Below are 71,892 nucleotides of genomic sequence, written 5' to 3' on the forward strand. Positions count from 1 at the left end.
CAACTATTGGACCACCAAAGAATTCCCTAAATATTGTTTAGATGTCTACCTTTTGAACTGTGGTGTTGGAGAAGACTCTTGAGAGTCCCTTGGACTGCAAGGAGATCCAACCAGTCCATCCTAAAAATCAGTCCTGGGTGTTCATTAGAAGGACTGATGTTGAAGCTGAAACTCCAATACTTTGGCCACCTCATGAGAAGAGTTGACTCATTGGAAAAGACCCTGATGCTGGGAGGGATTGGGGGCAGGAGGAGAAGGGGATGACAGAGGATGAGATGGCTGGATGGCATCACCGACTCCATGGACACGAGTTTGGGTACACTCCGGGAGTTGGTGATGGACAGGGAGGCTTGGCGCGCTGCGATTTGCAAAGCGGGTCGCAAAGAGTTGGACATGACTGAGCGACTGAACTGAACTGAACTGAAGAAATGGCCAATGCTAGAGGGACTCTTTGACTCTCTGTATCCCTAGGAGCAGGAAATAATCCCTCACAGGAAAGGTGCACTCCGTGTATCTGGAGGTAAAAGGACACTCTCTGGCCAGAGACAGGGAATTCAGGCAAGAAGCCTAGTTAAACAAATCTTGTTACTTTAATTTGCTACCCCAAACCTAAACTGTTTAGATTCTTCACTAATCGAGCACTCAAAACTAAGTTTCTTTGTCTTGTCAATTTTTCACAAATTTATTGCTTCTCTGTCTAAAATTATAAGCTGCCTGCTTTGCCACTTCCTAGGTCCCATTTCTATGAGACCTCCCTCTGTTCCAATTAAAATTTAGGTTGTCTTTTTTCTCCTGTTAACCTGTATTGTGTCAATTTCATCGTTAGTCCAGCAATAAGAACTCAAAATAGTTTACCTAAAAATTTCCCCCTTCTTGACAAGGGCCATAGAGGACATGGTAAGAAGTTTGGGTTTTATCCCAAGTACAATGAAAAGCTAATATAAGGTTAAAAAGTACACGAAGAGCATGACCTGTTCTGTTCTTTAAAAGTGCCTTCCCTTTGCTAAGCAAGAGATGGGAATGGAAAAGAACATTAAGTAGGGAAACCTGTTAAGGAGGTTTATTAAGGACAGTTATTTAGGGTGGAGATAAAAGAGACTTGGATTAGAGTGGCAGGCAGAAGTGATAAAACCAACAGGTCTGCATTGGACAAGGAGAACAAAGGAATCAAAAATCTGGTGTCTAAACCAGAAAGATCAGGGTGGAGGTAAGGAGGGTTAGGGTGAAGAGTTTCATTTTGGATAGGTTCATTTAGATGCTGGTGAGCCATCTAAGAGGAGATATCAGACAACTGGCTATGCAGGATAAGATGAGCATTCATCTAAGCTGCAGATGTGTCGATTCCTTGGGGGAAGAAGGGAGGTTAATAAGCAGAGGAACACTTTAGGAGGCCTGCAAAATTTCCACCCCATCTGGCCATCATCACATCATAAACTACAAAAATATTTAGGTTCCTGTGGGCTAAGGATGGTCCCAAAGTGAAGTTCCCAGAGCCGAGTATAGCACAGCCCCATGATTCTTTATTTCCTGGGTCTGCGACCCACATCTAATCCGGTCGAGAAACACTGCCAAAACGCCCAAAGTACTTCTGCGGAAGCCGGCGGTCACTGAGCGCCAGAGGAGCTGGGTAGCGTTGCCTGCCGGGAGTTGTAGGCTGACGGCCGCGGGCGTTTGCGCAACCTCCTTGAGATGCCTGCGGGATTCTGCGCCACGTAGATTGAATCTGCAACAGCTACTGCAGGACCGTGGTTGGAAAACGCAAATCTGACCTTGCTTTCTTGCTTGGAATCATTCGGCGAGGACGAGTTCTCATCAATCAAAGAATAAATTAATAGTCCTAAAGTAGCATTCAGTGTCTTTTTTCCAACGCGGGTCTCCTGCATTGTAGGCAGACGCTTTACCATCTTGAGCTACCAGGGAAGCTCTTTTTAGGGCTAATTATTTCCTAACTATTCTTCAAGACGATTTTGGACGCTTCCTCCGAGAAAGGGGCTTGCTTCGGAACTCTCTTTTCTGTGCTTCCACAGCACTATGTTACAATTCTCTAATATCATTTACCATAACGGCTAGGTTTCCCGAGCGCTTACATAGTCGTTCTGGTCTAAATTATTTACCCTCACCAGTGAGACAGTTGCTATCAGTCCCATTCTGCAGGTGAGGAAACTCTGGCCTAGAGACGTTCTGTAATTTGAGCAAGACCACATCGAAGTGTGACACGACTCACGGGGAGTCTCCCACAAGAGAACGCGTTCCAGGGTGCCACCACGAGACCAGCGATTCACTTTCCCGAGGGCCACGGCCCGGGGGCGGGGGTCTGGTGACGACACCGCGTCCCATGGTGCTTTGCGCGCCAGCGCTGCCATTGGCCCGGCCAGTCGGCTCCTTTTTCAAATTGAGGCGCCGAGTCGTTGCTCGGTTTCCTGGGTTTCGGGCGGAGACTAGGTCTGTGATTCCAAGGCTCCGGCTGGTGCGGGGCCGACGCCGCGGTCAGTCACGGTGGCCGTGACTGGTGGATAGCAGTTTCCGCGGGCACGCCAGCACCCGGCAGGGGAGGAGGGCACCTAGGTCCGCGCCGGCCGCCCAGCCGCTCCACGCCCCACGGCGAGTCAGTGACCCGGCCTCAGGGGACAGTCATGGCGTCTCAGCCGAATTCATCTGCGAAGAAGAAAGATGAAAAGGGGAAGAACATCCAGGTGGTGGTGAGATGCAGGTAGGGCGAGCTTGCAGGGTTCCGAGCCCTGGGCTTTGCTGCCGGGCTCCTTCCTGCGCGGTCCGAGGAGAGGGATTTTGTTGGTAATTTTCTGAAGGAACCAGACCTTCCTGTTCTTAGTTTCCTGCGTTCTGTTCGAGAAAATGACACCAGGTTACTGTGAGGAGTTAATTAGTATTTTTGTTTTTTTCAGAAGAAAGTATATTTGTATCTGAGTTTATAGTTTAAACTATTGAGGAGAACTTCGTCGCTGTTCTTTAGTGAAAGGTGCTTTTGTTTTTTTTAAATACTGTCGACAAGGATTTAGGTGTCATTATGCCACTCCTTGCAGCTGATCAGTTTGGAAACGACTGCACACCTACTAAACAGATGTTTTAGCACTTAAGTTGTTATTACCATCCTCTCCATCATCTCGAAAAAAGTAGTCATTTACCTCTTCACTTTGTTCTAGAAGCAATATTTTCTTAATCCTTAATAAAGAAATAAACATCTTTTGTTTTTAAGATTTAAGTTGTAGAATGAGTTTATGTTTTAAAAAATCAAGGAGACAACTGAAGTTGTGGTACATTTTCCAGTGGGTGGGTGAAGGTGTTCATTCAGCTCTCTCCTGATTAGTTTCTGCATCATTTCCCAGCTTTAAAATGCGCTAGGAGTGGAAGAACATACTTGTACAATCTATTGCTTAACTAAATATTGGATTGATTTGGCTTTTTAGACGCCCTACATAGTTTGCTGGTATATGTGTATTTTGTGTCTGTTTTTGTTGCTGTGATATTAAAAACTACCAACTCTCAGAAACTTTTTTGTAAATCCAAACGTATTCTAAAATTAAAAGGTTATTTTAAAAGTGTATTAACAAACTTTCTTAGGTTATTGCCTACACAGCTTTGGTGGCTTGAGTTGTATATATCAAAGGTAATAGCTAACTCTAAAGTAGGTGCCTGAGAAGACACTCGGTGGTAATCCGAAGTCAAGCCAATTACCAATTGCACTCTGGGGCCTCTGTTAATAGTTACTTGTCTTGAAGATTGAAAAAACCAGCTCATATTCAAATGCAGACTTTTATATGATTTTGATCATTTAATTAAGTCAGGCAGTATTACCTTTTCTATGTGGCTTTATTTTCTTTAATTTCATTTTTATTGTTAAAAAATCGGTCAGACCTATAAAAAATTATAAAGAATATAACAAGCATGTATGTTTAGAAACAGAAGAATTATTACAGCTAGAATCCCACTGTATCCCTCCGCATCCCTTTCTTTTACCTCAAGAGTTGAACATTATCCTGAATTTCATGTTTATTACCTCCATGCATTTAAAGCCTTAACTTAAAAGAGATTTCTTTTATCGCTAATGAAAAGTGCTTAGTGTCCAATGTTTACAAATAATTTCAGTACAAAGAGATGTTTTTCTTTTCAGATTAGCCTTTTCTTTTTCAAATAGCCCTCCTACTGCAAAGATTTCTGTTCTTGTGGTGGTGGAGTGTGTGTGTGAGTGTGCTCGATTGTGTCCGAATCTTTGCGACCCCATTGTCTGTAGCCCACCAGGCTCCTCTATTCATGGGATTTCCCAGGCTAGAATACTGGAGTGGGTTGCCATTTCCTTCTCTAGGGGATCTTCCTGACCCAGGTATTGAACCTGTGTCTCTGCCGTCTCCTGCCTTGGCAGATGGATTCTTTACCACTGCTCCACCTGGGAAGCCCAATGTGTCCTTGCTGCTGCTGCTGCTGCTGCTAAGTCGCTTCAGTCGTGTCCGACTCGGTGCAACCCCACAGACAGCAGCCTACCAGGCACCCCCATCCCTGGGATTCTCCAGGCAAGAACACTGGAGTGGGTTACCATTTCCTAACTTTACTAAATAACTTATGCTCTTTAGGGTTATCAAATCTTTTCTCACAGGGCCCAGATAGTAAATATTTTAGGCTTTTCAGATTACATGTGGTTTCTGTCACATAATCTTGTCTGATTTTTTTTTCCCCCAGTTTTAAACTTTTAATGGCAACAGTTTGTGATAACCTAAGAGATCAGCCTGAGGGGTTTCCTAGTAGCTCAGTTGGTAAAGAATCTGCCTACAGTGCAGGAGACCTGGGTTTGATCCCTGGGTCCAGAAGATCCTCTGGAGAAGGAAATGGCAACCCAGCCCAGTATTCTTGCCTGGAGAATCTCATGGACAGAGGAGCCTGGCAGGCTATAGTCCTTGGGGTCACAAGAGTTGGACACGACTTAGCAACTAAACCACCAAGAGATCAGCAAAATTTTAAGAGATGACTTCAGTTTTTGATTACAATGAATGCAATCTCTATGATAACCTAAGAAATCAGCAAAATTTTAAGAGATGACTTCAGTTTTTGATTACAATGAATACAATCTTTATGATGTTCTTGTATAGTAGCTATATGAATATTTATGGAGTGAATGAATGAATTTAGTGGACAGGACTGTTTTTTTTAATCCTCAGTCTTTGTTTACCATTTTGGTTGTTTGAATTTTAATATGACTGTAGTGAAAGCATTAGTGTTAGTCGCTCAGTTGTGTATGACTCTTTGTGACTGTATGGACTGTAGCCCGCCAGGCCCCTCTGTTCATGGAAATCTCCTAGCAAGAATACTCTAGTGAGTAGCCATTCCCTTCTTCAGGGTATCTTCCCCACCTAGAAATTGAACCTGGGTCTCCTGCATTGCAGGCAGATTGTTTACTGTCTGTACCACCAGGGAAGGCCAACTACAATTGATGGTTTTGCTGGTGTCATCAGCAGCAACCTTGCAATTTCTAATTAAAGAAGTCTGGATAGGAAAATAGTTGGTTGACAGTACTCTTTATTGCAGTATAAGCAGTCCCTAAAGCTCCTTTGTGAAAGCTTTAATAACTTTTAGGAATGTGTGATTTGTGGGAATTTCTACTACTTTGCGCAAACAACTTGAATGGTATTCATTTGGTAACTTACTCACACATCCAGACAAGAGATTAGACCAGTTGGAAAAGCTTTAACCACAGGAGAGCGATTCTGCATACTGTGACTTTTGTGCATTGTTAGGTTTCAGTACATTTAACAAATGATAGCAAGACAAGATAGTACTTGGAAGTTACTGAGTTAGACTTGTCAGGATCACAAATGTGGCTTTCAAACATGGGGGTGGGGCATGCCAGAGGACTTTGAGGTATCCTTAACATAAATTGCGGTTTGGTTAGTCTAGTGATGAGGGGAAAGATAACTTCCTGTTTGGCATTTCCTGTCACAGTCTATGATAATGAATCGGAAAAGCGGACTCAGGGCAAGAGTACCTCTCCCTTTGGCTCAGATCTGTGTTAAGTATGTCAGTGTCTTATGGATGCTGCTCTGTGGACTGTGGTTCTCTTTAGCTTTCCTTTCCGTTCCCCTAAGGATGACGTTTATTAAGCAGTGTGATATAACAGATATTATTAATATTTGAGTGTCTGCTAAGCAGAGTAGTAGACGCTTGGGAAACAGTACATAGAACTTGTTTCCCTACATTTTGAGGTTGGTGCTGTTACCAACCTTTAAATTTTCAAATGAGGAGACGGACACAAAGGGCTCCATTGCCCAGGCAGACTGGATGAAGAGTCCTCATTCTATTGAAATGCCTAAGGAGGCATTTATCTTACTTCACATGGAGTCTTTCCCATCAGGCCTCCTCTATCCTGCTCTGTCCTAATCAAGGCCCCATTAAGTTTCTGCTGTAAGTTCCTACAACACCTTTTACTTCCCCTTACTAAACATCATCTCTCTTAGAATCACTTGTTTTATGTTCCCCGCTAGACCTCAGTGTCTTGAGGACAAACTGAATTAACATGTGTGAAACACTTGGAACAGTGAGTACCTGGCACGTAGTAAGTGCTCTATGTGTTAGTCATTATTTTAATATATTTTTCATTTTGTGCCAGTTATCCCTTGGCAGGTTAATATTTTGGATGCAAATTTGGCATGTTCTTTCTAATACATCATAACCTAACTTGGCCAGATTCTAGGAACAGTGGAAATAGAATTCTGAAAAATAAGTTTCACCTTTTTTTACAAATTAATTCTCTTAGTCTACTCCAAGAACCTGTCAGAATTGTACATATCTTTCAAAACTTTTTAAACTAATTTTATTTCTGGCAGTTGAAACCCTTAAAATTCTGCTGTCTGCTTTAGTAGTGTCATTTAGGCCCCATTTAATCTCTGTCACCAACAGTGTGGTTAAAACTTCCCATTGTTCTTGTCTGAGATATTAACAAAAAATGTCATCAGTAACCTGATAACTAAGAGTTCTTAATTCTTAAGTGAACTTACTTACAAAACAGACTCACAGACTTAGAGAACAAACTTAGGGTTGCTGGGGAGAAGGGATAGTTAGGGAGTTGGGGATAGACATGGACACACTGCTGTATTTAAAATGGATAATCACAAGAACATAGGACTCTGCTTAATGTTAAGTGGCAGCCTGGATAGGAGAGGAGTTTGGTGGAGAACGGATACATTTATATGTATGGCTGCGGAGAAGGCGATGGCACCCCACTCCAGTACTCTTGCCTGGAAAATCCCATGGATGGAGGAGCCTGGTGGGCTGCCGTCTATGGATGGGGTCACACAGAGTCGGACACAACTGAAGCGACTTAGCAGCATATGTATGGCTGAGTCCCTTAGCTGTTTACTTGAAACTATAACAACAGTTTTAATTGGTTATATATACCCCAATACAAAATAAAAAGTTAAAAAGAAAAAGAGTTCTTGAATAACCTTGTGTGTTTCATTTTACAGACCATTTAATTTGGCAGAGCGGAAAGCTAACGCCCATTCGGTTGTAGAATGTGATCATGTGCGGAAAGAAGTTAGCGTTCGAACTGGAGGACTGGCGGACAAAAGCTCGAGGAAAACATACACTTTTGATATGGTACTTACTTCCTAAAGTGCTGCTACTTCTTATTATCCACTAATGTAAAATTATCCTAGTATGTATATTTTTTGTAGGTTCTGGTGTAGTTAGAAATTTCAGTTGATCCTTTGAGTTGTCAAATGGTTTCTAGTGGGCTGGATAAGTTAATATATTAAAAACAATTATTAAGGAAATTTTGAATTTTTTTTTTTTTCAAGAAATGCCTTTTGTTTTTTGGCTAGGTTTTTGGAGCAAATACTAAACAAATTGACGTTTACCGAAGTGTTGTTTGTCCAATTCTGGATGAAGTTATTATGGGCTATAATTGCACTATTTTTGCGTGAGTGAAACACTTTTCAAATTGATGAAAAGTTTTAGATGCATGTAATCATTTATTTTTCCTTAACACTTCTGTTAATTTTGACAGATATGGCCAAACCGGCACTGGAAAAACCTTTACAATGGAAGGTGAAAGGTCCCCTAATGAAGAGTATACTTGGGAGGAGGTATTTATTGTTTATATCAGACTTCTGTCTCTAAAGTGGCTCAAGTGCAGCTGAATAAAACTTGGTTGGATGCCTCTGTCTGAAATAGATCAGAGTACCATGTCAAATGTGAATTTAGGATAAACTACTAGTATAATGATATTAAAGTATATGTAATGGCTTCTGTTTAAGAAACAAAGTCTTACTGGGAGAGAGAGGAGCAATACATATGGTACAGTTAGATGATGAGAGAAGGGTCTCTTTGGGACAGAGAGTTGGAGCAGACTATTGTGGGAAAGTGGAATGTGAGTAGGACTTGAAGAGGAGGGCTTTGCAGTGAGGGAGTGAGTCTTGTAAAGTTAGCACAACCATGGGAACAGTATGGTACTTTGTTAATGATGACTTTGAGTATGAAATTAAGGTCACTGTATTGCTGAAGATTGTAGAAAGCACATAGTACATTTCACAAAGAAATGTGTTTAAACCTAAATGAGTTTAATGACTGATATTTTCCAAATTACCAACATTTAGGTAGATCCTTTCTTCTAGTGGTTGGGGCATTAACTTACTTTATGCATGGGTAATAGTGTTATAGAATTGTAATCATAGAAAATAGGGACTAGGCTTAAAGCACAGTTTCAAAAATAGAGTCTTAAGTTTTAGACATTTGAGAAACAACTCTAATTAGACATTTGAGAAACAACTTTGTTTATGTAGGAATTAGGGAATATACTGTTAGATGAGCCACTTTTCTGATTAAAGGAATGGTACTATGTCCTCATGAGAAAAGTTGGAGAGGATTATTGAACTTGGCTTTATAAGGAACTTGATTCAGTTGGTTTCTGTACAATGCTCAGGCATGAAGTAGCTGACTGGAATGACAGATTTGTGGAAGGTGTAAGGAAGAATAATTGCTATTGAACAGATTATTGTAAATGGCTTATAAATGATTTGGCTTCTCTAACATTAGTTTATTTAAAAATTTTTTTTAAACCTGTTTTGATATGTTTAAATGTACTGTAAAGGAGGCCCTTGTTATATATGTGTTTTAACTATTGCAGTAAATGGTATTCTTTAAGTCTTTATTTATATTATAATTTCAGGATCCTTTGGCTGGTATAATTCCACGTACTCTTCATCAAATTTTTGAGAAACTTACTGATAATGGTACTGAATTTTCAGTGAAAGTGTCGCTATTGGAAATCTATAATGAAGAGCTCTTTGATCTCCTTAATCCTTCTTCTGATGTTTCTGAGAGACTGCAGATGTTTGATGATCCTCGTAACAAGGTAACTTGAGTCTTTGACAGTGAAATGTCTCCAAATGTTAATGTGTGATATTTTGAGAAATATATATATATTTTCTTTTTAACCAATTTAATGGGTGCTCTTCTGATATTTGGTCAGAGGGGAGTGATAATCAAAGGTTTAGAGGAAATTACAGTACACAACAAGGATGAAGTCTATCAAATTTTGGAGAAGGGGGCAGCGAAAAGGACAACCGCAGCAACTTTGATGAACGCCTACTCTAGGTAAGAAAGCCCTTGTTTCCCCCACTGCTCCATTTTGTTTTCAAGAATATCCAAACTTGGGAAATCAAACTGGGGCGTGTCCAGGGATGTGAGTCACACACCTGGATTGTGTGCTGGATTGCTTGCCTTAGCATTTGGCTTGAGGTTTATAAGGAGAGCACCAGGATTGGGAGAATGTTGAAAGGAGGACAAAGACAAGTTGAACTTGAGCAGAATTATTGTTTTTTTAAGTAGATTTCTTTTCCCAAATGAAATTATACATGGGAGCCCTGATTAAAATGTGGCTGGGATAGTTGATTTGGCAGTGGGATACTCAGGGGCTTACCTCCTCAGCCTTCAGGAGATTTGCCCTGAGTACTTTTCTGGAGCCCCTAAGGATACTTCAAATACAGTTTGAAAATTTCTTATTTGAGTAAAGATTAGAAGAAAACCAAATGGCCTGTTTTTTTTTTCCCCCCAGCTTAATCGAGGTATAAATGACAAAATTTTATATTTTTAAGTTGTACAACATGACTTCTTCTCAGATGGCTTCACTTTAATGTAGGAAGACACATGATCACTAATAGAATACACATGGTCACTAATACAGGCTTTCAAGGGGAGAAAGAAGCATATTTGATAGTATCCCTTATAAGATGAATCCCAGACTCTACAAATGCACTTTACCAAATCAGAGGTGGTTTTTTTTTTTTTGCTTGTCTTTGAAGGAAACAACAGAATGTGATTGAAAGAGTTGTAGATTAGGAGTTAGGTATTTGTGCTTAGTTCCAGTTCTGCAGTTACTAAATATGTTACTTCAGGTAGTTAAACTTACCTGAATGTCATTTTCCCTGAACTGCAAAATGACTTTGAGGTCTTGCTCTTTTATAGTTGCTCTCTTATAGTCGGACATTCTACAGTATGCTATAGCAATTACAATTGTAGCTCTATATAAATATGTGTGTATTAAAAGAAAGAAGAAAAATAGCATAACATGAAAGTAATCAGTATCATGGAATTATGGGTGATTTTATAATTTAAATGAAATTTCCTATAATAGCTTTCCATTAAAAATGGAGTTATAAACAAATCATAGAATGAAGTTTCCATTTGAATTAAATGTTTGCTTTATAACAACTTGATTTAGACTTTGGAAGAATGAATTTAAGAAAATTTATTTCTCTAAATACTTTTCTTTGAAATATAAAATTCCCATTATTCTGTAAATTTGAATAATTTAAAATTTCCTAATTTTCACTGAAGACTGGAGTAAAGATATCTTCTTATCAATGTATGTGATAAAGAAAAGAAACGTGATTCAGTTTTCCAAAATCAGAATTGACTTTTATGCTTAACAGCATTAATTCTAGTATCTTGAATTCAGTTCAGTTCAGTTCAGTCCAGTCGCTCAGTAGTGTCCGACTCTTTGCGTGCAACCCCATGAATCGCAGCATGCCAGGCCTCCCTGTCCATCACCAACTCCCGAAGCTTACTCAAACTCACGTCCACCGAGTCGGTGATGCCATCTAGCCATCTCATCCTCTGTCGTCCCCTTCTCCTCCTGCCCCCAATCCCTCCCAGCATCAGGGTCTTTTCCAATGAGTCAACTCTTCATGTGAGGTGGCCAGAGTATTGGAGTTTCAGCTTCAGCATCAATCCCTCCAATGAACACCCAGGACTGATCTCCTAGGCAAATAATGGTAGAAAAACATGACATTATATTTTATAATTCAAATCTATAGTTTATATTTTTCCCTGTGTCCCTCCCTTTTTCTGTTATTTAAAATAACTTAAATAATTTTGTAAAAATGACATGAAAAGTACAAATGAGAAAATTAGAAACTACTATATTCCAACCATCAATGACATTAACAAACATAATGTTCTTCATCAGATATTGATACAGAAAGGAATGCTGTCTTTCGTTATCTGTATTGTTTTTTATATCACTAAGATAAAAGTTGAGTGTCAGTATACAGCATAGGAAGGACTTTGGAAAACCTTGTAGTCTAGCAGTGATGACTTGTGGTGTTTCAGTGAACACTGCTATTTACTATTTGTGCTGTTCAGAGGAAGGACCTACCTGTCCCTGGTGACCTTCTCGAGGCAGAGCAATGTACTTTTAGGATAGTTGACGCTGAGGGGGAGTGATCTGGTGGCTTGCCTGATGCTCTTTGAGTTTAAGGTAATGATATTTCAAGTGGTTCTTATAAATAGGTCAATTGCAAGCCATCTCTTCTGACACACCAGGCAGCTTTTCAAACACTGTTCCACATCCAGCTTTCAGCGGTGCCTGAGGATTCTGTCATTTAAGCTGTTTTCAGGTAGCTTATCAATGGTTTCGTCTGTGCAAGCAGCAGGAGGAAGAAAGCCAAGACCTAGCATCATTCTATCTATCCAGTGTCTTCCAAAATCTTGCTGATATCCTCTCTGATACTGTCTTTCTCTACCCTGGTGGATGTAGATCTTTCTTTGCTGTTTTCATTATGTTATAGAGAGAAAACAAATAATGTTTTGCATTCTAATGATTGGGCAACTTGGTCTTGTTTTCTAGTCGATCCCACTCAGTTTTCTCTGTTACCATACATATGAAAGAAACTACAGTTGATGGAGAGGAGCTTGTTAAAATTGGAAAGTTGAACTTGGTAAGCATCAACTGTAGTACCACTGTTCATTCCTTCAGTTTTTTGTGTTTTTTTTTGGTAGTTTTGTGACGTATAATTGACAAAATTATGTATTTAAAATGTACAGTGTAGCAAGATATCCTTTCCCATGGCTGAGTAATATTCGAGTGTGTGTGTGTGCGCGCGTGCGTGTGCATGCACGTCATGTCACATCTTTATTCATTCATCAGTGGGGAGTTAATACCTTATCATTAACAGTGCAGTGAACGTGCGAGTGCAGACATTTCTTTGAGAGAGTGATTTCATTTTCTTTGCATACATACCCAGAAGTGGGATTGCTAGGTCCAGTGGTAGTTCTATTCCACTGTTTCTTCTTTATCACCTCATAGAGCAGTTTGAAAATTGTGTATTTAGAGACAGTACTTTTGTAGTCACTGGGTTATTGGTTTTGTAGTGGGTTGTTACTTATAGAAAATGATTTTACTGGCTATTTAATGTCTTTATGTACAATATGAGAATGAAAGTCTTCTATTCCAAATCCATAGACTGAGGACTTATTTTTATTTTTAAAATTCAAGGTTGATCTTGCAGGCAGTGAGAACATTGGCCGTTCTGGAGCAGTTGACAAGAGAGCTCGGGAAGCTGGAAATATCAATCAGTCCCTGTTGACTCTGGGAAGGGTCATTACTGCTCTCGTAGAAAGAACACCTCATGTTCCTTATCGAGAATCTAAACTGACTAGAATCCTCCAGGACTCTCTTGGGGGACGTACAAGAACATCTATCATTGCAACAGTTTCTCCTGCATCTCTCAATCTGGAGGTAAGGTCTTAACTACCACTTTTTTTGGCTGTGCAGTGTGGCTTGTGGGATCTTAGTTTTTGACAAGGGATTGAACCTGGGCCCTCAGCAGTGAAAATTTGGAGTTCTGAACACTAGACTGCCAGAGAATTCCCTAACTATCATGTATAATATTTTTAGAGTTCAGTAATTGGCTTCATTCATTCTATACTACAGTAAAAATAATCTAGACATTGTATGTGGTGGACACATAGAGGAGAACACCACTGAAAAATTGTCTTTCTCCTTCCTGGCAGTTTTCAATCTTAAAAAGCTAGTTACTTAGTTGTATTTTTCCAGTTTTCAAAGATAATTGCTGTGGTCATTAGCAGTGGATGGTTTAATTGAGGCCTTAGAAGTGGGTTAAGCAAATACTAGTGCTTTAGAGGCTGCTTAGAGTTCACTAAAGATGGGGCTGGATGTGGGGGTACCGGTAGGAAAACCAAGAGAAACAACAAAGATGGTAAAGTCTGCTTTAATTTTACTGGATTATCCTCTTTAAATGGAATTAGAAAAGCTTTTATAAGGTCTCTTAACTTCTCTTGCATTTTAAAAACTATTTTTGTTGAGAAATGATTTGTATACTATAAAATTCATCCATTGAAAGTATATAATTAGGTGATTTTACTATATTCATTGAGCTATGCAACTGTCACCAGAATCTAAACATTTTTATCCTAGAAGGAAACTCTGTAACCTATTAGCATTCACTCCCCATCAGTTTCTATTTCTAGCCCTAGGTCACTATTAATCTTCTTTCTTTAATGTATACCTTTGCCTATTCTGAATATTTTATATAAATGGAATCACACAATAAGTATTCTTTTGTGGCTGGCTTCTTTCACTTAGCATAATGTTTTCAATGTTCATTCATGTTGCAGCAAGTATCAGAACTCATTCCTTTTTATGGGTGAATAATATGGATATAGGACATTTTGTTTATTCATCAGTTGATGAAATTCATTGAGGTTTTTTTTTTAATAGAGCTTAATAGCCTCTTGATGAAAGTGACACTGGAGAGTGAAAAAGTTGGCTTAAAGCTCAGTATTCAGAAAACGAAGATCATGGCATCTGGTCCCACCACTTCATGGGAAATAGATGGGGAAACAGTGGAAACAGTGTCAGACTTTATTTTGGGGGGCTCCAAAATCACTGCAGATGGTGACTGCAGCCATGAAATTAAAAGACGTTTACTCTTTGGAAGAAAAGTCATGATCAACCTAGATAGCATAATTAAAAGCAGAGACATTACTTTGCCAACAAAGGTCCGTCTAGTCGAGGCTATGGTTTTTCCAGTAGTCATGTATGGATGTCCGAGAGTTGGACTGTGAAGAAAGCTGAGCGCCGAAAAATTGATGCTTTTGAATTGTGGTATTAGAGAAGATTCTTGAGAGTCCCTTGGACTGCAAGGAGATCCAACCAGTCCATTCTGAAGGAGATCAGCCCTGGGATTTCTTTGGAAGGGATGATGCTAAAGCTGAAACTCCAGTACTTTGGCCACCTCATGCGAAGAGCTGACTCATTGGAAAAGACTCTGATGCTGGGAGGGATTGGGGACAGGAGGAGAAGGGGACGACAGAGGATGAGATGGCTGGATGGCATCACTGACTCGATGGAGTGAGTCTGAGTGAACTCTGGGAGTTGGTGATGGACAGGGAGGCCTGGCGTGCTGTGATTCATGAGGTCGCAAAGAGTTGGACACGACTGAGCAACTGAACTGACTGAAGACTAAAGCAAAAAATTATTAGATTAAATGATATTAAAGTTAAAGACCCTGAAACTTGAAGAGTAAAAAATAAGGATGTTTTAAACAGTTCTCTGTTTTATTTATTTACTTAATTGGAGTATAGTTGCTTCAAGAACATTCCTTGTTTTTAAAGGTTGGGTATAGTAGTAGTAATGGGTAAATGTTTATATTAGATATAACCAAAAATTATTATGTTATTGTATAGTACATTTTAGGTAACAGAACTACGTTATTCTCATATCTTCAGTAATTGGCTTTTTCTTTTCATCACAGGAAACTCTGAGTACATTGGAATATGCTCATAGAGCAAAGAACATACTCAATAAGCCTGAGGTTAACCAGAAACTCACCAAGAAAGCTCTGATTAAGGTAATTGTGAATTTTTATGGAGTAATATAAATTTGTTTGACGAATGTGAAAATGAGGAACTGAAATAGATAATTGTTTTTAAAAATTTATTAAATTGCCTTTGATAAGGCTTTTCATTTAATGGCTTGAACTAAATGCCCTGTGTATTAAAATGCTTTTTCTAATACTAACAGATGATCTTACAAACTCTATCCAGTCAGTGTAATTTAAGTGTATAATGGTACTTCAGTACAGTTTTAATTAGCATTTCCTTAATGAATAGTGATAATCAGCATCTTTTCACATGCTTATTATCCATATGTATATCTTCATTTGTGAGATGTCTATTTAAATTGTCAGTTTTTAATTGGGTTATCTTTTTATGAAGTTGTAAAGGATTGTTCATATTTTCTAGATACTATCCTTTATGAAATAATTTGTAAATATTTCCTCCCAGTCTGGCTTGTCTTTTCCTTTTATTGGTAGTGGGTTTTTTTTGTTTCTGTTGAGACAACTATAGATTCACATGCAGTTGAAAGAAGTAATACAGAGAGATCCTTTGTACATTTTATTAAACTATATAGTAAAATCACTGTAGGGATACCGTTAATAGCAATTCGTTGGTCTTACTCCTCAATTTTCCTAGTACTCATGTGTGTGTGTTTAGTTAGTTCTATACAGTTTTGTTATGTGTAGGTTCATGGAGTCACTACCACAGTCAAGATACTGAACAGTCCCATCTCAGCAAGGATTCCTCATTGCCCGTTTATAATCACTTCCTTCCCACTCTGACCTCCCGTCCCTAATCTTTGTTATCTAATGATCTATTCTCTATTTCTAAACCTTTGTCATTTTAAGAGTGTTATTGAATGGAATCATACAGTATGTAAACTTTGGGGGATTGTTTTTATCACTCAGCATAATTCCCTGGAGGTTAACCTGACTGGTGCATATTAACAGATCTTTAGTCTTTAATGCTGAGGAATGTTCCTTGGTATGTATATACCACCCGCCTGCAGTGCAGAAGTCCCCAATTCAATTCCTGGGTCAGGAAGATCCCCTGGAGAAGGGATAGGCTGCCTACTCCAGTATTCTTGGGCTTCCCCGGTGGCTCAGACTAAAGAATTCACCTGAAATGTGGGAGACCTGGGTTCTATACCTGGGTTGGGAAGATCCCCTGGAGGAGGGCATGGCAGCCTACTCTAGTATTCTTGCCTGGAGAATCCCCAAGGACAGAGGAGCCTGGAAGGCTAAGGTCCATGGGGTAGCAGAGTCAGATGCAACTGAGCGACTGAGCACCGCACAGCATGGCACCTGTATACACCGCACAGCACGACACATGTATACACCACACGTAGCTTGCTGTCAGATTCACCTGTGAAAGATGTATGGGCTGATTTCGGTTTTTCACAATTGAAAATAAAACTGCTTTGATCATATTTGTTTATAGTAATTTGTGTACATGTAAATTTTCATTTTTCTGAGATAATTGCCCAAGACTAATTGTTGTGTTGTATGGTAGTTGAATATAAGTTTTCTTTTTTTTTCTAAAGGAACTGCCAAGTTGTTTTCCAAAATCGCTGGGCTTTCTATTCTGTTGCATTGATTTATGTCTGTCCCTCACTAATACCACAGTTTTAATTACTGTAGCTTTATAATAACTCTTGGAATCAGACTGTTTAAAAGGAAGCTTGTATGAGTGAACATCTCTTGATAAAGGGTGTCAAAATTGTCAGGATCTGAGAAAAACGACAGTGATTTTTATATTCATTATTTTTTAAAGGCCATGCTCGTTTATAAGCATTCATTTTATTTTAGACAGCTGAATTTTTGAACCCTATTGCTATTATTAAGTCTAAAAATATTTAACAGTAATTTATTATGATAAAATAGTCATTGTTTAAAATTCCAGTTGTTTTAAATAGGCAGTCACGTCTGTAAACAGTAGGATTTTGGTTTCAGCCCCAACCCCCAATTCCTTACAAGTTTTTGTTCTCATACATTGGCTAGAACTGCCATTTGTTGTCACCAAGCCGTGTCCAGCCCTGTTGTACTCCATGGACCGTTGCACACTAGACTCCCCATGGGATTTCCCAAGCAAGGATACTGGAGTGGGTTGCCATTTCCTTCTCCATCAGTGTAGACTTTTAATATTTTGTTTTAGGATCCAGATAAGGTTTGCCATAAATTAGTAGTTGGATTGTGAGGCTTGATAGAGTCAGGTTTTATCTTATTTCTATATTTTTGGCCAAAATACTTGATAAGTGGTGGTATATTCTCCCACTTGGAAGCACATAATATCTGGTTCTTTCCCTTTTTTTGGTAAGGGATTGATTATATTCAAATGACCTGATCCACTAGTTCTTCTTTAAGGGTTACAAAACAGTAATTTTTGAATTGTTCTTCCTTAGTTGGCTGCTGGACCAACTCTGTAAAGAGGAACATTCCCTCAGCTCCCCAAGGCTGTAGTTCTTATAGGAAAAACAGGACAAATGCTTGATTCATTTCCTTTGACAGTTTGGAGAATAATGGGTTGGTTTCCCAGCTTTCTTAACATCATTATAAACTCATGAATTTAGAATATTTGTGCTAACAATTGTAGTTAATAACCTCACTGATGCTCACATTGTTCCTTCTCTGGCCATTGGGTACCTTTTCAGTGGGTTCTTGAGTCTTTTTGGTTGGCCTGAGCTTCCTTCGCTTCCTTCCTATTTTGTTTTAAGAGATGTTCCAGGTTCATTTTGAATGTTTCTTGCCCCAGTTCCTTTTCGTGTGAGATGAGATTTGGAGACCAACCTGGCTACTGGGGGTTGTTTTTTTCTTCAGAAGCCTGTATTTTTATAATGAATGAAAGCTATTGACTTTATTCTAACCATATTAATATTGAATGAAAAGTAAGGTTGTGACTTTTTAATCACATATTTTTATGCTTTAAAAAAGATAAGAGGGCTACTTTGTTTTATTATAAATCTTCCCCAAACTGAATGAAAAAAAAGTGAAGTGCTAAAATGACACAACGTTCTTCTTGCATAGGAATATACAGAAGAGATAGAGCGTCTGAAACGGGATCTTGCTGCAGCTCGTGAAAAAAATGGAGTGTACATATCTGAAGAAAATTTTAGGTAAGCCCTTGGTTATGGATATTAATTTCTAAGAATGTACAGTATAGGGAGTGTAGTCAGTGTTGTACTACCTTTGTGTGGTGACAGTTGATAACTAGACTTATTGTGGTGATAATTTTGTAATGTATAAGAGTATCAAATCACTATGTTGTACGCCCAAAACTAATGTAATATTGTAAGTCAATTATACTTCAATTAAAAATTATTTACCTAAACTATATCATTCATTTAATAACAGTGTTGCATTCCTCTTGTACATTTAATATAGGAAAGCATTTCAAATAGCTCATCTCCTTTGAAGAGCTATTTCCAGTAAAGAACTGATATAGTTATCAAAAGACTGTTAGAATGAACTCTCTTCTTATACCACCTCAACTTTTATCTTTTCCTTTAATCAGTATCTCTAGCAAATAGTTTGAGGAAATCTACATTCTTAAAATTCTTTGTCATTTAAGCACAATGTGGAATAGGAAATGGTTGGTAGTTACGAAGGAACTAGAAGAATGCAAACAATAGCACTCGCTTCTGACACTTGCTAATCTCAAGAAATCAGAGGGGCTCATTAAAGCAGACCAGAATTGTCTGGTGCAAAACGTCAGTAGTGCTAAAGCTGAGAAGCGTGCTCTAGAGAAGAATCTGGAGAAGGCAATGGCAACCCACTCCAGTACTCTTGCCTGGAAAATCCCATGGACAGAGGAACCTGGGAGACTACAGTCCATGGGGTCGCAAAGAGTCGGACACGACTAAGTGACTTCACTTTCACTTTTCACTTTCATGCACTGGAGAAGGAAATGGCAACCCACTCCAGTATTCTTGCCTGGAGAATCCCATGGACGGGGGAGCCTGGTGGGCTGCTGCCTATGGGGTTGCACAGAGTCGGACATGACTGACACGACTTAGCAGCAGCAGCAGAGAAGAATCGTTTATCTCATGAGGACTTTTGTGGTGGTGTGATAGTGGTATGTGTGTTGGGGTGTGTACTGGGGTCTGTGTGCTGGGGGCAGGAGGTTTAATTGCTCTGTATACGTACTTTAGTTCTCCAGGTTTTAGCCCCTTACCCCTTCCTCCTGTGAGACCTGATGCTTTCACACCACAAGCCTCTTCGGGACTCTGCCTGTCTTGTTTATCATTCTTCGTATTCCTCATTATAGACACCTAGCATCCCTGCCTCTCCTGTATGTGGGTTAGTGTCTTCTGTCACCTTTGTAGCTTCTCAAATTTTATGTACATACATGTTTTTTTCCCCTGCAATCGGTAGGGATTCTCAGTTTCAAAATGGAGAAAATAAGAAAAACAGTCTGTTTATAAATCTAAGACAAAGAATATATTTGTTTTTTGCACTTTGTAGCTATTGCTTATTGATACTTAGGCATCATTATCATGATAGTGATAAATAGTAGACATGATACGTAACTACCTCATTTGTTAGAGTAAATTTTATAGGCATTAGGAAACAATATTCACTGTTAAAATCCTTTTAAATTTTATTTTAGAGCTATGAGTGGAAAACTAACTGTTCAAGAGGAACAGATTGTAGAACTGGTTGAAAAAATTGCTGCTGTTGAGGAAGAGCTAAATAGGGTAAGCATTCAAAACTGTATTGATTGTCATGTAAAAAGCAAATATTTAAAGGCAATTTCAGAATGTGAGGCACCTGATATTTTTTCTTTAAGATTTTTTTCCTTGCTGACCTCTAAACTAAAATTAAGTTGTATCACAGTTTTTTTAAATTATCATTAATGATAATGAAGAAGTGAGTCTTTTTTGAAGAAAGTTATTCTATTTGACACATACTCATGCAGCATTTTAAGAAAGTAATTGAATTGTATAATTTAATATGAAAGCTGTATAGTGAATGCTGATACATTTTCATCAACTTGTTTATCACATAACAAAAGGCAGATGTTGGGAGAAACCAGATGTTAAATAACTAAGGTTGAAAGACCTGACCCTTCAGTGCCACTCTCACACTGGCAGTGTTGAAAGGAATCTGAAGAATTAACACATTTCATTAGACCTGTTACTTGTTTTTGTTTGGTTGGCTGTGCCCCACGATTTGCGGAATCGTAATTCCCTGACCAGGGATCAAACCTGTGCCCATAGCACTGGACACGCAGAGTCCTAACTACTGGACCACCAGTGCTAGTAGTAGTTATAGGAAGATAGCAGTTACCATATGAAATGTTCTAACCTACCTGGTAACTTGCTACAACTTTTATATGGAAATAATTCGTTTGGTTCTTTTAGTATTATGAACTAGCCAGGTGTGTCAGCGACCAGTTTGGCATTTTTAAATTCTAAAACAAAAATGTTTCATGTGTTATATGTAGGTTACAGAATTGTTTATGGATAGTAAAAATGAACTTAACCAGTGCAAATCTGACCTGCAAAGTAAGGCACAGGAACTTGAAACCACTCAAAGACATTTGCAGGAGACTAAATTACAGCTTGTTGAAGAAGAATTTATCACCTCTGCTTTGGAAAGTACTGAGGAGAGACTTCATGATGCTGCCAGCAGGGTTTGTCTTTTGTTTTTATTTGAAGTTGCGTTAAAGAAGTTAAAGAGTGAGTAGAAGTAACTTTCTTAGCGTAAGCTAAGAACTTGTGAGATTCTGTTTATTCACTCCAGATTATTCTTCTGTCCATTTAAGAAGCGTTATTTTACTATTTTGTCTAGATTTTCTTCACTGGAGATGCTTATTTAAGAAAAATCTATTCCTTAGGTTTTGAAAATAGAACCTGACTTGAATATACTTTGTGAATGTTTAGAATAATGGTGTTGTACTGCTTTACCTGTGGTCATGGTTGAGACTAGTCATGAAGAATTTAGTATCTTCTAATGATGGATGATGTTGAAAGTACTCAGTTTTTTATTAGATGTATCCTTCAGAAATCAGTTACACATGAAAGTGAAAGTCACTCAATCATGTCCAACTCTTTGCTACCCCATGGACTGTACAGTTCATGGACTTCTCCAGGCCAGAATACTGGAGTGAGTAGCCTTTTCCTTCTCCAGGGCATCTTCCCAACCCCAAGGACTGAACCCAGGTCTCCCACATTGCAGGCAGATTCTTTACCAACTGAGCCACAAGGGAAGCCCAATAATACTGGAGTGGGTAGCCTATCCCTTCTCCAGCAGATCTTCCTGACCCAGGAATTGAACCAGGGTCTCCTGCCTTAGTAACACATATTGGGGAAACATTTGTGAGGGAGCATAATTATTAAAATTGATTGGCAAAATCAGTTTTCCTAGATGGCTAGGGGAGGAGAAATAAACATTGGCATGAATTTAAAAATTTCTTCTGAGACTGTATGTAAAATTTACTAGTTCTTTTTAGAAATCTTTAATGAAGATATTTTCATTAGATTGCTTTTGTCTTATCCATCTTATCAACACTTATTTTTAAAAATCATATATAGTTGCTTAACACAGTTGAAGAAACTACAAAAGATGTATTTGGTCTCCATTCTAAACTGGATCGTAAGAAGGCAGTTGATCAGCATAACGCAGAAGCTCAAGATGTTTTTGGCAAAAACTTGAATAGTCTGTTTAATAACATGGAAGAATTAATTAAGGATGGCAGCACGAAGCAAAAGGCCATGCTAGAAGTTCACAAGACCTTGTTTGGTAAGTACAAACATTTCTCTTTTTTTTTAATTGAAGATAGTTGCTTTATAGAATTTTGTTGGTTTCTGCCAAACATCAACATGAATGAGCCATAGGTATACATATGTCCCCTTCCTCTTGAACCTCCCTCCCTTCTCCCTCCCCATTCCACCCCTGAGTCATATAGCAAATTCCCATTGGCTATCTGTTTTTACATGTGGTAGTATGTTTCTATGTTACTCTCCATACATCTCACCCTCTCCTTCCTCCCCCCACCCATGTCCATAAGTCTGTCATCTACATCTGTGTCTCCTTTGCTGCCCTGCAAATAATTTCATCAGTAAGTTCAAGCATTTCTTATTCCAGTCTTACTGTGTTTAGTGTGAGACTAATTTCAAAACTGATATTAAAGTATTATTTTCACTATAGAAAATTTGGAAGATGCAGACATGAAAAATTTAAAAGGTCACTTAGAGTCTAGTTACTCTAAGCTAACCACTAAAAAATTTATTGATTGATTTCTAGTTTCTCTTCTTTAACCTTTTTTATCTACAGTAATGCTGTGTATTTTAGTTAGAGATTAATTTTTAGATTATTCTGATTCTTACACTAAGTTACAGTTTCAGGTCTGATATACTTAACAGATGTGCCCAGTGCTTCTGGAATACTATAGAACAAAACTTACGTTTAAAATAATTCCATGTTTACGTAGTCAGTCAATTATTTTAAGCTTATTTGTTACAAATTACCACAACAGGGATATAAATTTTGCCAAGATTGTATTTGTGTTTAAACATATTTATGTCTAGATTTACATCTTTTTTCTTTTTGGTATAGGTAACCTGCTGACTTCCAGTGTCTCTGCATTAGACACTATTACTACAACAGCACTTGGATCTCTCACGTTGATTCCAGAAAACGTGTCTACACTTGTTTCTCAGATTTCTAATATGATATTGAAAGAACAGTCGTTAGCAGCAGAAAGTAAAACTGTACTTCAGGAACTGATTGTTAGTAAATCTTTTCTACATTTGATAAGTCTCCAAAAACAATGTTAACTGCTCTTCTTTCATCTTAAGCTTTACTAGACACAGTAGTAAATAGATTACTTTAATAGAGTAGGTTTATATTTTTAAAGACAGGTCTCTTCACTGTTTTTTTCCTCCCAGAAAGATTAATTTCCAATAGCATGTATATAACCTTTGAAACTTTTTTCACTTATATTCTGTAACATAGAGTGTAGGAGTTCATATGCCTTTTGAAAGAGTTGCAGGTTTAGCTCCACGTGAATTCAGGGGACCTATGACTTGTTAGCTGGCTCAGAAATTGGTCAGTTATCCTTTTCTTAAGGGTCCTGGAATAGTCATGCTAATAATGTTACACCGACCCAACCTGAAGGGTATATTAAGTACTTAATTTTAAAACTACAGAAATACAGAAAAATGTGTAAGAAAAATGACTTATAGAATTTGGGGAACATATATAACAATTTGTGGGGTCCAATATGTGTAATCAAGTCCTTCTGACCTGTAACTGTGAGGCTTTTCCCTATAATTCTCTAGAAGCCAGTCATCTAATTACACAATGTTGTCTACCTTCTCCATACTTGATTTCATTATACCCTTCATTTTGTAATTGTATCATTTGTCTAGGACATTCTTGGCCATATAACTTACTTTGGTTTTTCCCTCTGTATAGGCTCTCTGCCTCCCTTTTTGATTTAACAATATTTGTTGAACATTTTCCAAGTAAAGACTGCTCATGTTAGCCAACTTCTGCCTAAATTCAGTGCTTGCATGACATTGTTAGGTAGATTTCTTTGGTCACCCAAATTTGACAAAGTTAAAAGATGCTCACTGGTACTTACTTTTAGGGAATTTTTTTAAATTGGAGTATAATTGCTTTACAATGTTCTGTTAGTTTCTGCTGTATGAGAATTGATTCACTCACTAAATAAATGGTACTCTCTGTTTATTGATGTCTTCCTACCAAGTCATAAGCAAGCTTGAGTCTGAAGAGGTAATTGTTGTTCCCACAGAATGAGTTGAAATTAGTATGATAGCTCTTCTTTCCAAAGGAAACCAGTACTCTTTTAAGCATTTACTAATTATTTTGTTATAGTTCTTCATCCTTCCCCTAGTAATAGGAGCTTAGTTCAGAATTTTTTTCTTTTTATAAAAATTTCGAATCTACAATACTTTCTAACTTTTGTATATACCTTGACAAGAACCAGAACCTTGACAAGTTCTTATCCAGTAGAATGTAAGTCACCAGTTCTTCAAACTTAAATGCCTCCAACCCAAAGCCTACTTTTCAAGGCTATTTGGTTTCAGCCTTTTTGACTTAGTAACCTAAAGTTGTTTGAAATTTATTTGTTTGAAATATAATTGTAGGTGTTTTTTCCTTTCTTTGTTTACATTGCTGAAATTTTATCAAATGACTATCATTTTCCCCTCTTCTGAATTCTTCAGACTTATGTTACAGTAGACTATTAAGAATTTATTGTACATAAAGTGACCATTTCTTAATTCCTATATGCAGGATTAAGTGGTTTATGATGAATAGAAACTCTAGTAATAGGCTCTGTAGGCTATAAAAAAGAGAACAGACACTTAGGATTTTAATATACATGTGTTTAGTTAACAAGGTATTTAAGATATCATTTAACTATCCAGATTTATGGAAGTGAAAATATCCTTTTTAAAGAGTTGTATATTTATTTTTAAAACCAGAATGTACTTAAGACTGACCTCCTCAGTTCACTGGGAACAGTTTTATCCCCCACTGTGGCATCTATACTGGAAATCAATAGTCAACTGAAGAATATTTTCAAGACTTTGTTGATTGTGGCTAATAAGGTAACGAATATTCTTATTATCTCATATTGTTAAGAAAGAAACTCCACATGAATTCAAGGGACCCAGGACTTGTTAGTTGAGAAGTGTTTACATGTAGAACCCATGGGTTATGAGAAGGAATCTGGAGGAGGGAGGAAGAGAGGATGCTGTGATCAGGATGCTGACCATTGATTGATGTGGTCTGCAGAATCATGGCTAAGAAAAACGAGAGGAAATGATCTTCAAGCATCATAGCATACATAGCGGTCTGTCATATGGTGTGTGTACATATGTGGTTATACATACATATGTATGCATACCTACCTAAATATGGATAATAAAATACGTCTGCATGCGTGCTAAGTCACTTCAGTCATGTCTGACTCTTGGCGAACCTATGGACTGTAGCCCGCCAGGCTCCTCTGTCAGTGGGATTCTCCAGGCAAGAATACTGGAGTGGGTTGCCATGCCCTCCTCCAGGGGATGTTCCTGACCCAGGCATCAAACCCACATCTTCTGCATTACCAGTTGGGTTCTTTATGACTAGGGCCACCTGGGAAGCCCCAAAATACCTCTCATCGTCCTCCTAAGTCGCTTCAGTCGTGTCCGACTCTGCTGCCCCATAGACGGCAGCCCACTAGGCTTCTCTGTCCCTGGGATTCTCCAGACAAGAACACTGGAGTGGGTTGCCATTTCCTTCTCCAGTGTGTGAAAGTGAAAAGTGAAAGTGAAGTTGCTCAGTTGTGTCCAACTCTTAGCAACCCCATGGACTGCAGCCTACCAGGCTCCTCTGTCCATGGGATTTTCCAGGCAAGAGTACTAGAGTGGGTTGCCATTGCCTTCTAGATGTGTTTAAAAATGGTAACAATCACCTCTCAGAGGTGGGAGTGGGACTGGGGTTCTAGGGGCTGGAGGGAAAAGGAAGGGACTTTTCTCTGCAATACTGTTTTCTACCTTTTCTATTTTGTATGTATTCAAAAAAGTAAAAACAATTTTTTTTTTTTTTGGCTGTGCTGTGTCTTTGTTACTTCAAGGACTTTTTCTCTAGTTGCGGTGGGCAGGGGCACTGTTGAGTTGTGGTGTGTGGACTTCTCATCGTGGGGCCTTCTCTTACTTTGGAGCACAGGCTCTGGGGTGCATGGGCTTCGGTTGCTGCCACATGTTGGCTCAGTAGTTGCGCTTCTGGGCTCTAGAGCACAGGCTCAACAGTGGCTTGTAGGCTTAGTTGCTCCACAGCTTGTGGAATCTTCCTGGATCAGGGATCGAATCTGTGTCTTCCTTCATTGGCAGGTGGATTCTTTACCACTGAGCCACCAGGGAAGCCCCTAGGACATTTTTTTTTTTTAATTTAAGAAAAGAAATAAAAAAGTGTTTTTTTTTTCTCTTAAAGATAGAAGATCAGAAGAAGGAAATGGATGGCTTTCTTAGTACATTGTGTAACAATCTACATGAACTAAAAGAAAATACAGTTTCTTCCTTGGCTGAATCACAGAAGCTGTGTGAAAACTTAACTGAAGACATGAAGAAAACAAAGAAAATCCAATCACAGGTATATAGGTGATTTGAGTGTAAAGCGAAAGCTTTATGATCTTTAGATCCCTGTTACAGACTGAATGCTTTATAACTAAATTAGAAACCTGAAAATACTGTCAGCACTTTTGCTTATAACAGTAATTAATGTGAAATAAGAGTACGTCTCTCGATCAGTTACTATTTGATGATCTGCTACATTCAGAGTGCAGTGAGACAAGGCAGTCCTTTCTTCATATCAAGAAGAAAGATGAAGCTGCAGAAATAGTGCCCTGGGAGTACAGTTAGAAGAAAATGATTATAACATTTAAAGCGACCTTGTGTCTACATTACAACCCAGGTGACTCTAGCAGTTCCAGCAGCACAGTAGCTGTAGCGGTGGCAGAAGGAAACAAAGCTTGGCAGGAGAGGAGAGCCAGAGAAGTGACAGGGAAAGCTGTAGGCCGCAATAGATCTATGAACTCAGCCAAGAATGGTGGTGGCAGAGCCTAGCTGCTTCAAAGAAGACACGTTTTAGACAGTACTTATGTGTATGGGCAGAAAAACTTGAGAACTATATTTGTGACTATTTCTGTAACAGTTTAGTTTCTGTTCTGTGGAAAGTGTAAAGCATTCCAACAGAGGGCTTTAATGTAGATTTTATTTTTTTGCACCTATTCTGTTGATAGCTAAATGTAATAGTCTGATCATGACACTGAATAAATGTGTCTTTTTAAAGCAGTCTACTCTGAAGCCATTTTGGTAAACTACCCCAACATTGTGAAGTCAGATTTCCTTCAGGGTGATGCTGGGTTCCGAGTTTATTTACAGCCTGCTTGGGCGGGGAAGCCCTTGTCTTCAGAAAGCTTGGTGTAGTTGAACTAACAGTTACTGAGTTATGACCTGGCGTTCATAGCTAAAAAGGTCACCCAAGCAAAGTCATAGAGTTTTTAGGTTACTAACATGATTGTTGGCACATCCTATGCAATATATCTAACTGAATTATGGTGCCATGTAAAGTTCTAGATGGGAATGAAGCTTGTGAATCATCCATTATCATGTGTAATCATTTAATAACCTCTTGAGAGAATTCTTTGGTGTATTGTGCTTAGGACGCCATGCTTTTACTGTTGTGACCCAGGATCAATCCCTGGCCAGGGAACTAAGATCCCATAAGCTGCGCACTGTGAGCAAAGAAACCAAACCAACCAAAACAAAAACACCCCTCTTGGATGGAATGGAAAAAAAATTAAAGCAACTTTAAAATAAGATTGCTTCCCTAATTGATAAGCATAAAACTTTCCACACAAAAGGTTAATATTGAAATTAGTACAAGTAATAGTTAACATTTATTGAGTAACTCACTATGTATTTATTCCTCCCACCAGTATAGATACAGCTTCAATTACTAGCTCAGTTTTCTAATGAGGAAACTGAGTCCTTGGGAACCTCTGACAATATTTAGATCCCCTTATAGCTATGGTGGTGATTATACTGCCTGAAAGGAATCCATTTTTGGAGGAGCTTTTCTATATATTTCTAGAACATATTGTTGAAATTTGAAATTGCAGCAATTTCTTATACCTCTTCATAGAGTGTTTGCCTTAAACCTGTCTAGATCTTTTTAGGTATATATTCTGAGGAACACCTATGTGAGAAGTATTTTAGCATGAGTGACTTGACTTCCTTGGCTGAAAAGAAGCAGGTTTACTAACTGAGCTGTTTCTTAGATATTCTAGAACTTAAGGTTAGCACTGACAAACCTGTTTACATATAGATAAATCTAATGCCTGCATTTCCCTCTACTTTGAGATTAGCAGAAATACTGACATTTTATTCAAAATCAGTGTGTTAAATGTGTATTGTCAGCTGCTGTGTTATTCAAAGGTGTGTTTCAAGATGCCACAGATGAGAAAATGATAAGCTCCTTTAACATTAAAATGATCCAACTAGGTTCTAGAAAATGTTTCAGCTATATTAGTTGACAGTATTTTTGGACTGCTTGACCCACTAGATTTTCAGCATTTCTTTTCCTTCTAGTAAGTAGTGTTATCAGTTAAGAAGCAACTATGTGTATCTGTCAAAATGGTTCCCTTTTTGGTATATTTGGTTAGTTCTGAAGTTCACTGAAAGTAACTTGTTATAGTTAAAATAGCTTGCTTATTTAAAAGTTTGCTAATTATTTAGTTTTTTTTTAAATGCCTGTAATATGATTATTCCTCTAACATCACTTCTGCTACCTTCCCCTGTCAGAGAGGTGGAGTTAAAGATCTCTTGTCAGGAATGTGTATCATTCTCACCTATGGGAAAATACTGTATATCAGTCTGGAGTAAAAAGTTTAACCATTATAATTTCAATTTTTTCCCTCCCTGCACCTTTCTTATAGGAACTTTACCAGTTAATCAATCTTTGGGAGGAGAGATACTGTGATTTGGAGGAAAAGTGTAAAAACATCCAGAAACCACTTAGCAGTGTTCAAGAAAATACAGAGCAGTAAGCTGTTTTAAAATTTGCTTTAGCTTTTCTCTACCTGAAATTATTTCTGAATAAAAAGTTTAAATAGTACAAATACTATCAACCCATTTTCTCATATATTTTATGTTCATTTTATCATCCTCATTTCCTCTCTCCCCCTTTCTCTGTAATATTATATATTATATTAAATATATAATATTATATAGTATGTTAAAGTGATGTGAAGTGAAAGTTGCTCAGTCGTGTCTGACTCTTTGTGACCCCACCAGGCTTCTCTGTCCATAAAATTCTCCAGGCCAGAATACTGGAGTGAGTAGCTGTTCCCTTTTCCAGGGGAACTTCCCAACCCAGGCATCAAACCTAGGTCTCCCACATTGCAGGTGGATTCTTTACCGTCTGAGCCACCAGGGAAGCCCATATAGTTAGTATGTTGTATTATATAATATTGCTGTAGATGAACATTCTTTTGAATGACAGTGGATACAGATATATATTTATAGTATTATATGATATATAATACTATATATATATATAATATTCTGAATAAGTTACAGTCTTTGTAATCTCCACTTTCCCCCAAATACTTCAGTGTATATCCTAAAAACATAAGATAATGTCTTATATAATAATTATTTTATTTAAAAATTTCTTTAATTTTATTGGAATATAGTTGATTTACAATGTTGGGTTAGTTTCAAGTATACAGCAAAGTGAATCAGTTAAACATGTACATATATCCCATTTCTTTTAGAGTCTTTTCCCAAAAAATATTTTGCTCCTGGTCCAGGATTTAATTCAGAATCACACGTTGCGTTTAATTGTCACCTCTCTTTGAGTCTCCTTTAATCTGGAGCAGTTGCTTAGTCTTTCATGGCCTTTTCTTTTTCCATGAGCACAGAATATATTTAGTAGAGTGTCCCTTATTTGGGGTGGCCTTCATGGTTAGTTGGAGTTGTCAAGAATAACACAAAAGTAGTGTGTTCTTAGTGCATCTCAGATATCAAGAGGTTTAACTTTGATAATTTGTTATAGTGTTGTCCTCTAGATTTCTCCCCTATAAAGTTCCTTTGCAATTAATAAAGAGCTTAAGGAGAGATACTTTGAAACTATGTAAGTATCCTGTTCTCAGAGTCCATTGATATGGGTGTCTGAAATAATTATGGTAGTGGCTGTCCAATGGTCTTTTTCTAATCCCATCATTCCTTCTACGTGTGTTAGCTGGCATTCTGCTAAGAGGAAGAGCTCTCCCTTTCCCTTGCCATTTATTCTTATTCATTTATGTTATCATGTACTCATGGATTCTTTTATCCTCTGGGGTATTATCCACTATTTTTTAAATTTTGATGCTCAGATTATCTCAGGTTTTTGTTTTGTTGTTATCTTTTTTTTTTTGGCTGTGCAGCGTGGGATGTCAGATCTTAGTTCCCTGAGGAGGGATCAAACCTGTGCGCCCTGCAGCAGAAGCATGGACCCGTAACTGCTGGGCAGGCAGGGAGCTCCCTGTCCCAGTTTTGACTAGTGAGAGCCTCTTCAAGTTGTCTTCTGTGTCCTTTTGATATGATCTGTCTTTTTTGAGGGGTCACCAAGAATCAGACACAACTGAGCAACTAACAGACAAGACACATGGCATGGTGTTCCAGTGATCTTATACTTTCTCAGCTCCAGCTCTAAAATCATAGTAATAGAAACCAAGATCCGGGTACTAGATGTTCTTACTGCTACTGGGGTGTCATTTCCTTTAAGGCTTCTCAGGTGGACATAGCTGGAAATATATGTGTGAATGTGTACATATATGTGCACATAAGTATCTTTTCAGTCCATATTTATGCTGCTTTTTCAGACTGAGAAACTTGGCTTTCATCCACAATATATTTACATATTTGCTCAATTTTAGAATACACATTAAGTAATTTAACAATTTCTAACTCATATTCATGATGAAATATATATTTACTAATTAGAGCAGGGTTTGGCAAACTATGACTTGGCTGGATGCCTGCTACTGCAGACAATTTTATTGACATATCCATGTTTGTTTATTCCATCTGCCAGTTTGTTTATGTGTTGCCTTTGGCTGTATTTGGCTGCTTTTGTACCTCAAAGAGTATATCAGAGACTACTTGTAAGCCTAAAATATTTGCTATCTGGATTTTAAAGAAAAAGTTTGCTGATTCCTGCATTAGTGTTTAATGTTACTTTATAGTTCACTGCTTGCCAGTCTCATATCCTTATCATATAGCTCAATCAGACTTACATTTTCTTTTAGAAGTTTTATAATATTATGTAAGATTTAAATCCATGAGTTGTTTTTTTTTTTAAATTTGGCCATACCACGTGGCTTGCAGTAATTTAGTTCCCTGACCAGGGATCAAATCTGAGTCTTTGGCAGTGAAAGTACCAAGTCCTAACCATTGGACTGCCAGGGAATTCCCCATGATCTGGTTTTTAATTTTTTGTGTAAGGTGTGGGGTTTGTCAAGATTTTTGCCTGTAGATATTATAAACTCACAAGGATAAAAATATTCTGATATTTACCCCTATTTTTGCCCATTAAATTGTTCTTTCCTGAAGTTTCAAGCTTTCTTCTGTTTGGAGAACTTCCTTTAGTCTTTAGGGTAGGTCTGCTGCCCACAAATGCTGTTTTGCTTTGTCTGACAATATCTTGATTTCCCTTTCATTCCTGAACAGTATTTTCAGTGGCTATAGAATTCAGGGTTGACAAGTCTTTTCTTTCCGCACCTGGAATATGTTGTTCATTTCCTTTTGGTCTCCAAGAGATGAGAAATCCACAGTTACGCAAACCTTGTTCATGTATAGCCAGTGTCTCTGTACCTGCTTTCAAGATATTTTCTTTGTCCTTAGTTTTTAAACGTTTGATTATATTGTATTCGCTTGTGTATTTCTTTGATTTAATCATCTTTGGGTTTGCTCAGCATCTTGAAGGTAGCACTAGTGGTAAAGAACTGGTAAGAGATGTGGGTTTGATCCCTGGGTCAGGAACATTCCCTGGAAGGGGGCATGGCAACCCACTTCAGTATTCTTGCTTGGAGAATCCCACTGACAGAGGAGCCTGGTGGGCTGTGGTCCGTGGAACTGCAAAGTCGGACATAACTGAAGCAACTTAGCAGCAGCTTCTTGAATCTGTAGACTTATGTCTTTCACCAGACTTTGAAATTTTCATCCTTTTTTTTAAAAAACCAAGACTGATCAATTGATTTTTTTGGCCTTGGCATACAGCTTGTGGGATCTTAGTTCTCCAACCAGGGATTGAACCCCAGGCCATGGCAGCACCAAGTCCTAACCATTTGACTACCAGGGAACTCCCTCCATTATGTCTTTGAACATTTTTCAGTGCTGTATTTTTTCTCTTCTGATTCTAGAACTTTGATGACACAAATGTTCAGTTTTGTTTTTTTTTTTACTGTGGTCCCATAGTTCTCTGAGACTATAGATATATAGTATGTCTATTTTCTCTTTGATAAGATTAAGTAAATTCTATAATCTGTCTTTATGCTCACTGACCCTTCTTTTGTCCTGTTTAATCTACTGTTGAACCCATTCAGTGAGATGTTTCATTTCAATTATTGCTTTTTTTCAGTTTTGTAATTTCCTTTTACTTCTTTTTAAAAATCTCTTCTATTTCTTTGTTAAGATTCTCTTTCTCTATTTTCTAGATGTATTTTAATTGCTCATTGAAAATTAAGATTCTCTTTCTGTTTTTTCTAGATGTATTTTAATTGCTCATTGAAAACATTTTTATCATGGTTGATTAAAATCCTTATGAAATTGTTCCAACATTTGAATTATCTCAGTGTTGGTACCTGTTGTCTTGACTCACTCAAGGTGTGATTTTCCAGAGTGGTTTTCAGTTGTTTCCTGAACATTTTATTTATTATGTTAGGTGATTCAGAACCCTATTTAAATCTTTTTTAAAGTGGGAAGGTCTTGGCCCACCTTTTGGGGCTGTGACTCCAATAACGATTTAATTTTCAGAGCCCTAGTAGTTCTATTATGGCGTGCTTCATTCCTGTGCTACCTATATGAGAAAAATCTGTATTCTGCTTTTGATGAATAGTGTTCTGATCATGTCATTTAGGACAATTGGTAGTGCTATTCAGGTCACCTATATCCTTACTGAGTTTCTGTTTACTTGTTCTATTAATAAAGGGGTATTGAAATTGATTTTAATTGTAGATTTGTCTATTTCTCTTCTCAGTTCTGTCAGGTTTTTGCCTCATATAAGTGATGCTCTGTTGCAGATGCATACACAGTAGGGTTGATATATCTTGGAGAATACACCTTTTATCATTATGTATTAATAGAGTCCCTTTTTATCTGTGATAATTTTCGTTGTTCTAAAGTCTACTTGGTCTGAAATTAATTCAAAATCTTCTGGCTCAGATGGTAGAGTTTGCCTACAGTGCAGGAGACCTGGGTTCGATTCCTGGGTCGGGAAGATCCCCTGAAAAGGAAATGGCTACCTCTCCAGTATTCTTGTGTGGAAAATCCCATGGATGGAGGAGCCTGGCAGGCTACAGTCTGTGGGGTTGCAAAGAGTCACACAGGACTGAGCAACTTCACTTTCACTTTCTTTCAATACAAAAAAACGTCAGTTTTCCATTGACTGCTATTTGCATAATATAGCTTTCTCCATCTCTTTACTTTTGAAGTAAGTCTTTATATTTAAAATGGCTTTCTTATAGACAGCATATAATTGGGTCTTGCTTAAATCTAACGATGTATGGCTTTTATCTGGTGTGATTAGGCCATTCTCATTTAAATATTGGTATGGTTGGATTAAAACCTACCATTTTGTCATTTTCTATTGGTTGCATCATTTGTGCTTTGTTTTCATTTTTTCCTTTCCTAATTTAAGTCAAGCATCTTTATGTTTTCATTTTATCTTCCATTGACTTGTCATTTCTGCTTTTAAAATTACTTTTTAAAACTGGTTTTCCTAAGATTAATAATATATATATTGTAAAATAATTTTAAACCACCTCCAAATAGTTTGCTGTTTCATGTATAATGAAAAGCCTTAACAGTATATTCCCAATTCCTCCTTCCTATTTCATATGCATTGTTTTCATGTATTTTACTTACACATATGCTATATTTACCCAGTACATTGTTCCTCTGCTTTATCTGTTTTCTTTCTTAATATGGCTTCTAGAAATTTTTAAATTGTGTATATGACTCATATTTCTATTGAATGACGCAGCTCTAGAATTCTGGATGTCACCTCTCCTACTACTAACTCCTGTCATCAGTTTTTCAGTTCTGTTGTTGGTCCTATTCATTATATCATGTTCCATTCTGATTTCCATTTTCTAGACTCTGAATCTAGGAATCATTTCCCCATTTTTTATTTCTAGGGGGTTGTGATTCCTTGAGGGGATGGATTTGTGTCAATAACCTGCAAGCTTACCACTTAATTCTCTTTTCCTTTTTCAATTATTTCCACTTTATCTGTAGCTGAACTTTGGTTTTGGGCACATTTGCTTCCCCACTTGACTTGCTCACATGGTGTACCATCTAGTGGTGAAAGTGAAGTCACTCAGTCATGTCTGACCCTTAGTGACCCCATGGACTGCAGCCTACCAGGCTCCTCCATCCATGGGATTTTCTAGGCAAGAGTACTGAAGTGGGTTGCCAAAGGGTAACCTTCATTCCCCAAAGTTTAATTCTGCTCCTATGATATGACTTTGAATGCTACTGATATTATAGGGAACTTTAAGGAGAGAAGGATGCCATTGATGAATTTTAAATATATTTTTTATATTAGTTTGTATCAGCATTATGTTACATTGCACTATATGTGCTTATATGTATAATTTGTCACACCTCAATATACTTGTCTTTTAATTATTAGAAAGTTTTATAATTGACTTTGTTCTATATTTGTGTCATAGTCAAGGCAAAACTGCTTAAGAACAGAATGACTTAACTGATTGTGGACAGTTTAGGGACTGTAAACTAGAGGCTACAGGCAATAGGAGATGTTCTTAAGTAACGTAATTCAGTTGTTGTTTAGTTGCTAAAGTTGTGTCCAGCCTTTTTGCAACCCCTGGGACTACAGCCCGCCAGGCTTCTCTGTCTATGGGATTTTCCAGGTAAGAATACTGGAGTGGGTTGCCATTTTCTTCTCTAGGGGATCTTCCAACCCAGGGATTGAACCCTCATCTCCTGCACTGCAGGTGGATTCTTTACCACCGAGCAACCTGGGAGGAGTAAAACACTTACGCAGAGTTCGTTTTAATAACCACGTAGTTAATATTCTAAGAGGTGTGAAGTAAAGTGTCACATCTGGAAAAGGGCTGAAAAAAGTTTTATAAGAAAAGAGATATTTTCAAAAGTCATTTAGTCACAGATGTGATATCAGTCTGCTGTGAAAAGACAAGAACATGAACTCTAGAAGAAGACTATTTAGGTTTGAATATTCCATTTTTGAGCTGTGTGATCTTGGGCAAGTTATGTATCCTTTGAGTCTTAGTTTTTCATTTTAACAGTGTTATTCTCTTTTCCTATAGGAAATCTAAAGATATAATTAGCAAAACAACTTCTCACAGTGAAAAATTTTGTGCTGATTTTGATGATTTGTCAGAGGAACTCAGACATTTTAACCAAGAAGGTACAAAATTGGTTGAAGAGTCTAAGAAACACTGTGATAAACTCAGTAGCAACCTTGAAATAATTTCTAAAGAGACCGAACAGAGATGTGAGGCTCTGAACACAAGCACACTTTGTTTTTCTGAACAGTGGGCATCCTGGTTAAGTAAAAGGCAAGAGGAACTTCAGAATTTATTGAAGGTAATTACTTTGTAACTGGAAGCTCCCTTGGGGAGAACAGTGATAATCAGAAAATTTTATATTCTTGGCTACGAATTGGCTTCAAAACACATGCTAAAGTATAATGAATAACTTAAAATTGTAAGGATAACAGTTGGTATGCTTATACATGATCTTGTTTCACATACGCGTTTCCTAGATCTCCAGATGATTTAACATTTGTCTGATCTGTCCTATATTATCTTTGGTTTTTGATTTGTTACTTTGGTTTAGGGCATGCTGTCTTTCGGTATATAATACTTTTCACTTATAAATGATTTTTACTTTTGTCCAGGTACATTCAAACCTGTTATTGCTTTAAGTATTTAGGATATTATTCTGGTGACTCAGAAGATATCTGATAGGTTTGTGGCTTTGCTTGAACTTAACATTTGCATGAACCCTTTGTGCCTTGGTTTTTCTTCTATGCAATGAAAGGATTTTACTACTATTCTTAGAAATTAGGTAAAAGAACTTAAGTGTTTTAAGCCATATAGCCTATTTTCACAAAAAGGAACCATGACTAGCAGAAAAATAGGTAATTTCAGGTTTGGAGCAGGAAATATGCCAGATGAGCCTATAGATCTTGTCATACCAGAAAGTAAAGATGCTGTTAAAGATTAATGGAATTGTCTCAAAAAGACTTAGGAGCCAACCTGAGACACTCCCTTATTTAGAGGTGGTACAATTTGAGCATCATTAGCAATAATTGCTACAGTGGATTAAGATATATCAAATATGTTAAAATTGATAAATTCATAAAAACTTCATTAGTCTCCTTTGGATCATGCTAGGGAAGCAGTAAATTATTCTAAGAAGTGGTAAATGAAGGGAAACAATTGAAAGGTCATCTGTCTTTCCTGAAAGAACTCTGTCTTGGTTTAGCAGGGTAATGGATGATGAAAATTGTTTCAAAGAAGAATTCCAGCTAGTAAAAGCCAGAAGAAATGATAGGATATCACCATCTTGCAAAACCCCTAGTGAAATAATCCTTGTGGACATTAGTGACTGCATACACCATCTGAGCAAAAGCTGATGAGAGATCTTTATAACTAAGAAGGTGACCATACTCAAACACACTGGTTGATTTTTTTCCATGCAGCTTGTGAGATTTTAGTTTCCCAACCAGGGATTGAACCTTGGCCCTTGGCAGTGAAAGCACAGCATCCTAACCACTGGACGACCAGGGAATTCCCCACACCAATTAATCTTAACGTGAGAGACACAACCAGGCATTATGTACTTTCAGTACCTCCTATGAAATATTCTTGCCAAAAAGCTAAAACCTGGTCTAGATCAAGCCTTTAGATCTAACTAATTTGTAGAAGATACAGAGGACAAATGAACATGTGAAAATAACAGAGGTGCAATTGAACATATCTAATAATTGAGATATTCAGTAGAGCAAAAATACCTGGTTTCTTCAATGAAATTTTCTTTCAAAGCAGAAAGTATGGATAACCTATATCAAAAGAGAGTTCAGACCTTAAGGGCCTTAAGCCCTGGTTTGCCTAGGATAGCCCTTGATATATTTATTGCACTGGGGTAATGATCATTAATGGCCCTTTTTACTCTTAGAATATCTCGGTTTTGATGAGAAATTATATAATCACTTACTTAAGACATATCAACCAAATCTAATGATGAATTCTGATTCAAACAAGTCTGAAAAACATGAGAGAACTCGTGAAATTTAAACAGAGACTAGACATTTGATGTAAAGAAAGGAATGCTAAATTTTTTAGATGTGCGTTCAGTTCAGTTGCTCAGTTGTGTCTGACTGTTTGCGACCCCATAAACCGCAGCTCGCCAGGCCTCCCTGTCCATCACCAACTCCTGAAGTTTACCAAAACTCATGTCCCTTGAGTCAGTGATGCCATTTAGATGTAAGAGTAGTCTTAAAAAGTTCTTAACTCTTGGAGAAGTACACGATGTAAAAGGATAAAATGAAAAAAAAAAAGAAAAAAAAAAGGATAAAATGATATAGAAATTGCTTCAGAACTGTCTATGGAGAGCAGGAGTAACTGGCCAGTCTTAATTGACCTATATCCCATGTAGTAATAAATGGTGAGGCTGGGTAGTGAATATAAAGGGGTTATTAGTATTACTATTTATACTTTTATGTGTGTTTCTAAAACCTTTGTTATGGAAAATTTCAAGATGAGAAGTTAAACTGTTGTATAAAGCACTGGCAACTTTGATTTTAGTAATAAAATCTCATTTGCATCATTTACAGGTTGTAAACCAAGGCTGTGAGACTTCAAGTTTAGAGATTACTGAACAATTAAGTGGGCATAAAGCAGCTAATGAGAACCAGCAAAACTTTTTTCTCAGTCAGATAACTACTGATGAAGAAGAACTAGTGACACGAAGTCAAGAACTTAATAAAACCGTAAAAATAGGTTTGACTAAGCTTCACTGCTTTCTACAACAGGATCTGAAACTGGATATCCCAACAGGTACTTTTAAAGGGAAATTGAATTAAAAAATTTTTGAAGTTGAATTCAACTGTGTAGTGCTAGTTGTTCCTAGAAACTAGGTCCTGCCATTCCCTGACACAGATTTACCATCTCACTCTGATTAATTCACATATGGAAAAACTGGAATCCTAAAGTAGGTTTAATCAAGCATTAGATGATATACATGGCATATACTCCCAGAAACTTGGGCAATCATAATTCAGTAAAAGTTTACAAATATTCAGGCAACTGGCTTTATTAAGAGAGCACATTTTAGAAATGTGTTAGAGAGAGCACAAAAAGAAAGCCTACCATCTATCTAGCAGTTTGTAAAAGGACATTTTAATACCAGAAATGGAAGAATGTAATTAAGTAAATCGAGTTTAATGCAAGGTATACCACACTGTGCATTTTCTATGTGTGCCTCTCCTTTAGACTGGCATTCAGGAATAACCATTGTGGGAGGTCAGAGCTGTATAAACTATAATGTATTCAGGGAGGCCTTCATGAAAGAAGGTGTAACAAACTGTTTAACACAGGATGAGTAATTGAGTTATTCATTATGTTGCGGTAGTGGTGACACTCTGTAAATATACTAAAAATCATTTAGTGTATTTTGTGGTATGTAAATTATACTTTAAAGCAGTTTTTTTTTTTAAGCAGTTATAAAAGGAGATGGCACTAAAGGATGCCAGTTAATTTTTTTTCCCCAAGACTCTTGATATTTATTATCCATTTTTCAATGAAATCAGAAATATAAATGTTAAGTGAAAAGGCCAGTGCCCATGTAAATTATGAGAACATGAATTAGTATAAAGAAATGTTAACCGGTTAATATTTACTTTCCATCAAATTTACAGTAAAATGATTATTTCTATCTAACTGATCATGCTGAGAAAATTGTGTCTTGTTCCAATAATGTTGCCATCTTTTTCAGAACACTCTGAATCCTCTTAGACCCTACAATACATCTTCTGTAGGTGGAAAATTTCATGTTTTGGCATAGGTTGGATCTTGCAATTGGTTGAGTTGTCAATTTAGGAAATATTTTAAGCAACATATGCCTGACAGATAACAAAATTGATTCTCATATGTGGCAGTGGTTATATTTTTGGAAGACAAAGACTTACTGGGAAGTATAAATTTTAGCATTAAAAAAAATGCTGGGAGAGAAGTTCAAGAGGGAGGGGATATATGTATAACTATGACTGATTCATGTTGATGTATGGCAGAAACCAACACAATATTATAAAACAATTATTTTTCAATTAAAAAAACCTTACTCATAAGCCACATTTCAATTTTTACCACTTATGTCCACTAAAGGTACGACCCCACAGAGGAAAAATTATATATACCCATCAACACTGGTGAGAACCCAGCCACGTGAACAGCTCCTTGATCAGTTGAAAATGAAACAGCCTGAGCTGTTAACAATGCTAAACTGTTCAGAAAACAACAAAGAGACTAGTCAGGTAAAATTTATTTTAGGCATCATAATTTTAGAATTCTCCCATAAACTCTTTTTAAATTTACCTTTATTTATCTATTGTATTACTTATTTTGGCTGTGCTAGGTCTTCGTTGCCTCATGAGGGCTCTCTCTAGTTGTGACAATCAGAGGCTACCCTCTAGTTGTGGGGGCATCCCTTGTCTCAGAGCCAGGCTCTAGGTGTATGGTCTTCAAGAGTTGGGGCACGTGGGCTTAGTTGCTCCTTGGCACGTAGGATCTTCCTGAACCAGGGGTCCACCCAATGTCTCTGCATTGCAAGGCAGACTCCTAGCCACTGGACCACCAGGGAAGCCCTAGACAATGTTTATGTTGTGTTTATTATGTGCTCGACATTGTTCTGAGCATTTTACATATATATTTACTTAGTTAATTCTCTCAGTAACTCCATACGGTGAATGCTAGTACTATCCCCAGTTTAACAGGTGAGGAAACTAAGAATTACCTTGTCCCAAATACAAGGACGGAGCTGGAAGCAGAATGTAGAGAATCTCCACAATCTGTGCATTTAACTATAGTAATTATAGAAAAGTTGGGAAATTGGGAAGTAACGAAGAAAGTAAAAAGTAAACTATAATCTCTTTATTCTGAGATTATCACATTTAACACTTTATTATAGGTACTTTTCTATGTGAAAACATAACAGGAATTATTTTTATTACTTTGTAGACTTTCTGCTAATTTTGTTGAGGTTTAACTTTTAAGTGATGGACATTGTGTTATTTTTCAAAGAAAACTGCCTTGTGTGAATATTTTTTTTTAACCCCACCCCCACCATGTGAAGATTTTTAAGCCCTGGGAATTTATCAATTCATCTAGCTTCTTATTTTAGGACTTGGATGAAGAAAATGCGGTGCTGGTGCTCACTGTTGAAGAACTTCTAACTCAGGAACCATCTGTAGATACTAGTTTGGATTGTTCATCAAGTGGTGGGGTTCCATTTTTCCAGGTACCTGATTGTATCTTGTTAATTAACCCTTCCACATCTAACGTAAATCTGTCATTTGCTATTCAGTATAAAGGCATTGCTCTTGATGGATGGAACGGGAAAAGTAATTTAGTCATTCCTTTAGGACGGTTTGTTAACTTTTCTGGTTTAAAGAATTTACACAAGTATGATAATTGATTAGGGTTTGTTTGATAGGATAAATGCAAAATTTGACTTACTCCCATCTTTGGCTGGTAATCTGTTGTTATTCTTACCCCTTTTCTACTTCCTCCATACTCAGAATGATACTAAAAGCAGTCATTTCTTTCTTCCCTCCACATTTGACATGGATGTCCTGGAGCCTATCTCTGCCCACAGTCAGACTTTGAAGGCTAAGATGTTTAAAATGAGACTGAACGCCTCTCTGGTTTAACGACTGAGTCTCCTGCCTGAGGCTTTTCTCCTATGAACTATTCCCCGAGGCAGCCTGCACTTCTCACCTGCCTTGACCTTGAGCATTTCCATACATCCTGTGCCCTCTCCTTCCCCCTTTTCACCACTTCTGGGAGTACTGACACTCTAAACTGTCTAATCTTCCCTCTCATTTAAAGGCATAAGCCTAGACAGTCTGTGAAGTAATAATTTCCTTGCATAGGATATTAATGTCTACATTTTATGTCATAGTTGAAGTGTTGCTTCTGATGTGTCTATGCTTCCACCATGATCTAAAGATTCTCCATTCCTAGTAAGCTATTAAATTAAGCTATTAGGTTCCTATTAACCTATTAATCTGAGCTATTCTAGCTCAGATTCTATTAAATTCCCCTCTCTCTGCATCAAGGCAATTTTATCCTTCAAATCTTCCTTCCTTTTGCTTTCTTCTTTACTATTAAAAAACTCTAGATATATTTCTATTTTTCAACCCTCTCTTCTATCTTATAAAATTGAGAAAAGAGGGAAAGTTAAGAGAACTTTAGTGGCTGGTTAATCCCTATGTGAAAATTCTTTCATTAGTACAGCATATGAGGTTCTGAAGGCTAGGCTGAGTGGTTCAGTTATGGCAAGGAAGTTCCTACAGTGCCAGAAAAGACTTGGGATTGGATTTTAGACCTTTAGCTAAAGTCCAGAAATTATTTTTTTCTCTGATATCTATCTGATTTGGGGAAGTTCTCTAGGTTAGAAACTGTAAAGTTGCTTTACAGTTTGTCTAAGAATTGATGAGTGAGTCTATAAGAAAAGTCATCAGTTCCCTAAAGCTCTCTAAGGGCAAGTACAAGGATTCCAATGAAGTATTCCCAAATGAGAAACATGAAATAACTTTTTTAAAAGATAAAATATAGGTTAAATAAAAAGTATCTTGAGATAGCCTATAGATCTATGCTTAAAATAGAATTACCTCTTTTTTGGGGGGCAGAGAGGGCTGCGTCTTGCAGCCCTTGGGATCTTAGTTCCCTGACCAGGCATTGAACCCTGGCCCTTGCAGTGAAAGCACAGAGTCCTAACCCCTGGACTGCCAGCGAACTCCCAGAATTGCCATTTTTGTACAGTAGCCCATCTTTGTTTCCCTAGAGCAAGATTGCTAGCAGCAGCACTACTGACATTTTGAGCTGCCTAATTCTTTGTTGTGGTGACCTGTCCTGTGTATTATGTGGTATTCATTAGCAGCTTCCCTGGTTTTTATCCACTGAAAGTAGTACCCCTCTAGCTTTAACAACCAAAAATGTCCTCAGATGTAAGCAAATGTCCCGAGAAGCAAAAATCTCCCTGTTGATAGCCATGGCCCTACAGTAAAATCTGTGATTATTTTTTTGGAAAACCATACAGGAAATTAAATTTCTTTCTCAAACACCTCCCCCCACTTGGTGATAGAAGGCATTCATTTCTACTTTCCAGGCAAAGTGTTGCCTCAAATTTGTGCTGAGTATTTCTAAAGTTTTCCACACCTAATTTCTTCCTTATAACCCAGATAATTTTGAAAATAGAATATGATTAATATGTGTCATGTTACTTTATATTGACTTAATTTTCTCCCTTAAATCCACAGCATAAAAAATCACATGGAAAAGACAAAGAAAACAGAGGCACTAATCCACTGGAGAAGTCTAAAGTGGAAGAAATCATAGAGCAGTCTGTTACGAAGAGCAGATTACCTCTACGAGCCCAGAACAACGTTTAGTTAACTTGAGGATTGGTAATTTTACTTTTTAAGGAAAATGGAAAATAAAACCTGTAACCCCAGAATTTGAGCCTTGTGTGCAGATTAAAAATGAGTAGAGAATATCAAGGCAGTGCTGTAAATGCAGTTGAATTCACTGTCTACCTATCTTTCTGTCATTGCTGTAGTTCCCTCTGTGTTAAGTTGGATTTCATTTGGGATTTGCATGGAGCAAATATGTATTTCTAGCTTTTGATATAAAATAGCTCTTTCAGAACAAATAAAAAATGTTTTCTTGTATATTACTAAATAGCAGATAGATAGACGCTGCAGTGTTCTTTTAGGCTTGAACTTATATAGGTGAATATCACCAGCACTTGGTCTTAGGAAGGCCATATCCTTTCTTTTCTTGCTGTGATTGAATTATGTGTATCTTTCCTTGCCTCCTTCCCTAGACTTTTTTATTCTGCCTTCTCAGCTCACTTTCTCCCTTTTTATTTGTCACCAAAACATTTGTAGAGCTAGAAAATGGTATCTATCCATTATTATTATGAGATAGCCAGAGTTTTATCTAGAAATCTTTGACACTTTTCTGTGGTTATCTCTAAAATCACTGCCAACAGTAAACATAACCCTGGAAATATCCCGTCAATATTTTTGTTTCCCCCTAGATGTGAAAAAGCATTTCATTCCTTTATGAGGCCTGACATATTAGCCCCTATAGAGTTCACAAAAAGCCATTCTCCCGGACTATAGATTGCTGTTATGGGAGAAAAACCCTGAGTTCTGATTAATGGCTGTGTGACCCCGTTTTAAGGCCTATGTCTTATGCAAAAGGTCACGCTGATTTAAGGGCTTTTTGAAGCTATTGATTATAAGTGTAATTTATATTCTTTTGTTTACTTGGTGAAACTTTTTGTTGTTCTTTGTATATAATAAAATATGTGTGTATATATTTTTCTTTACTGAAATCTTAACCCTTAATTGAAGGTCCCTGATATTTTTTGATCTAGCAGCCAAATTTCTGGAAGTTGGGATGTTTCAGCATGAAGAACCAGAGCACTTAGAATATATGCAAAGAATAAATTTGTGCCCACATCAAGTTAAGTGTAGAAATTCAGAGTTTGATTTTGATAACTAAGTAAAACCAAGCCCTGTTGGATAATTAGAAAACGTGCTAAGGAACTCAGTTTGCCTTGCAGAGTATTAATTATCTTAATAAAAATGATCATATAATTTCTCTGCAAAATCAGATGTCAATACAAGCTATGAATAATATCTAATAAAAATAAGCTACCCTTGGTAAATCCATGATTAATAAATTTGATCTCTACATTAACTTGCTTGTCTCATTATTTCTTATTTTGCAGTGGGTATGTTTACAGAGTTAAGCAAGTTGTATTAAAATCCCTAAAATAAACTTCCACCCAGGTACCAGCAAGGAAGAAAGGCCTTGGTAAACATCCCAGCTTTCAGTTGCACTCCACGGGGCTACACCTTAGTGTGAGATGAGTGAGAAACAGGTTGGCCCTCACAGGGCCTGAAGTCCAGCTTTAAGCCATCTCATTCCCAAACTGTTTTAAGGTTACCTACGAATGCTAATACAGCTGGTTGAACAGCCTGCTGCTGCTGCGGCTGCTGCTAAGTCACTTCAGTCGTGTCTGACTCTGCGACCCCATAGATGGCAGCCCACCAGGCTCCGCCATCCCTGGGATTCTCCAGGCAAGAACACGAGTGGGTTGCCATTTCCTTCTCCAATGCATGAAAGTGAAAAGTGAAAGTGAAGTTGCCAAAATAAATCAGGAGAATTTTAACATCTAGAGCCTGAAATTAACTTGGTACATTTTAATATACATTGTGAAGCACTCAAAAAGTAACCCTCAGCAAAAATAGAGTAGGTAGCTTCAAGGACCCATCATTCCTCCTCAGAGATGAAAACATTCAGAAATAACTTTGTCATAACTTGGAAAAATAGAAGTTTATAGAACCAAGCAAATGTTGCATCAGGAATAAAGTAACCTAAATATTAGGAAAGCCTTTTGGTGTTTTACTTGCCCTTGCGCCATCCCCCTTCCCAGCACTGTGGTAGTCTTGAAGACAGGCAGAAGCCCATGGTTCTCAGAGTGGGACCTTGTTCCTTGGTCCTTCAGAAGCTTAGGCAGTTTTAATCTCAAAAAGTTGTTGAAACCTGTTTAGGCCAACATGAAGGACTGAAGCAAAGCCTTTGTTTCAGCTAACTCTGAACTCAGGTTGAAAAATGGTAGGCGTTTCTCGAAAATATTGTAAGCAAATGACCTGCTGCCATGTTTGGCAAAAGATTACAGTTGAGGTAAATAAAGGTGTGCCCAAAGCCTGAGAGGAAATAATGGGAGAGAATTTCCAAGGGAAATCAGGCTATTCAAAAACAATAGTATACTAGGGAACTGAGAAAGCCATCTATGTTTAGGGCAAGTTGCATTCTTAGAGAAGACCTAAGTATTCACTGCTGGCTGAACTCTGGGCTCAGCATAAGTAGGAAGTGAAGGCTAAGCAGATTTAAAAATGATCTAGCTAAGCACTAAAGGAGTGCTCCACTATAGCCACTCTACAAAGACTGGGAGGAGGTTTTTTCCCTTTTTGTTTTCTTTTAATTCTTATATATATTTTTGCCATAGGCATTCAAGGAAATCTGTCAATACTAGGTGAATATAAGCAAAAAAGTCTTCAAAGAAAAGTCAAGTGAGACTTTACAAAAAAAGTTGAGAAAAGTCACTAAACTACAGCCCACAGCAAGGAACAAAAACAAACCATGAGGCATGAAGAATCTGATTGTCAAACTTGCCATAATATTCAAATGTTCAGTTTTCAACAAAAAACGGAATTTTGCAAACTATGGCTCATTCGCAGAAGAAATTAACAGACTTGCTGAGGGAACAGAAACTTTGGACTTTTCATCAACTGTCTCAAATATGCTCACAGAGCTAAAGGAATCCAGTAAGTTGTCTCAACAAACAGAATATCAGTGAAGAAACTGTAAAAAGGAACCATACAAATCTGGAGCTGAAAAGTAACTGAAGTGAAAAAAATCACAAGAGGCTTCCAATAGTAAATATGAACAGGCAATTGAAAGCCAGTGAACTTGAAGCTAAGTCAGTTGAAATTGTCCAGTTGGAGAATCAGGAGGGAAAAAGAATGAAGGACAAATAGAATTTAAGAGACCTGTAGAGCATAATGAAACAACATTTGCAAAAAGTACCAGAAGGATAGAGAAAGGAGCAGAAAGAATGCTTGAAGAAATAATGGCTGAAAACTTCTCAGATTTGCTAAAACACTCAAAGCTGCATATCCAAGATACTCAACAAGTCCAAACAGTATAAACTCAAGAGATCCACAAGACACATAACTGTTAAAACTGAAGACAGAATCTTGAAAGCAGCAAGAGTGTAGTCTTCAGGAAAATGCAAATTAAAACCACAGTTAGATATCACTTCACATCCACAAGAATAGCTGTAGTAAAAACAAAATAACAAAAACAACAAAAATAACTTCCCTGTTGGTCCAGTGGCTAAGACTCTGCACTTTCACCGCAGGGGGCCCCAGGTTTGATCCCTGGTTGGGGAACCCAAGATACTGCCTGATGCACAGTGCGGCCCAAAACAAAAAATAACAAGTGCTGGTGAAGATAGTGAGTGGAAACCCTCATATACTGCTTGTGGGAATGAAAAATGTCAGCCACTGTTTAAAAAGAGCTTGGTGGTTCCTAAACAAGATAAACGTAGAATTACCATTTGACCCAGCAAATCTACCCCTAGATAGCTATCCAAGAGAAAAGAAAAAATTTATCCACACACATCTGTACACAGATGTTCATGTTAGCACTGCTGCTGCTGCTCCTGCTACTAAGTCACTTCAGTCGTGTCCAACTCTGCGACCCCATAGACGGCAGCCCGCCAGGCTCCCCCGTCCCTGGGATTCTCAAGGCAAGAACACTGGAGTGGGTTGCCATTTCCTTCTTCAATGCATGAAAGTGAAAAGTGAAAATGCTATAAACAATACAACATAAAATGGATAAAATACATATAATGGATTATTAGCCATAAAAATAATGAAGTGCTGATACCCACTACTGTGTGGATAAACCTTGAAAAAAATGCTAAGTGAAAGAAGTCAGATGCCAAAATTCATATATTATTGTATGTTTACATTTGTATGAAATATCCAGGATAGGTAAATTCATAGAAGCAGATTGGTGGATGCCAAGGTTGTTTTGAGTTGGGAGAAAGGGAGTGATTGCTTAATGAGTGTGGACTTTCATGATGTTGGAAATGTGTTGGAACCAGGTAGATGTGGTGGTTGTACAACACTGTGAATATACTAAGTGCCATGGAATTATTTTTTTTAACTAAAAATTTTGAGGTATAATTGGCACATATTAGTTTAATTATACAACAATTTGATATTTGTACACATTGTAAAATCACCACAATAATTCTCACAATTATTCATTTTATGTGATTTTGACCTAAAAATAAAAGCCATTCAAAATATAAAGTGAGTCCTATCATCTATTAAAGAAGAAGTACTTGAATTGTAAAGGCATTAATATTGTAGGTAGAACTGATTTGAGGTATAATTGGCACATATTAGTTTAATTGTACAACAATTTGAAATTTGTATACATTGTACACCACAATAATTCTCATAATTATTCATTTTATGTGATTTTGACCTAAAAAAGCCTTTCAAAATATAAATTGAGTCCTATCATCTATTAAAGAAGAAGTACTTGAATCATAAAGGGATTAACATTGTAGGTAGAACTGATTAGCAGATAGTAAAATGTTCTTAAAGAAACATGACAATTTAAACATATGTTGTATACATTGTGTGCCCATAAAACACAGCTGTTTATGCTCCTTTAAAAATAATTGGGCTTCCCTGGTGACTAAAACGGTAAACAATCTGCCTGCAATTCAGGAGACCCAGGTTTGATCCTTGAGTCGGGAAGATCCCTTGGAAAAAGGAATGGCAACCCACTCCAGTGTTCTCACTTGGAGAATTCCATGGACAGAGGAGCCTAGCGGGCTACAGTCCATGGGGTTACAAAGAGTTGGACACAACTGAAAGAGTTGGCCGTGACTTAGCAACTAACACTTTCACTTTCAAAAAATAATCCAGAATACAAAAAGTAAAAGTGAAAGTCACTCAGTTGTGTCTGACTCTTTTCGAGTCTATACAGCCCATGGAATTCTCTAGGCCAGAATACCCAGGTCTCCCGAATTGCAGGTGGATTCTTTACCAGCTGAGCTGTAAGGAAAGCCCAAGAATACTGGAGTGGGTAGCATAGCCCTTATCCAGGGGATCCTCCTGACCCAGGAATTGAACCGGGGTCTCTTGCATTGCAGGCAGATTCTTTATCAACTGAGCTATGAGGGAAGCCCAGTATACAAACAGACCACACATCAACAGGAAAGACAACAGAAACCAATTACAGAAACTAAAGCTAATGGAGTTGCCAAACAAGATAATTTTAAAATTAAACATTTAAGGAATTTATACACAATGAAATATTTTGGATGAAAATTATTTTACAAAGAATCGACAGAAATTCTAGAACTGAAAAAATATCATAAATTATGAACACAGGGAATGGGTTTAGTTGTGAACAGACCTTGTTAAGAGAGTTTTTAAAAGTAGATGATAGGGACTTCCCTGACGGTCCAGTGGCTGGGACTTGGTGCTCCCAGTGCAGGTGGTCTGGGTTTGATCCCCGGTCAGGGAATTAGATCCAATATGTTGGAGAAGGCAATGGCAACCCACTCCGGTACTCTTGCCTGGAAAATCCCATGGACGGAGGAGCCTGGTAGGCTGCAGTCCACGAGTCGGACACGGCTGAGCAACTTCACTTTCACTTTTCGCTTTCATGCACTGGAGAAGGAAGTGGAAACCCACTCTAGTGTTCTTGCCTGGAGAATCCCAGGGACAGTGGAGCCTGGTGGGCTTCCGTCTCTGGGGTCGCACAGAGTCGGACATGACTGAAGCAACTTAGCAGCAGTAGCAGCAGCATGCTGCAGCTAAGACCCAGTGTAGCCAAATAAATACACACTTTAAAAAAAGTGGATGATAGGTTGGAAGAAAATCATTACACTGAAGCATAGCAAGACGAGGATAAGAAACATGAAAGAAACAGGACATGGTGAAGAGATTAAACATGTATATAATTAGTGCCTCACAAGGAAGAAGAGAGAATGGGACTGAAGCTTTATAATCCTGAACAGGACAAATGCAAAATCACACCTAGGTACACCACAGGCAAACTGCTAAAGGATAAATGAAATAAGGAAGCAACAATAGAGATAATTAAACTGCTGAAACAAAACAACTGATGGCCACCACAGTGAAAATACTTTTTAGGAATGATGGTGCATTAAAGCCATTTTATGTGTCTAAGAAATGATAATTGATTTCTGTCATCACCAATCTGGCACTAAAGGAAACACTAAAGGGTGTTCTTTAGGCAAAAAGAAAACGGTGTCAAATGGCCTCTCAGAGATGTAGGAAAGAATAAAGAACAATAAAAAATATAAATGCATCAGAAAGGTAAATCATCACTGTAAAACAATAACAGTGTTTCATGAGTCTAAAATATATACGGAATTAAAACCCTCAAGAATAACACATAAGATGGAAGAAAGTTAGGAGGAATTAAACAGTCAAAGATTCTTTGATTATCGGGGAGGTAGTAAAGATTCTAATATTAGAGTCTGACAAGTCAAGTCTAAGGAAAATATTAAATTTGAATATATTCTATCATTTGATAAATTTTTTTTTGTAAATGTCAGTAGGGCCAAGTCGATTGATAGGGTTGCAGGTCTCCTATAACATTACTAATCTTCTGTGTAGTTCTGTTAATTAAAATGTTAAAGTCTCAGAAATTCTCTGGTGGTCCAGTGGTTAAGATTCTGTGCTTTCACTGCTAAGAGCTCAGATTTGATACCTGGTCAGGGAACTAAGATTCCACAAGCACTTAATGCAGCAACCCCCTACCCCTCGCAAAAACAACAACAACAACCAAAAAAAACACAAAAAAACTGTTGAACTCTCTAACCGTAAATTTTAAAATTTCTCCTGTCAGTTCTTTCTTTCTACTTCTAGCAGTTGCGCTATGAAAAGTGAAAGTTGCTCAGCTGTGCCCGACTCTTTGCGACCCCATGTACTATACAGTCCACGGAATTCTCCAGGCCAGAATACTGGAGTGAGTAGCCTTTCCCTTCTCCAGGGGATATTCCCAACCCAGGGATCGAATCCAGGTCTCCCGCATTGTAGGTGGATTCTTTACCAGCTGAGCCACTTGTGCTGTGAAGTACATATATATTTAGAATTGTTACACTTCTTGATGAATCAACACCTTTATCAGTATTGTCCCTTTTTATTCTTGGTGACATTCCTTAAAGTGAAAAAGTTAGTCCCTTCAGTCATGTCTGACTCTTGGCGACCCTACGGACTGTAGCCCATGGCTCCTCTGCCCATGGGATTCTCCAGGCAAGAATATTGGAGTGGGTTACCATGTCTCCCTCCAGGGGCTCTTCCCAACCCAGGGATCAAACCCACGTCTGTTATGTCTCCTACATCGCCACCTGGAAAGCCCAGTGGGGTGGGCAGTTATTCCCTTCTCCAGGGGATCTTCTGACACAGAGATCAAACCCAGGTCTCCGGAATTGCAGGCTGATTCTTTACTATCTGAGCCATCAAGGAAGCCCATTCCTTATTCTATATTAATGTAGATACTCTAGCTTTATTTCCTTTGTAAAAGATTAATTTAAAAATTGAGTTATAGTTGATTTATAACTCCAGCTTTCTCTTTCTTAATGTTTGTAGACTTTTTGATGATGGCCATTCTGATCAGTGTGAGGTGATACTTTACTGTAATTTTGATTTGCATTTCTTTAATAATTATGTTGTTTTTCTTTTTTTTCTACCTCCTTTAGAAATGTTTTTATGAGTCCATTTTATCTCCATTAAAACTTTTGTTTAGTTTTTCCCAAAGGCTTACTGTATATATATATATATAGAATAATAGTTTGCCCTCAAAAAAATTATATTGAATCACATATAGCTTGAGAACCTAACAACAGCACACTTCTAAATACTCTCTCATCTTTTCTGTGTTTTTCATTTTACTCTTATATTTGCAATAAAACCACAATCCATGTATTTCATCTTGAAAGATTATTATCTTTGGAGAGATTAAGAGAAAGAATGTCTTTCTATTCTCATTTTAACCACTTCCAGAGATCTTATTTTTTGTAGATCTGTCTTTATGTATGATACCATATTCTCTAATATACTCTTGTTGAAGAGCTTCCTTTAATATTTCTTACAGTATAGGACTGCTGGTAATGAATTCTGTCACTTTTGTTTTCTAAAATATTCTGTCTTCATTTTGGAAAGATATTTCGTCCTGTGTGTAATTCTGGGCTGGCAGTTACTTTCTTTCAGCACTTTAAAGATGTCACTGCATGTCCTCTGGTTTGCAGTTTCTATTAAGAAGCCTAATGTGCAATTCTTATCTTTGTTCTTCTGCATTTAATGTCTTCTTTCTCTGGCTGCCTTCAAAGTTTTCTCTTTAACTTTGGTTTTCGGTGGTTGGATTAGGGTGGGAGCTAGGTTGCAAGAGAGCTTTTCTCAATGTTCTTTCTCCACCCTCAGCTATCAGCCTTCCCTGTGTGCCTGAACTGGTGAAGGGTTTCTGAGCACTTCTGCCATGGGAAGGTGCTACTCTCTTTTCTCATTCTTGGGTCTCGCTGGCCTGAAGCTGGGGGTTGGGAAGGGTTTTCTGCTGTCCAGGTCCAGCCTTCGTCCTAGCAGGCCCTGTGTCCTGGGTCTTGGGGGAGTTGGGCTTTCTCAGTGATCCTGTCCCTCTCTGGGGTAGCCAAACTCTGCTGGGAACTTTGGCAGGTTCTTTGCAGAAGAGTTTCTTGCCCTTCCTCTCTGAGTAAAAATTTTTTTTTAAAACCTTGATCACTAGGCTTTCCATGTGGCCCAGTGGTAAAGAACCCGCCTGCCAATGCAGGAGCTAGCAGTAAATTCCTGGATTTGGAAGATCCCTGGATGGCAAGTCACTCCAGTATCCTTGCCTGGAGAATCCCATGGAGAGCAGAGCCTGGAAGACTACAGTCCATAGAGTCGCAAAGAGTGGGACATGACTGAAGCGACTTAGCACCCATGCCCAGCAGTCTTCACATGTATCCCTAGGAGCCACAAGTATTGCTGCCTTTCCCCCTGTGGCTTTGGTCTGTAAGAAAGAAGTCTCTGGGTAGAGCTTCATGCCTGTTTTTGTAGTAGTGGCTGCTTCCTTTTCCAAGCCTGCATCACAAATAGAGGCTTCTTCTGATCTCCTCCCTGGGTTTCTGTTTTTCTTAAGCACCTGTAAAGTCTGTGAAGAGCCTGGTAGTGGGTGCAAATTCCTTGTGTCTGCAGCTCCCAGGGGTTCTATAACTTTCATACTAGCTTACATTAAACCTTTGTCAATTTGTTAAATGTTTTAGCTGAATTCTTCTTACTTGCTTGCATGATATCTGGTGTCTCCTTCTCCCAGGTCAGCTATCTCTTCCCTGTCTCTCAATAGGAAGTCCTTTTTTCTCCAAGTGCTTGGCTGGCCTGAGACCTCAGCTCTCCGACTGGTGCAGAAAAGTTATGATTGTGTTTGTCTAGATTTTTTCTTGTTAGAGTGACAACAATGGTCTTTATAACTTTCTGCATCCTAGGTGGGAGCAAAATCAATATAGTCTCCTGTTAACACCTTCTAACTTGTTAGATAAATAGTGGGACTGATTTCAAGAGAGATTCCCTTTTCAAATGTGTGCCTGTTTTGTTCCCATTTGACTCTTCTTATTTATTATTTCTTCTGGATCCTTACCAGCCAAATCTTTCTCAGTCTTTATGATAGCCTCCCATGCCTTCAAAGATACTTCCCCCTGTGTGTTTGAAAAAGCATATAAGAATTAGATCCTATTAAGTTTAATCTAATCTCCATGTTGAAAAGCTTTTATTTTGAAGGAAACTGAAAACCTTGCTACTGTACCTTGGGTGGTAAATTATCTGCAGGAGCAAGTGGCTTTCGTTCAATAGAAGCTTCAGTAGCACATTTCACTTGGTACTTTTTCCCCTAAAGAGGAAGAGAAAGAAGAGAAACTGATAAAAACTATTTCATAGATATTCTATTAAAAATATTATTTTAAATGGCTGTTTCTTTCTCACTGAATTATAGATCATGTGGTTGGATAACTCAGAATTAGAAGAATTAACCAGTTAGCACCATGCTCAAAATAAATTTGATTTCTACACTACCAGTTAGAAGAACACCAATTAGAAGAACAAGAACAGGCACTTCCCTGGTGGTCCAGTGGTTAAGAATCTGCTTTGCGATTCAGGAGATGTGGGTTTGATCCTTGGCAAGGGAGCTAAGATCTCACATGTTGTGTGGTGCCATCAAAAAAATGAGAAAAAGAATAGCAAAAACAAAATCAAGCTAAACATTTAAAATCACTCTGATTTTTCTTTTTATCAAAGGGAATAGACCATGAATTAATGAAACTAATAAGCTTTTCTTGAAGTTTCTATAAAGAAAAATAATGTGCCTGTTTTCTATCCTTTGTATGAAAAAGTATCTTTGATTATTTAAAACAAAATATTGGATAATTAAAATGTAATCAAAACACTTTAAATATATGGAGTTTGAAGTTAAGTGAAAGTCACTTAGTCCAGCTCTTTGCAACCCCATGGACTGTAGCTTGCCAGGCTCCTCTGTCCACAGATTTCCCCAGGCAAGAATACTGGAGTGGGTTGCATTCCTCTCTTCAGGGGATCTTTCCGACCCAGGAATCAAACCCGAGTCTCCCACACTGCAGGCAGATTCTTTACCATCTGAGCCACCAGGAAAGCCCATTATTTCAAAGCCCAGGGTTTGAAATAATCTAGTGCAATTATTGCCAATTTTAAAATAAAAGGTAGTAAGAGAAGAAATCAAATTTGAGCTAACTGGTTAATAATTTTGTATATACTAAATCTATGTATGTACTTATGTATTGAGAATAATAGACAATATATACTTGCTTATACATTTAGATTTAATGAAATAACTTGCCCTCCTTTTTTCTTTTGAGGAGACTTCCTGTCTTTCACTTTAATGTTCCAGATCACTCAGGAATGGTTGCACACCCAGGGAATAAAGTAATAGTTACGGACTTGTTTAAAAACAGTACGTGAACCTGCTACAGTTGCTTAACCAATAAAGCCACAGAAAGATCTTGTCTAAGAATCATTTCTGAGATTAAATCCTTGCTTTGCTCTTCATTAGCTCTGTGCCTTTAGACAAGTTGTTTGATTTCTCTGGGCCTAATACCTCATCCATAACATGGAGTTGTTACGTATCTGCTGGACTATCAAAAGGTAGCAAAGTTTCTTGGGTTTCCAGCCTTAGAGAGATAATAAGGTGGAAAATAATGAGCCTAGGGTCATTTTTTTTAATGTTTCCTTTTTTGTCTGTGCTGGGTCTTCGTTGCTGGGCAGGCTTTCCTCTAGTTGCAGTGCTTCTCATTGAGGTGGCTTCTCTTGTGGAGCACAGGTTCTAGGGCACTCGGCCTTCAGCAGCCATGGCACCCAGGCTCTAGAGGACAGGCTCAGCAGTTATGGTGAATGGGCTCAGTTCCTTCGCAGCTTGGGGTATCTTCCCAGATCAGGGATTGAACTCGTGTTTCCTACATTGGCAGGGGATTCTCATCCACTGAGCCACCAGGGAAGCCCGAGTCTATAGCCATTTGGTGGCTGGTTTTCCATCAGCTTCAAGGCTGGACCTCCACGTGGGACAACCTCCTGCTCTACTTCCACAGTGAGTGCTCCTGAAGACCACGAATGAGAAGGATCTCACAAACTCTGCTCGGTGCCATGAGCCACCACGCTTAGGAGATGCTGCTTTTCATCCTGACCTACAGCTGCTGCACCATCGTTACTGCCCTTGTGACTGCTGCTCTTGTCCGTATTCCTTGTCTTCATCCCTTCTAAATATTCTGGACTATCCAGATGGTCACCTCCTTACTGAGAGAGAAAGAATAGGTTTGTTCTCCCTCAGTTCAATTCAGTCACCCAGTCGTGTCCGACTCTTCACGACCCCATGAACCACAGCACGCAAGGCCTCCCTGTCCATCACAAACTCCCGGAGTCCACCCAAACCCATGTCCATAGAGTCAGTGATGCCATCCAACCATCTCATCCTCTGTCGTCCCCTTCTCCTCCTGCTCTCAATCTTTCCCAGCATCAGGGTCTTTTCCAATGAGTCAGCTCTTCGCATGAGGTGGCCAAAGTACTGGAGTTTCAGCTTTAGCATCAGTCCTTCCAATGAACACCCAGGACTGATCTCCTTTAGGATGGACTGGTTGGATTTCCTTGCAGTCCAAGGGACTCTCAAGAGTCTTTTCCAACACCACAGTTCAAAAGCATCAATTATTCGGCACTCAGCTTTCTTTATAGTCCAACTCTCACATCCATACATGACTATTGGAAAAACCATAGCCTTGGCTAGACAGATCTTTGCTGACAAAGTAATGTCTCTGCTTTTTAATATGCTGTCTAGGTTGGTCATAACTTTCCTTCCAAAGAGTAAGCATCTTTTAATTTCATGGCTGCAATCACCATTTGCAGTGATTTGGGAGCCCCCCAAAATAAAGCCAGCCACTTTAAAGCAGTTTCCACTGCTTCCCCATCTATTTGCCATGAAGTGATGGGACCGGATGCCATGATCTTCATTTTCTGAATGTTGAGCTTTTAGCCAACTTTTTCACTCTCCTCTTTCACTTTCATCAAGAGGCTCTTCAGTTCTTCACTTTCTGCCATAAGGGTAGTGTCATCTGCATATCCGAGATTATTGATATTTCTCCCGGCAATCTTGATTCCAGCTTGTGCTTCTTCCAATCCAGCGTTTCTCATGATGTACTCTGCATACGAGTACAGGGTGACAATATACAGCCTTGACGTACTCCTTTCCCTATTTGGAACCAGTCTGTTGTTCCATATCCGGTTCTAACTGTTGCTTCCTGATCCGCATACAGGTTTCTCAAGAGGCAGGTCAGGTGGTCTGGTATTCCCGTCTCTTTCAGAATTTTCCACAGTTTATTGTGATCCACACAGTCAAAGGCTTTGGCATAGTCAATAAAGGAAAAATAGAAGTTTTTCTGGAACTCTCTTGCTTTTTCGATGATCTAGCGGATGTTGGCAATTTGATCTCTGGTTCCTCTGCTTGTTCTCCCTAGAAACCCAGAAAACTCGTTTTGTACTCAGGGTTGGGCTATCAGCCTGTCAAATGCTGTTCTTTCTCCTAGAAGTTCTGGGGTGATGCTCAGTGACCCATATTTGATGACACCATCCTGGGGCCAGGGACAGTGATGGGTGCTGACGGGAGACAGGGATGACCAAGATAGAGCTTCTGCACTTCAGGAACCATTAGTCTTCTCCAGTCTTGGGGACTATACCCTATTTCATTAAGTTCAGTACCCCAAATCAACCTGGGATTCATGTTCATTTCTTCTTTTATACTACTTCCACTAATTTTTATTATTTATTTATTTTTGGCCCTGCTCACAGCGTACAGGATCTTACTTCCAAACCTGTGCCCTCTTTAGTGGAAGTATGGAATCCTAACCCACTGGACTGCCAGGGAATTCCCTTACATTACTTCCACTTCAATCATTCAATCCCTCTTCTCTTCTTTCTTCCCTGTCTCCAACACGACTCTTCTCTTTTTAGCTTAAGTGGCTGAGTGATACAAGGTTCTAATAACCAGGATCCTGAACTCAGAAGAGGAACAAATCAACATGATCTTTCCTCAACTAGCAACAATTTAGGAAATATATAGCCCTGCCTCTGTTATCAATTCCCTTTTTCTTCAACATGTCATGCAAATAGTATTTTGCATAATTTATGAGGTTAAAAATTAATCAACCAAAAATTGCTTGTGTTCACTGAGGGAGAAGGAAAGATGGGCTAAACCAAGTTCTTCACTGCTTAGTGTTTGCACTAGGCAATATTTATTCCACTCCTTTCAGACACAAGGAGGTTGAGAACACACCAGGTCAGTGTGTGCTGTGTTGCTTCACCTGTCTCCAACTCTTTGCAACCCTATGGACTGTGGCCAATCAGGCTCCTCTGTTCATGGTGATTCTCCAGCCAAGAATACTGGAGTGGGTTGCCATGCCCTCCTTCAAGGGATTGTCCAAACTCAGGGATCGAACACCTGTCTCCTGAACTGGCAGCTGAGTTCTTCACCACTAGTGCCACCTGGGAAGCCCCAAAATGGTTAAGAAACTTATCAAAGTTCACAGTAAAAATGGCAGAGCTCGAATTAAAAAATTACGTTTGACTCCATTCACCTTTTCAAAAATATCTATTGAGCACCTACTACATGCCAGACACAGCTTCAGGAACTGCGTTCACAATTCAAAAAGTACAAAAGTACAGCCTAAAGCCATTTCCAATCTCATTCTTACTCCCACTCCTACGTCTGCACCACCATGCAGTTGCCTTCGAAGCTACTGATGTTACCGGTTTCTTGGGACCTATACCTTCAGGCAGGAATTTCCCTTTTAGGTCAAACCTTGGCATAATCGATATTCCCCACCTCTCCTAATAGTCTCAGACTTCTCTGATGAGTTGTGTGAAACAACTCAGTATTTCAGGCCCATTTCACAGCTGAGGGAAAAATGTGTCCTTGGGAAGCCAGATTATGTTTTACCTGAGATGAGGTCGTTGCCAAGCAAGAGAATGAGTGCCTGTAGGCAGCTCACAGTTTCTTGACCATGAGGCACTTAATTTCCCAGGAGGTCATCCACCCCAGCTCTCAGTGATCCTCACACTTAGGATTTCCAGAATGTTTCCACTTCATCTCTCTGAACTGAAGATTTCTCTATGACCCCTCACAGTCCTGCTGAATAAGACCTGCATCTCCTTTGTGGTCTGGGAATCATGAAATTTTTTCTTGTCTCAGAAAATAATCTTTGCAGTATTCCTTAGAGTTAAGGACAGTGGAATTTTGTGCGCATACCTCAAATGATTTCATGAAAGTTTTAAAAATCAGAACCAGAGTCTGAAATGGTTTTAACTTTTTCTTTGGATTATTTGGTTCCTTGGTAATAAACTTCCTCTTTCTCTCTCTTCCAGGGTGTGATTAGAAAGGGCACCTGCCTGGTGAAAGATTGCAAATGAAGGCATACAGGGCCAGGGGTGAAGGTTGGTGCACTGAACAGAGAGGGCCCATGGTCCACACAGCATGAGTCCTGGTTCATCACTTCTGGTTCTTTCTCCAGGACTACTGCCTGGGAGCTTAGCTGAATATCTACAAGTTTGGATTACATGTCAAACTGTCACTTCTGATATTATTGCTCTTGTTAAAATTATTATAGGGTACGGTACTTTCATGTGACACTCTTTCATCAAAAAAAATATAATGTAACAACTCTACTTAGATATAATTCACACCATATAATGCACCCATTAAATATTTTCTTTTCTGGATATTCTCAAAGTTTTATAACTATCACTATGGTAACTTCTCAGAGAAGGCAATGGCAACCCACTCCAGTACTCTTGGCTAGAAAATCCCATGGATGATGGAGGAGCCTGGTAGGCTGCAGTCTATGGGGTCGCAAAGAGTCGGACATGACTGAACGACTTCACTTTCCCTTTCCACTTTCATGCATTGGAGAAGGAAATGGCAACCCACTCCAGTGTTCTTGCCTGGAGAATCCCAGGGACGGGGGAGCCTGGTGGGCTGTTGTCTATGGGGTCGCACAGAGTGGAACACAACTGAAGTGACTTAGCAGCAGCAGCAGCTTCATTTACCTCCAACTTCCTTAGCCCTAGGCAACCACTAATCTACTTTCTGCCTGTACAGATTTGCCTTTTCTGGACATTTCATTAAACATAAATGTGGCCTTTTGTGTCTGGCTTCTTTCACTTAGCAAAATGTTTAAGTTCATCCATGTTGTAGCATCCATCAGTACATCATTCCTTTTTAATACCAAATAATATTCCATTGCTTGACATACATTTATTCATCGGATCAGTATATTGACATTCAGGGTGTTTCTTTTTGGCTGTCATGAATATTTCTACTTTGAACATTTGTGTACAGGTTTTTATATGGACAAACATTTTCATTTCTTGGGTGTATACCTAGGAGTGGAATTCCTGGGTCATACAGTAACTCTGTTTAACCTTTTCAGGAACTCCCAGATTGTTTTCCACAGCTGTGGCTTCATTTTACACAGCCACAGCTTCATTTTACAGAGCCACCAGCAGCATATAGGGTTGTAAATCTATACATTCTTACCATTTTTTTTTTAAAGAAATTACTATAGCTATCCTACTGGGTATAAAGTGGTGTCTAATTGTGGTTTTCATTTGCATTTCCCTGATGACCAATGATATCAAACATTTTTTCACAGGCTTATTGACCATTTGTGTATCTTCTTTGGAGAAACGTTTATTCAGATCTTTTGCCCATTTAAAAAAGTGTTCTCTGTCTTTTTTGTTATTGAGTTCTTCATCATTATTTAAATGGAGCAAATAAATATCATAAGCTCCACCCAAAGCTCAATGGTTGGTAACATTTATCCACATTATGGTGTTATGTAAAGTACATGATAGTATTCGATATGTGACCACCACTGAAGCAACGTCGTGATGACTGTTTCCTGTGTATTCCAGGGCTCTGATCCCATTCATGACAAGGACAAAATATTTCTTTTGATCATAGTAGCATCTTGTAAGTCAGTAAAACCCTAAAACACTAACTAGTTAGATATTGTCAAATTTTAAATAAAATATAATACAATGATTCAATATGTGATTTACTAAATGATTTAGTCATTCCAATGGCTGAAGATAATAAAACTTCTTTTAGTAGAAGCAAAAACAAGATTACATTGTTACACAAAATCCATTCATGCTCTCAAGGTATAGTTTAATTTGAAGTTTTACTTCTATTTACATTTAACTATTGAAAATAAGTTGCAAAAATTTTACCAAAGCTGTTATTAGATAAACTAGAGGTAAGAACCACCTTCTCTTCTTACAAAGTTTGGTATCTCACACAATAATAGTGACTAAAATAAATGGTGCCAAAATTTTAGAGTCTTTTTAAATTCAGAATATAATTAAAATCTCATGTAGCTTTATTGGTTTTAGTATCCAGCAGAGAAAAAATATTGAAACTCCAAGAGATTTTGAATTAAATAGCTACAACAGTTTTGTTTTATTGGTTCTGACTGGGAGAAAAAAAATTATAAGGACAACTTTGGAAAAATCTAGTTCTTTTAGAGCCCCAAATGACTTTTAAAACAATAAAACAAACTATAAAACCTACACAAGTGATATTAAAAATTATGTAGTTCAATGAATGTGACATTCACAAATGTGGTTGTAATTTTTTTTTAACTATAGTGAAATGAACATGGATCTGACGACTGGATTTAGAAGAGGTGGTGTTATATAGCTTAACAGAATTAAGTGCTTCAATTTGCTGGTTAGGATTATGTAGCTGAGTTGGAATGTTATACCAATGCCTTATAAGATCTCCATCACCTCACAGGATCTGTGGCTAAATCGGAGAAAGGAATGATGCTTCCTTTTCCTATATTAGTGATTATTTCCTTAGTATTTTAATATTTATTTTTGGAATGCTAGTAGACTTCGATCTTTTTGGCTTGTGGCTGAGTCATGTACAGAATAAACTATAAACTCATACTATTTATGAAGATGGAGAATGAAGGCTCACTAGTGATTTACTGTAAGGGCATTAAATGAATTGGAATAATAATCTCAATTATGTGCTAGGTAGAAGGGGCAGGAAAAAGGAGAAAAACAAAGATGAGGGAGAAAAGTTTTGTGACAAAATAATAATCACAGTCACCTGGTTAGTGTCCGGAGGTCCCAATCTTTGAAGACTCAAACATAACTTCTGAAGTCCTTTAACACAACCACTGTTCTTTTTTTGTCCCCAAATCCAATCTCTGTCCTTGGTACAGAAGAACATACCCCTCATGTCACAGTCTCTCAGCACCTGCCTGAATTCTCCATCGCTTTGTTAGGAGAATCATGACTTGGGGGTGGGGGTGGGGGTGGGTGGGGTGGGGAGCGTGGCGGGGCACACAACATCAAACCAGACCCCAGAGAGACCAGTGATCTGCAAATGGCCCTCCACAGATGGTTTCCAGGAGGTATGCACTACCTAAACTTGTATGCAGATTTAACAAATAATTCAAATAATTTTACTTTTAAAAAGACTTGAGAGAGTGTTTTCATTTTTAAACAAAAATCATACTTTTTAAAAGTTTTTGTACTCAAAAAGGTCAAACTTACAGAGAAGCTGAAACTAGTACAATGAACATCTGTATGCTCTTCACAAATGAATAATTTTTCAATTTGGTTTATCTCCATCTTTACATATACATATATGCATATATGTTTGTATATCAATGTGAAAGTAACTTGCAGGTTTCATGTCTCTTCACACCCCAGTACCTTAGCTTGTATCTCCCAGAATAAGGACATTTCACCTGTGATACCAATAGCACATCTAAAACAGTGAACACTAATGATGTCTCCTTCATTCTCCATCTTCATAAATAGTATGAGTTTATAGTTTATTCTGTACATGACTCAGCCACAAGCCAAAAAGATCAAAGTCTACTAGCATTCCAAAAATAAATATTAAAATACTAAGGAAATAACCACTAATATAGGAAAAGGAAGCATCATTCCTTTCTCTGATTTAGCCACAGATCCTGTGAGGTGATGGAGATCTTATAAGGCATTGGTATAACATTCCAACTCAGCTACATAATCCTAATTGTATGTCACTTAACATACAATTCCTATTCAGTTTTTGCCCATTACCCTCCTAGATGTCTTTTATAGCTTAAAAAAAATTCAGAATCCAATCAATCTGGGGTGACACTGTGAGACCTTGTAAAAATCCTCATCCTTAACAATGTTTCCCTGAATGATTTTGGTGTCCAGTGATTCCTGAACGAATTATTACTTTTCTGATTTTTATCACTTGTTAGCTAGCATTCTTCCAGTTTTACCATCTACCATCCCTTTCTGTCTCTCTTTGAGTATCACTACAGGCAGTGATACTATGAACTCTTTTAATCCATAGTTTTGATGCTTAAATGACCCCAAATTTGGCCAACGGAAGACCCTTCAAGCAGGTTCCTGTTTTCTTTCTGTGGTTTTTGGTACCAGATGCCTGGAGCTCACCTTGTATTTTCCTGCCCCAACCTAGAATCAGCCACTCCTTCAAGGACCTACTTATATACATCTACACGGTTCAATTTTCCAATTCCAAACTGTCACAAAGCATACAGTACATTCTCCCTCCAACCATACCTCTCTCTTCATAGACAGCCAATGTTACTAGGTTTTTGTGTATCCTCTAGAGATAGTTTCTATAATAAAGATGCAGATAAATATTCTTCTGCCAACGTTTTAACTGAAGTGATAGCATATTATCACTTTGTATTATCACTTTATCATATTGTAGCTCTTGTCTGTCATCAGATATTGAAAGATGCCTAGGATCCCAATCCCAAAAGATTAGAAATCTTTAGGCTAAATGCTAAATGTTTCAGATAAGAAAAACTCAGGGACTGTGACTTGAAAAGCTGTACTGAGAACACTCAAATACTATACTCTCTGGACTTGAAATGTTAGTTCCCCTCCAGGTTCCTTGACACCTACTCATTTTTCAAACATCACTTCCTTGGGGAACCCTTTCCCTTCCTTAATTCATCTTCCTCCCCCAAGAAGATGTCCTCTCTTACAAGGTTCCTGATCATCGCGCACGTCTCCTAGCGCAGACGTTAAGTCACTGTGTTAAAATTTGTTTCCTGCCACTGCGAGGACTGGACCCACATCTGTTCTGTTCACTGCTGGCATACAGTAGTTGCTCACACAAAGTTTGGACTGAGACTCGAACTCAAGCCATCCGGCTTCCAGCCCACTCTGCCTAGTGCTGTCCCGCTGCAGTCGGAGAAATAATCCCAAGATGTAAATAAAAACTCTTAATAGAAAAAGCCGGGAAGTTTTTTTTTTTTTTCCCTTCTAATTCCACGACTGACGGAGGACCTTAGCAGAAACCGCTCACCGCGAGGTGTGACGACCGCGGGAGGGCGTCAATCAAGAAAATGCCCCCTTGCCCCGCAGGCGAGTGGAGCTGCACAGAGCCGAGGCCACACCGGGTAGCGTCGCCGCTTCAATAGAAAACACGTGCAAACCGGGAAAGCGGGACTGCGCGCAGCTGCTATCCCCCAGGACCTGGGGACCGGGGACATGGAGCAGCCCGCATGGGGTCAGAAAAGACTGCACAGCTCCTGCCGGGAGCCGCAGGACCCCGACCTTCCTTTGATTCCTGCCCGAAGGGACGTCTACTAGTGTCCCTGGGACCCCCGAATGACATGGGCTAGAGAAGCCTGAGTCCGGAGCACCTGATGTCTAATCGTCCTTACCCACAGGGACGCAGGCAAGGGCCGTGGCTCTCTCTGCCTGGAGCTGCCCCAGGAACCCAGGACACTCTCCCGCTACGAGCACTCCGGAAAAGCCCAGGGCCACAGCCAGTGCTCCCGTTACTCCAGGGAGCGCGCCGACAAGGGAGGGTGCTCTCAGGCCGGCGAAGGAGCGGCCCGACCAGTGGCGTCCACGCCTGCGGGGCCCGAGTCCAGCAGCGCCTTGCTCGGGCCGGCTGCCGCCACCGCGGGCCCGTGCCTAGACCAGTGCCCTCGAGTTTCGGCGGAGATGCTTCCCCGCCGAAGCTAGGGCCGCCTGACTCCGCCTTGCAGGCAGCTGCTGGCCTCGCGCCTCGCTCGACGGACGCGGCACTGGGCTTCCGTCGAGGGCGTCCCGGGACACGGTGCTTGGAGTCCCGAGCGTCGGCGGCGGCTGGACGCCGGGGCGCCGGGGGCTCAGAGGCGGCGAGCCAGCCAGCGCGTCCCGGGGGCGGAGAGCTCGGCCGGCGGGGGCGGGCCAAGGGTGGGGGCGGGAGGCGGCTCCCGGGGCTCCGCGCCATTGGCCGCAGGGCCTGGCGGCAGGAAGGGGCCAGAGAGCGCGGCCCCACCCCGCGGCCGGCGGAGCCTATCGCCGGGAGCGCGGAGCGCGGATAAATGTAGCGCCGCGGCGCGGGCCGGCAGCTCTCCGAGGGGCCGGAGTGCGGCGCAGCCATGCAGTACCCGCACCCCGGGCCGGCGACGGCGGCGGGCGCCGTGGGGGTGCCGCTGTACGCGCCCACGCCGCTGCTGCAGCCAGCGCACCCGACGCCGTTCTACATCGAGGACATCCTGGGTCGCGGGCCCGCCGCGCCCACCCCCACGCCCACGCTGCCGTCCCCCAACTCCTCCTTCACCAGCCTCGTGTCCTCCTACCGGGCCCCGGTGTACGAGCCCACGCCGATCCACCCCGCCTTCTCGCACCACTCCGCCGCCGCGCTGGCCGCCGCCTACGGACCTGGCGGCTTCGGGGGCCCTCTGTACCCCTTCCCGCGGTCGGTGAACGACTACACGCACGCCCTGCTCCGCCACGACCCCCTGGGTAAGGCGGCCGGGGTCATGGCGGGGCCGAGCCGGGACGGCGGTGAGGAAGGCGCCACCCGGCAGGTGGCAGCGCCCTGGAGGCGGCGGGGGCGGAGGGGGAGGCAATAGAAAGTTGTGGCAAAAGCGATTGAAAAGCGGCTGCCGGGCGTGCGCGGGGGACCGGAGGCGCGGGCCCGGGCGGCGCGCAGCCCAGGCTGACCGCACCATGACTCAGATTGGTTTTCCTGCACCTTGCAGGCGTCGGGGCGCGCGGGCCAGAGCCAGACCGTCGGCGCTGCCGCGGGGGCCGGCGGCCGAAGGAGCCCTGGGGGCGCTTGTCTTCCGGGGGTTTGGGAGGCTCCCTTAGCTGGAGGGACCGGGAAGGCAGTGCCAAGGTGCCCGGGCCGCTCCCCCTACCCCTGAGGGGCAGGGATAGATGTCGGGCCCCGGGTGGTTACGGGGCTGGACCTGGTTCAACAAGCTTGTGCAGTGAAAGAGCCTGACCCTTTCCGTTCATACAGGAAATCTTGAGTTCTCGATAGGAGTAAATCTGGTTTCAGAAGCTGTTAAGTGTTTTCCTGGCTGCATGAAGCAGACCCTTCCCCCGGAGTAGTGCACGCTGCTGATTATTTTATCGACATCCTCAATACAGACAAATTCAGGAAACACTCGACTTCTGATAGCCGGGATCCGTTTTTCTGATATTGTTCATTTCCTCTGTGTGGGATGTGACTTTATGGCAGCTAAAATAACCAGTTGCTTCCTTTTTTTTTTTTTTGAGGCTGTTTTGCACCAGTCTGAATCCTGACGTAAGCAAAATCTCTCAAAAAAAACATTGCCCGCTTTCAAAGCGTTTAGCGCAGACCTGCAGACCGACGGACAGACGGACTGACTGACCCACCCGTGTTTGGAGTAGGGAGGGCAGCGCTGACACGTTGGCCTAACGAAGTTTGCGGGACTTATCCCCTCAGTGCGCGCCCTAAGAAATGAGCCACCTGTGCTCCGCGCCTGGTGGCCCTTGGGGCCTCCGGTCTTCTGAAGCCTCCGGTACAGAAAACGCGACTCCTTGCCTTGGCCCACCAGGCTTTTACGTCTACTGTCTGTTATTGGCAGCTTCTGTAGGCACCCTGGAGATAACTGACATTTTAATTAATTGACTTTTTAGTGTTAGCATTATTATGGGGTGGGCCCCTCGCTCAGTTCTCCACCTTCCTTTCTCATCGCTCAGAGACTTTCGGGGGAATTATATTTTAGTGGTTTTTTTTTTTTTAAGTTATTGTGTGTTTAATTCCATCCTCGAAGGTATGATGATGCAGGCCCGGTGTGGCTCTGTTCGCCTGCTGGGGCCGGAGGGAGACCCTCCGGCCGGCAAGCCTGGGGGCAAACGTTTTCACAGAGCGCGCCCTGGGTTTCCTCGGGACTAAGCAGGAGGAAGCAAAGGGTTTTTCGAGATAGACCAACAGGAAACACATTGACGGAAATGTTGCCATAGCCCACGGGGCGGCTTTAACTGGCCGCCCCCGCCGGCCGGGTGTGAAATCAGAGGGGGGCCTGCGCCCTCCGGCCGGGATTGGAAGCTCCACTGACACCCGTCGCCTGAGCCGGAGGGCATTCCTGGTCGCCAGCTCGCCGGCCCCTGTCAGCGACGCTTTGGCTAGTGTGACAGACCCTCTCCCCCCAACATAAAGCACACACGGGTCTTTGGAAAGTTTGGTTCACCAAGGGAGAGGACCCCTCTGCAGGTCTAGGCTAATAAAGTTAGTTGTGTATACATTCCAAGAGCGCCTGGTTAAAGAGGTTATGGTATTTTTTAAGCTCAGTCACTATAGTCGATGTTCTTTGGGGGATCAAAATGATTGTATCTGGCTCTGGGTGTGATGGTTGTTTGGGTCTGTGGGCATATGAATGTGACCTTCGTGCATGTGCAGTGTAGGTGTATGCCTTTGGATGTTCCTGTGTCTCCGGGTGTGATGTGTATTAGTGGGAGCCTGTTGGGTCCGTGGCTCAACGGGTATATGTGAATGTGTCTGATTGAGTGCCCAGCAGCCTCCCTTCCCCTTATTTGTCACCCCCCCGCCCAGTGCAGGCTGGTCTACGGGTGGGCCGGGCTGCTTCAGGGCCGCTTCTAACCAAGACGCTCTGGCCTGCAGGCAAACCCCTGCTCTGGAGCCCTTTCTTGCAGAGACCTCTGCATAAAAGGAAAGGAGGCCAGGTGAGGTTCTCCAATGACCAGACCATCGAGCTGGAGAAGAAGTTTGAGACCCAGAAATACCTCTCCCCGCCCGAGAGGAAGCGGCTGGCCAAGATGCTGCAGCTTAGCGAGAGGCAGGTGAGTGGCCTCGCGGGCCGCGGGCCAGGGAGTCTCCTGGGGCCGGGGTCTCGGGGCAGAAGGGAGACAGTGAGGCCACCGGCAGCTGTTTGACTCCTGAACTTCTCGACTTCCCAGGTCCCTCGGGATTCTGGACTTGTGGCAAGTTTTCTTTCTGTCTTTCTGTAGGTCAAAACCTGGTTTCAGAATCGACGGGCTAAATGGAGAAGACTAAAACAGGTATTGAAATGGTTCTGTTTCTATGGAAATAAATATTTTTACCATGTTATCTCAATGCGGGGCCTGTTGTAGGTTGTATGCAAAAGTCATTTGAGGGACTATTTAACCTCTTCACCTTGATTAAAAAGGCAAATAGTCCTGCTGAAATTCAGGATGAGTTGTTCAGGCGGCAGTAATGCTAAAAGCACCTAATGCAGCTCCTATATCAATTATGCTTGGGTTTTCACACACTGGCTAGTAAAACTCCCAGCTAATTGTTTTATAAACCCCATATGTTGTTTATCTAATTAACGCAGGAAAGATAAAGTAATTGACAGTAAATGACTTAAGCAGTTATCTTTGGGAGAAAATTGTTTCTTTTATTTACACAGCCATAATAAAACCAGGCAGAGCTCAAGGGTAAATATAAGGAAATAAACACCTTTAAGTCTTGTTTGCACTGTTTTTTAGAAGAATTAAATATCAAAGAGTTTAAAAATTATTTTCCTTCTAATTCTAGCTCTTAAAATGAATATAAAAACAGCAAGAGACTACCCAAGCCTGTTTGAAAAGTAGCTTAAACTTGCTAACAGTCTTTCTTCCAGTGACCTTGTTACGTAATATGTGATAAAAAGTAAAGGCTAATTCAGTTTTTAAAGAAGCTCTGTTGACTTAGAGCTAAAGATTTGTTTTTGATGTTCTAATCTGATATTTTCTAAGTTATCTGACAAATGCGGAAGTTTTCACTTACCAGTTTATTAGTTTATGATAAATAAAATTTTTTTGAAATGAATAGGGAAATTGAAAGCAGTTTGCATTTTCAAATTTAGCAATCATAATTTTTTCATTAAAAACAATGTTACAAAAAACACTTTAAAACAAAATAAAATTCCCATAATTTCATTATTCTAACACAGTTTTTAAAATTTCGAGTTTCCTCTCAATATCTGAGCCTTGTAACTTACCACATAATTATAAGCTTGGTAAATCTATTATTCTATAGTCTTGTTTTAGGAAAAAAAAAACTTTAGCAGTATATCATAGTTTTCCATAGTATTTATGTGCATTTTAGACAAAAACAGGATTAAAAATTTATTAACTTATTTAGTTCTTGGTCAAAGGTAGTTTATCAAGGACTTTAAAAATAGTCATTCCTGTGTAATAAGGGAATATTTTCAAGAAATTTCCTCCAGATTTTAAGTAAATTATAGTTATTTCCCTTTTCAATTGGCAACATTCTTCCAATTCTGCATTTTTCTTAGCCATGATTGTAACTTGCTATATATATTTATGTGTGTATATGTTTGTAAACTTAGTCCAGAAAATGCATAAAAAACAATTCAGTCTAGTAATTTTGAAACTTTATCCTTAATGCATTATTTAGCATTCATATTTTTTAAGTGTCTAAAAGACTTTTGTCAATTTAAATATTTGAAGAATAAAGATAGTGTGTATCTGTTGTGATCTGATTTCTTTTTCTTCCTAAACTTTTAAGAACCTTGATACCATAGGTCTGGGCTGGAGTTAAGTATTCGTTTGACATAATACATTTAGTTATATTTGTGGTTAGTTGTTTTTATCTGGCAAGAAGAGTATAATTGTTCTCTGATATGACAGGAAGTTTACCTTCCAAGTGAGAAAGAAGCATAAATATGTATTTTCTGAATAAAATATTATACCTGAAAGCACTTGATAAATTAAAAATTAATAAAGATGATGGAAGATGAAAAAACATTTGATTTATATCTCTCATTTCTCCGTATTTCGTCATCTGACCAATCTCCATTTCATCCTCTTCTTTTAGGAGAACCCTCAAAACAATAAAAAAGAAGAACTGGAAAGTTTGGACAGTTCTTGCGACCAGAGGCAAGATTTGCCTAGTGAACAGAATAAAGGTGCTTTGGATAGCTCTCAGTGTTCACCCTCCCCTGTCTCCCAGGAAGACCTTGAATCAGAGATTTCAGAGGATTCTGATCAGGAAGTGGACATCGAGGGCGATAAAGGCTATTTTAATGCTGGATGATGACCACTGACATTGGTGTGTTTGGAAAACTGGGATTTGCTACAGGAAATCTCCTTGGATGAACCTGAAAACTGTATGAGAGAGAGAATCAATTTTCTGGTATTCTGGAAATCTAAAATATTTGGTGCACTGACTAAATAACAAACTCACATTGAAACCTTATTTTTGACTTAAATAGTTTTATATACCGATTTTAGATTGTATGATAAAGGGACTCTTCCCTGATTAAATTCACCCCCTTTTTTTTAAAAAATTGTTTTTTCTATTTATAAAAAGTAATTTTGAACTTTTTGGTTAAATTTTTAAGTTATAACTTTAAAGATTTTAATAGGAGCTTCTTGAATGACTTTTCTATAATCAGTTTCTACATCCTACTGAATGGAAAAGCAAAGGAGCATCCCAGATCCAGAGGTGTGCCTTGGAAAGGGGACCCACAACTCAGGCAGCCTTGGAATATTTTAAAGAAAATGTTACTTACATTACATTCTTATAGTATTGCCTTAACTCCAAAGCTGTTTCTGAGTTCTTATCTGGGGGATGTATGTATCTTTTTGTCAAAAAGATATACACAGTTGATAATCTTTAAATGCTTCTTTTGCGCTATCACTTAGTACCTGTTTGACCAAGGTGTTAAGGGGATAGTACAGTCCAGTTCAAGCAGAGAAACTGACTCATCAGTGACCAAATTTAATCACAGATGAACTAGAAGTAGCAGGTTAATTAAATGTAAGTAGATTGTAGATATGTTTTATATTAAACAGTGTTTATAATGTGTGTATATATAATTGTTCACTGTAAAAAAAAATGGCCAAAATGTGTTTTTTTTTTTTAAATGAGTAACTTGTCTATAAAATAAATACGTTGGTGGGACGACTGACCTCGTTGAACCTCTCATTCTTGGATTTGAACAAACCTACCCCTTATCTTACAGCGCCTGGGGTGCTTGGCTGGGCCCTGGGGCTGGGGCGGGGTCGGGTGCAGGGGCGTCTGGAGCGTCTGGCGGTGTGTCTCTCGGCTTCTGGCGTCTCGGGAAGGCGGTTCAGGGCGGCGACCGGTGGCGAGCACCTGGAAGGTAGATGTGGGCCTTTCCCACATCTGGGTTCGCTGGGGGCTGAGTGTGTGTGAGTGTGAGTGTGTCTGGAGCAGCGGGGAAGGCCCGCTGCGGACCCGAGCCCTGGACGCGCCAGGCGGCGGGGAGAGGAGCTGCGCCGCCGCCGCAGCGCAGCGCCATCGATTCACCTTGGCTCGCGGGCCGGCTTGGCTCGCGGGGCCGGCGGGGCGCCGTCCTTGACCTGCCTGAGTCAACATGCGTCATCCCTTGGCGGCCGAGTCCAGGTTGGGGGTCCGCTTAGAGGGCTGGGGCCCCTGGCCGGTAGGCGGGATGGGGGAAAAGCAGTGTGTGCCAAGACAGCGGTTCTCACTCTTCAGTGAGCTTCAGAATCTGCCGCGGACCTTGTTGGGGCTCGTTGCCCACCCCATCCCCAGACTTTCTGATTTGAGTAGGTCTCGGATGGGTCAGGGAATTTGCGCTCTAACAAGTACCCAGGTGTGTCCAAGCTGCTGGTCAGGGGTTCTAAGGCACTTCTTGTGTGGAAGAAGCAGGTGAAACCCGTGATCCCCGCCTCGCCCTTTCTCCTCCCCTCACCCTTGAGGGAGCAGGAGGCTGGCAGCTTTGAGGAGCAGGGAAAGGGAAGATGGGCATTTCGATGGTGGAGAAGGGAGCAGGGCTGAAGAAGAGGTATTGTGAGCTGGGGAGGAAGGAAGGGCTGAGCTGAGGGTGGGTATGGGGCTGAGAAGAAGGGTGGGCAGAGGTTTCTGACTGGCCCAGGTATTGCCAGTTCAGCTGCTCGCCTAACTGAGCCACCAGGTTCCTGACATTCCAGGAAAATGATGAGCGGAGATCTGAGGGGAGAGGCCAGAAATCTCTTCCTCTAGCCTGATGCTCCTTGGAGGTCTCTAGTTTTTACGGACTTGGATGCCTCTGGCCTGAGGTCCTGTGAAGGAGTGACTCTGCCCCTGGCCTGGCTTGACCAGGGCTGTGGCCCCCCAGACATGAGCACTCAGGTGAAGAGAGTGAAAAAGTCAGTGCATTTAGGGATGTTACACCTTCTTGCCTCCTGAGATTGCAGGAAGGCCCTTGGAATTACCTGTGAATTTTAATTTCTGAGAAAATTTGTCCTGGGTTCTGAAGCAGACAGGTGTGCACTGGCGTGGAAGCTTAAGGATTTCGGTGAGAGATTTAGTTCTTGGCCTCAGTTTCTTCATCTGTTGAATGAAGATGGTCTAGTTGACCTACCTGACCTCTACCAGCCCTTCCTCACCCTCCCAATTCCCAACTCAGTTCTCAGTGTTGGAGTCCAGAGTAGACATCCAGCCAGAGGGTCTCCTTTCTCCTCAGCAGTCAGGTTCCAGGCTCCCTGACCCTGCCTGACAGGTTTCATCAAAGTTTCAAAGGTCATAGTCTCATCTGAAAAGAGGACTGACTGTATCAGAGTTTGGGGAGAACAAGAGGCTTGTGGGCCTAATATTGAATTAGAGCAGTCCTGAAATCTGTGTGTGTGTGTGTGTGTTTCACTCCTGGAGATAACCTCTGGTTAATATTTATTCTTGAGAATAACTATCGTGACTATCAAGCTGAGAAATAAAGGCTTATGTATTGATTGACACTAGAAAAACTTTGAGAAGTGAAGCTCATTTTAAAGTAGACAATCCCTGACACCAGGCCGTTTTCCAGTTTAAAGCTATTCCCAGTTCTCTGAAGGTTGCTCCTGTTCTGAATCTGAGTATGTCTTTAACAGTCCAGAGTGTGTTACGTGAAGGAAGTACAGTATTCTCAGGACACAGGTTGGCATTAACTATTTTCTAAAGTGTCCCACTGCAGATTGCCAGTGAATATTTACAAATTCTTCCTACAATCCAGGCATTTTTCATTTGTTTGTCTTTTGGCTATTTCATGTTGAAGCAGCATGTATGACCTTTACAGCACAACTCCTGTCTTGTTTTTAACTCTTTTTATCAGGAGATTCAACTTGAAAACGGTTATCATTTAGCAGAAAGACAAACAGAAAAGCACATTTTGTAAGCAAAACGTTAATGATTGGAAGAATTGCCCTAATTTCATCATGACAGTGTGTGATTAATCCCCTGGGTCATGTACTTATACTTTAAGTTATTCAGCTT

At 39.7% G+C, this 71,892-nt stretch overlaps 2 protein-coding genes across 2 annotated transcripts; both read left to right on the forward strand.

Annotated features, from left to right (window-relative positions):
- Positions 1-2,345: 2,345 nt before the first annotated feature.
- KIF11 (kinesin family member 11) lies at positions 2,346-43,905 on the forward strand. Its single transcript, XM_069567521.1, has 22 exons — positions 2,346-2,710; positions 7,470-7,602; positions 7,827-7,924; positions 8,012-8,090; positions 9,173-9,358; positions 9,476-9,600; positions 12,134-12,224; positions 12,782-13,024; positions 15,063-15,158; positions 18,171-18,259; positions 19,753-19,840; positions 20,590-20,778; positions 21,680-21,887; positions 22,704-22,876; positions 24,599-24,724; positions 26,094-26,252; positions 28,600-28,706; positions 35,218-35,497; positions 37,752-37,974; positions 39,301-39,449; positions 40,316-40,432; positions 42,456-43,905. The coding sequence occupies exons 1-22, from the start codon at positions 2,634-2,636 to the stop codon at positions 42,585-42,587; spliced, it is 3,168 nt and encodes a 1,055-aa protein (XP_069423622.1). The 5' UTR covers positions 2,346-2,633; the 3' UTR covers positions 42,588-43,905.
- A 19,320-nt stretch (positions 43,906-63,225) lies between these two features.
- On the forward strand, positions 63,226-69,589 carry HHEX (hematopoietically expressed homeobox). Its single transcript, XM_069567522.1, has 4 exons — positions 63,226-64,181; positions 66,313-66,491; positions 66,660-66,710; positions 68,494-69,589. Exons 1-4 carry the CDS (start codon positions 63,815-63,817, stop codon positions 68,710-68,712), a joined length of 816 nt encoding a protein of 271 aa, XP_069423623.1. The 5' UTR covers positions 63,226-63,814; the 3' UTR covers positions 68,713-69,589.
- The last annotated feature ends 2,303 nt before the right edge of the window (positions 69,590-71,892 follow it).

This window comes from Ovis canadensis, chromosome 22 (assembly GCF_042477335.2).
Source record: "Ovis canadensis isolate MfBH-ARS-UI-01 breed Bighorn chromosome 22, ARS-UI_OviCan_v2, whole genome shotgun sequence".
NCBI lineage: Eukaryota > Metazoa > Chordata > Mammalia > Artiodactyla > Bovidae > Ovis > Ovis canadensis.

Coding starts and splice junctions, on each gene's coding strand:
- KIF11 (XM_069567521.1), top strand. CDS start 2,634: ATGGCGTCTCAGCCGAATTCATCTGCGAAGAAGAAAGATGAAAAGGGG. Junction 13,025..15,062: donor CTGCATCTCTCAATCTGGAG/GTAAGGTCTTAA, acceptor TTTTCATCACAG/GAAACTCTGAGTACATTGGA. Junction 39,450..40,315: donor ACAACAAAGAGACTAGTCAG/GTAAAATTTATT, acceptor TTCTTATTTTAG/GACTTGGATGAAGAAAATGC.
- HHEX (XM_069567522.1), top strand. CDS start 63,815: ATGCAGTACCCGCACCCCGGGCCGGCGACGGCGGCGGGCGCCGTGGGG. Junction 66,492..66,659: donor TGCAGCTTAGCGAGAGGCAG/GTGAGTGGCCTC, acceptor GTCTTTCTGTAG/GTCAAAACCTGGTTTCAGAA. Junction 66,711..68,493: donor AATGGAGAAGACTAAAACAG/GTATTGAAATGG, acceptor CTCTTCTTTTAG/GAGAACCCTCAAAACAATAA.